Source organism: Rhinolophus ferrumequinum, chromosome 4 (assembly GCF_004115265.2).
Source record: "Rhinolophus ferrumequinum isolate MPI-CBG mRhiFer1 chromosome 4, mRhiFer1_v1.p, whole genome shotgun sequence".
Taxonomy (NCBI): domain Eukaryota; kingdom Metazoa; phylum Chordata; class Mammalia; order Chiroptera; family Rhinolophidae; genus Rhinolophus; species Rhinolophus ferrumequinum.
This window is the reverse complement of record NC_046287.1, coordinates 7745332-7817420: the sequence shown is the minus strand read 5'-3', so window position 1 is coordinate 7817420 and position 72089 is coordinate 7745332.

The window sequence follows — 72089 nt, the reverse complement described above, 5'->3', positions numbered from 1 at the left end:
GGACAGGTAGCATGCTCAGAAAACAGGCCACAGTCTGTAGGCAAGGGAGAAACCACAAAGTTGAGCTATAGCGGCATCTTCTGGAAAACAAACAGAAGATTCCAGTAGCCAGCCTGGTGACTCCTAAGAACCAGACAAGACATAATATTTAAGAATCCTGCCACAAGAGGGAGCAAGAAGAGTGGAGCAGGTGTACACACAACGGACAGAGAAAACCCCAGATGTTAACAATACCATCGAAAAGAATACCCCATTTAAGACAATTAACAAGAATTTAAGGAGGTGTCTGCTACTTCAAATGTAAAAGCAGCAATGTAAAACTACATAAAACATGAAAAATGAAGAAAACATGCCATCACTAAAAGAAAATAACAATTCTCCAATAACTGAGCTCAAAGGCACAGAATTTTGCGATCTAGCTGATAAAGAATTCAATATATCTCTTTTGAAGAAATTTAATAAGCCGCAAGAAGACTGAAAAAGACAATTTAATGAAATCTAAAATAATATGATCAAAATAATTTTGTTTTTTTTCCTCCAAGGAGATAAAAATCATAGAAAAGAATAAATCACAGATTCTGGAGCTGAAAACTCAGTGAATGAAATGGAAAAAAAAAAATGCTATAGAGCGCATTTGCCGTAGAAGAAATGGAAGATAGAATTAGTAAGTCAGAGGATAGCAATTTTGAAATAACCCAATAAGAGAACAAGGAAAAAAGAATGAAAAACAGCAATTAAAGCCTTCATAATCTATAGGATTCCATCGAAAGAACAAATATTTGAATAATCAGTGTTATAGAAGGAGAAGAGAGGGGGACGGGAGAAGACTATCTATGTAAAGAAATAATAACTGAGAACTTCCTAAACTTGAGGACAGAATTGGACATCACAGCATCAAAGTTCACAAAGCTAACAGATTACCCTATTATCTCAATGCAAAATACCTCCTCCAAAACATTATGTTAAAACTGTCAATTTCAAAGATAGAGAAAGAATTCTAAAAGCAGCCCGGGAAAAAGAGATGGTAACCTATAAAGAAATCCCTCATTAAGCCATCAGTAAATTCCTCAGAAGAAACTCTACAGGCCAGGAGAAAGTGGAGTGACATATTAAAAGTATTGAAAGAAAATCATCACCAGCCAAGAATACTCTATCCACAAAGTTATCCTTCAGATGTGAAGGAGAAATAGACTTCTAGACAAACAGAAACTTAGGAATTTCATTATGTTAGACTTGGGTTGCAAAAAATGCTTAAAGGAGTTCAAGCTGAAATGAAAAGACGCTAATCAGTGACATTAAAATATACAAAAGTGTACTGCACATTGGCAAAGGTAATTATACAGTCAGACCTAGGAAACTCTAAATCTGTAATAGGATATTGTGCTAACGAGTAAACTGTGGTATAAAGATCAAAGCAAAGATTATTAATGAGTTAATGAAATCACAATATAAAAAGAAGTAAATAATGACATCAAAAATATAAAAGGTGGGGAGTAAAAGGGTGAAGCTTTTGTAGGTGATTGAAGTGAAGCTGCTGTCAACTTAAAACGGTCTGTTTTATCTATGACATGTCTTATGTAAGTCTCATGGTAACCACAAAGCAAAAACCTAGAGCAGATGCACAGAAGATAAAGAAAAAGGAAGCAGAGCATACTACCGTAGAAAATCACCAATTTACAAAGGTAGGCAGAAACAGAGGGAGAAAGAAACAATGGAAATACAAAACAACCAGAAAACAATTAACAAGATTGCATTAGTAAGTCTTCCTATATCAATAATCACTCTAAAAATAAGTGGATTGCATTCTTTACTCAAAAGGCACATAGTAGCTGGATGGTTTAAAAAAAAAAGACCCAACTACATGATGACTACAAGATACTCATTTCAGCTTTAGAGACACAGGTCAGCTCAAAGTAAAGGGATGAAAGAAGATATTTAATACAAATGGAAACCTAAAGTGAGCAGGGGTAGCTATACTTACATGAGAAAAAATAGCTTTAAGATAAAAATGGTAACAACAAAGTCATTATTTTATAATAAAGGGATCAATTCATCAAGAAGGTATAACAATTATAAATACATACACACTCAACATCAGAGCACCAAAATATAAACAAATACTAACAGATCTGAAGGGAGAAACAGACAACAAACAATACAATAACAGTAGGGGACTTTAATGCCCCAATCTTCAGCAATGGATAGATCAACCAGGCAGAAAATCAAGTGGGAAACAATGGACTTGAACCATACCTTAGACCAAATGGGCCGAACAGTCAATCATAGAGCATCTCATTCAACAGAAGTAGAATATACATTCTGCTCAAGTACACAAGGAACAATCTTTTGGATAGACCATATAATAAGTCACAAAACAAGTCTCAGAAATTTAAGAAGATGAAATAATACAAAGTATCTTTTCTGGCCATAATGGTATAAAACTAGAAATCAACAAGAAGAGAGCGTGAAAATCTACAAATATGTAGACACTAAACATCACACTCCTGAACAAGCAATGTATCAAAGAAGAAATTCAAAGCAAAGGAAAAAGTATCTCAAAACAAATAAAAATATAAACACAACGTACAAAACCTAGGGGATGATGCAAAAGTAGCTCTGAGAGAGAAGTTTATAGTGGTAAATGAATGTATTAAGAAATTAGAAATATGTCAAATAAACACCCTAACTTCACATCTCAAGGAACTACAAAAGAAGAACAAACTAAGCCCACAGTTAAGAGAAAAAAGGAAATAAAAAAGATCAAAGTTTAAATAAATGAAATAGAGACCAGAAAAACAATATTAAAAAAAAAAAAACACTAATGAGCTAGTTTTTTGAAAAGACAAACAAAATTTACAAAGCTTTAGCTAGAGAAACTAAGGGGGGAAAAGAAGAGAATATTCAAATAAATAAAATCAGAAATGAAAGAGGAGACTTTACAACTGATACTACAGAAATACATAGGATCATAAGAGAATGCTATGAACAGTTATATGCCAGTGAATTAGATAACCTAGAAAAAATTGATAAGTTCCTAGAAACATGCAACCTACCAAGACTAAATCAGAAAGAAATAGAAAATCTGGATAGACCAATAATGAGTAATGAAATTGAATCAGTAATCAGAAACCTCCCAACACAGACAGGCCCAGGAACAGAAGGCTTCACTGGTGAATTTTGCCAAACATTTAAAGAAAAATTAATACCAATTGTTTTGAAACGCTCCCAAAAAATTGAAGAGGAGGAAATGCTTCCAAACTAATTTTACAAGGCCAGCATTACCCTGACATCAAAGCCAGATAAAGACACTGCAAGAAAAGAAAACTGTAGACCAAATATAACTGATGAACATAGATGCAAAAATTCTCCACAAAATATTAGCAAATGATATACAACAACTCATTAAAAAGATTATACACCATGGCCAGGTGGGATTTATCCCTGGAATGCAAGGATGGTTCAACATATGCAAATGAATAATCATGATGCACCACATTCATAGGATGAAAGACAAAAATTATATGATTATCTCAATAGATGCATAAAAAGCACTTGACAAAATAGAACATCCTTTTATGATTAAAGCCCTCAACAAATTGGGTATAGAAGGAACACATTTCAATGTAATAAAGGCCATCCATAACAAACCCACAGCTAACATACTCACTAGTGAAAGATTAAAAGCTTTTCCTCTAAGATGAGGAACAAGACAAGGGTGCCCATTCTCACCACTGTTATTTAACATACTGCTGGAAGTCCTAGCTAGAACATTAGGCAAGACAAAGAAATAAAAGGCATCCAAAGGAAAAAGTATAACTATCAGTATTTGCAGAAGACAGAAAAGTCTAGAGACTCAATAAAAAAAACTGGGAGCTAATCATCAATTCAATAAAGTGACAGGATGTAAAATCAACATATAGAAATCAGTTTCATTTCTATACAGTAACAACAAAATATCTCAAAAAGAAATAAAGAAGATGATCACATTCACAATAGCATCAGAAACAGTAAAATACTTAGGAATAAATTTCACCAAGGAAATGGAAGAGCTGTACAATGAAAACTACAAGACTCTGATGAAAGAAATTGAAGAAGACATAAACAAATGGAAAGGTATCTTGTGTTCATGGATTGGAAGAATTAATATCATTAAATTGTCCATACTACCTAAAGCCATCTAGAGATTCTGTGCAATCTCTTTCAAAATTCCAATGACATGTTTTCACAGAAATAGAAAAAACAAGTCTAACATTTGTGTAGAGCCATGAAAGACCCTGAGTAGCCCAAGCAATCATGAAAAAGAAGAAAAAATGGGAGGCATAACACTTTCTGATTTCAAACTACACTACAAAGCTATAATAATTAAAACATTAGATATTCACGGAGACCAACAGAACAGAATTGAGAGCCCAGAAATTAACCCCCACACTAATATTTGACAAGGGAACCAAGGACACTCAGTGCATAAAGGAGAGCATCTTCAGTAAATTATGTTGGGAAAAACGGATAGCTACAGGCAGAAAAATAAAATTGGACCCAATGTTACATCACTCACAAAAATTAACTGGATCTGGATTAAAGACTTAAACATAAGACGTGATGCCGTAAAACTCCTAGAAGAAAACATAGGGAAGAAACTCCTTGCATTGAACTAGGCAATGATTTCTTAGATATGATACCAAAAGCACAAGCAACCAATGCAAAAATCAACAAGTGGGACTACTAAAAAAAGCTTCTATGCAGCAAAAGAAACAATAAAAAAAGCAACTCATAGAATGGGAGAAAATATTTGCAAACCATATATCAGATAAGGGGTTAATATTAAAAAATATATAAAGAATTCATACAACTCAGTAACCAACCAACCAAACAATCCAATTAAAAAATGAGCAAAGAAACAAAATAGACATTTTTCCAAAGAAGATATGGGGAAAGGTCACTTAAGGGTACAAACTGAGTAGATAAATAAGTCCTGGAACGCTAATGCCCATCACAGTGATTACGGTCAACAATATTGTATTACAAACTTCCAAGTTGCTAAAAGACTAGATCGTAATTGCTCCCACTGCAGAAAAATGATTATTATGTGACGTGATAGAGGTGTTAGCTAATCCTATGGTGGTAACCATATGGCAATATATCAATGTATCAAATCAACATATTGTAAACCTTAAACTTATACAGTGTTATAGGTCCATTATCGTTTCATAAAAATAATATAGCATTATGGCAATGAGTGTAGCACGATTAAAGACGAAACTGCAATTACCTTGAGCGAGTATGTTTTGCAGTGTCCTGCAGAAGCTGAGGATTGCTGGGTTCCCTTACAAATTTTTAAACAGTGGCACCCCCGTGACTTCACTGCAGCATCCAAGGGCATGTTTTGGAAACCATGGCTTTCTTGTTTTTCTCCACTTGCTGGCTGAATGGAGAGGACTTTGAGGATTTAGAGGATGGGGAAGACAAGAGGAAGGCTGGATCCCTGAGGCTCCATTGAAGGAGAGGCATCCAGGGGAAACTCTTAACAAGGAACTCCCGTTTCAGCCTGTAGCAAGAATAAGATGTAATTTTTTTCTTTTGACATGTCACTGCTTTTTGAGGGTTGTTTATAATAGTTGGTAAATGCTGACCGATAAAATCTCCAACTTTATGAAATATCACCAGGGCTACTTTTGCAAATCCAAGCACTTTTTCACGTGGGATGACTCTTTCCCATGGGAAATGAATGTTGGACTACTCAGTTTCTTGCCTGGGTAACTTGGTTTATCTATAATACCCTGGGGAAGCACAGACAGTCCTCTGAGGAAGGGGGTTCTCTAGAGAAAGGGGTTCTCTGAGTCAACCCAATATTTGTAAAGTGAACGAGAGTATTCTCCAGTGACCAAATTATCAACCAAAACGCAAATGTTCTTGGGGGCTTGGGGGTATTTGTTTTCCATTAGAATAAAGTATAGTTAAAAAACAAACAGGAGAGGAGGGTTGGTCTGGCCTTCATCTATCAGCATGGATACAAATTCCAAGTGGTGAGGTGGAAAACGCACCTTCACAGAAGTTGCAGTGAAGTAGATTACAGTTCACAAACCTTTTCCTAAAAGAGCAGCGCGGCTCACTTGTAGAGTGTCAGCATTCAAAACTGGTGTTCGGGGCTCAGTGCTGGGACCTCAGGGGCCATTTCCTCTGAAGTAGGTCACATCTTCAATTTAGGTCTTGTTTCCTGACCTCCCTAGAGAAGATGGTGGTTCAAAAAAAAACCAGGTAAACAGTTCCAAGAAAGTTTCCATTTGATTCTAACCATATTCATAACATCTCTGAGAATCCCCCCACCCCGTTATCCCAAAGAAGCATAGAGCTGAAAAGGCGGCATTCTTCTCCTCCTCGTGAATCATTACGTGTCACCATGGTTCTGGAAACCTCCTAGCACACATATGTCTATATCATCTTGTTGGTTTAGGCAATGTACTAAGACTCCATGCTTTCATATGTTTAGCCAAGATCTTTGCTTTGTCACCTGTTTATCAACTTTTCCTCATACCCAGACTTCTTACTGGCTGAATAGAGGTAACACGCTTCTGGTTGTGGATGGAAGAATCGGAAATGGTGCTTCCTTGGCCCCAGGATGTTCAGAAAAGATTGAGAGAACGTGTTGTTCTCTGATAGCATTTCCATGAAGAGTGGTTTGAGAAGACCCAGTCACATCACCGAAATCTGTCTCCATTGTGAGTCTCTCTGAAGAGAAAATTTGTATTTTATTTTTTGATTTTTTTCAGCTTTATTCAGGTATAATTCACAAATAAAATAGTAAGATTCTTAAAGTACGCATCGTGGTGGTTTGATATCTGATTTTTTTTTATGTTGAAAAATCAAACTTAATAAAATAACTAAATTTTTTTTAAAAGGATTAGTATTTTATTGTTAATCTATTTGGGGTTAATTCCATTTTAGTAATTATCTATTGCTACAAGACAAAACACCCCCAAATTTAGCAGATTAAAAATCACACCACTGCCTTCTGGCAGCTACTTGAGGGGCACTCAGGGAAGGGAGAGAAGGGGATGGGGAGGAAGAGGAGTGGGGCAGGGGTGGCGGGACTGCAGTGTGGTGCCCCAGGGTGGAGTGGGGCACGATGGGACCACAGGCTGCTTTGGCTGTAGGGCCTGGGACTGACCACTCTGGGCCAGCAGCACAGGCTGCAGCATCATGGCTTGTATCTGTTCGAGGCTGCAGCAGCTCCAGCAAGCCTGAGGGAGCAGCTGTGATGCTGGAAGCTTCCAGGGAGACAAGGTGGAGAAGTTGACCCCTCACTCGCCTGTCTTCTCTGCATGAAACTCCCCGTCACTTACCCAGAGTATGTGGTGGTCTCCAGAGCAGGCCCTGAATTTTTTTATTTTTCTGAGTTTTATTTTTCCTGCCATTGAATCATATTAAAAGATGGCAGGTGGCTCATGCTGGGGCTAGAAATACGATTGAGGAGGGGGTGGGACCTAGAGTGCTTGGGATGGAGATCACAAATCTAGTAGAAATATTTAAAGGGAAATTGGGTTCTTTTGTTCCTGGACAGTTGGGTGACCATAGTTACTGCACCTCATTTTCCAATCACCCATTTGTAACAAAGTAGATGGATCTATATTCTTATTCCACGTGACACATTATGAGCTCGGCAGAATTTTGGCACCCATGACCTTCACCGTCTAGTACAACGGTGTTCCACCCTTGAATGCACTGTACTACATGGCAAAAGGGACTTTGCACATATAATTAAGTTACCAATCAGCTGACCTTAAGATGGAAAATTACCCTGAATTATCTAGTGAAGCCCAGTGTAGTCACATGGATCCTTGAAAGCAGAGCTTCTTCCAGCTCAGGGCAGAAGTCAGAAAGATGTGAAGCAGAAGAAGGAGTTGATGTGCTATTGCTGGCTTGGAAGATGGAGGGGGTCCATGTGGAAAGTGTGAGAAAGAACTGAATTCTGCCAACAAGCAGTGAGCTTGGAAAAGGACACCGAGCCCCACATGTAAACTGCAGCCCCAGCCAACACCTTGATTTCAGCCTTATGAGACCCTGAGCAGAGAATCCAGTCACACGGGACAGAACTTCTGACCTACAGACACCGAAGTAAGCAATTTGTGTAGTTTTAACCCACTAAGTTTGCGATAATTTGTTACGGCAGCAAGAGAAAACTAGTACATATCACAAAGTTCTCTTGGATCAGAGATTACAACCCAATGTCAAAGAGGAGTATTGCCTCCTAGATTGATGAGGTCATTGATGAATGTGGGGGTCAGTGGAGGGGGAAACAAACAGATACTTCTCTGCTTTCCTGTCTCTCCACTGAGATTCAATAGACATTTATCGATCACTTACAGGGTACCCACATGAAATGCTTCCCATACTTTCTTTCATTTGATGCACATAATCACACTCTAAATAATAACTTATCTTTTACTTAATAAATGGAGATTCTGAGAGGCCAGATGAATTGTCCTAGTTTTTGCCACTAGAATTTGTGAGATTTGAGCTCAGACCATCTGACTCCAGGCTCAGGGCTCTTTCCTTTATTATACTGAGCCAACTCCTGGATCCACGAGGGTGACCTAATTATTGGCTGACAGTCATGAAGATTAGTAGAAAGTGACAAGAAAGGAACTATGGGATTTTTATTTTAATGGAGTATGGTAAATGCACCAGATCAAAATTCTGAGATTCTCCAGCTTGTTTGAAAATCTGGCTCTCTGTCAACAGTTAGAAGCTGAGCAAAAACCAGAATTCTTACTTCTCAGTTGCTGGCTTCCAACTGTTATTTCCATGGAAACACATCAGATCTGAAAAAATAGGTTAAGTGCCTTAATATCATTACCACTCCATGGCTGGAACTTCCCACGTGTCAATCTAGCCAATGTCTATTTCCAGGGGAAAAGAGAGGAGAACTGGTATCACAGACTTGAAGGAAAATGAACATTTCATATCAATGGTCTATTGCTGGCCAAGAATGGGAATCATTACTTTCTAATTGCCATTAACTTTAGGCAAAGACACAAAAGGAAAGGTGTCTGTGAACTCTGCTTCAGAGGATAATTAACAGGAATGTCCTACTTCCTTGTTCGTTATCATCAGTCATTCTTATTGGCCAGCATTATTTACTCATTGCTATGAATACCAAAGGCCAATTTACGTGTTCCACACAATAGACACTACAAGAGTTTTTAAAAAATGGAATGATTACCATTGACCAAGAGATCAAAGAAGACTTCAAGACGTTTCTCTACCAATGGCCTTATGAATGTTTCCAAGGACGCATAGACTGTGAAGCAGTTCTCTGTACCCTCTGTGATTGTTCTTTTCTGTAGAGGGTTAGATCACTCCTGAGCCACAATAAGAGGACTAATTAGACAATATGTCTAGAAGGCTTTAGATGCTACAAACTGATTTTCTCTTAAGAAGGCTTGTAAACAAATACTGTGTCATTATAAGACCATTACAACATCTTGGGTGGGCTTTGGCTTTCTGCCCAGAACTTGGAGGGTGAGACAATCAGCAGTGTGATTACCCCACTCTGTGGTCCATTGGTTCACGAGGCTGTTGAAGCCGTCATTACATCCATCAGTCAGTGGCAACTCTGGGGCACCCACTGTGTGCCGCGCACTGAACGCTCTGGGGAGCATCAGAGCAAAGAGAAATCACATCTCCCGCTCTTGAAGAATATTACACTTCCTGGGGCAGTCAGGAGCACACGCATGAAATCACGCAAGAACATAAATGAGAGACAGCCATTCCACCACACCAGTAACAAAACAAAACTCCGAACCCCCATTGTCCTGACATAGTTAGCTATGACCGGTTGGTTTGGGTGGCCAGAGTTAGATAGAGTTTGAGAGAAATGGGAAGATTTTGAAAAAAGGAAGAAAAAGGAGGAGGAGGAGGAAGGGGAGGAGAAGCAGCAACATTCAGGAGCAAGAGGGCAGTAGAGGGGGTGCTCAGGGGAGAGAACAAGAGGTGAGAGTGAAGGGGGCCAAATGAGTGCTGCTCACAGTAGAGCCATGAGCTCAGCACTAGGGGTGAGGACAAGTTGGTCTCACGGGGATGGTAAGTTAGGGAGCCCGGCATCCTGTGATTCAAGATTGAAAGTTTTCATTTGCATTGAGAAAATTTGGCGTTTCTAAAGGTTTCTGAGAAAAGGCCAGACTTTATAGAACAGAGCCCAGAAGAGAAACAGAATGCAGAAGAGACACCATCTTCTGGATTATTCAGTGGAGAGAACTGAGTCCCAGCTCTTCTATAAATACTGCACCTCATTCTTTCTCTGAACATTTACAGGACTTAGAAGTTATATCACATGTTCTGTCACTTGATCATTTACTCACTTGGCCTGTTCATATTATGTGGAATCAATGTTGGGGTCACGGCAGACACAAAGGCTGTTCAACTCAATGATCGTTACCATCAAGAAAGTGTTTTCCATAGGAAATAAGGGACCATGCCATTATTTCTTGGAGGTTAAAGAAGAAATCTGTGGATGAGCACCATGACCAACTTGTTGCTTTCGATTAAAATGTAAACTTCACCAGACTGAGGCTACCCATTAAGCGGCATACTGGGGCAAAACGATAATTTTGGTATTGTGTTACTTATTTAGCTTAACATTGACATTTTAAAACTGAGATATGGTTTCCACTGTCTTCTCTTGTTCTCAATGGCCATGCTACCTGAGAAGACCCAGGGTCCAGAACCAGAATTCCTTTGTTTTCTTGGCTTGAGTCTCACCTATGATGTTGATTGAAGAAAAAGATCCTGATTAAAATAAGTTATCCTAGGGAAGGAGGTTATACTGCCTGAGCCTGGATCAGGCCCTGAGGAGATAGGGTAGGAGGGAGGAAAGCAGAGGGTTGGAGCCCAGGGAGAAGGGAGACACTGACACTCCAGACAGTCTGTGAAAGAGCCTGGGACCCTCTCATCTCCCTCCTGCTGGTAGATTTGGGCCGCACGCTGTTCTGGTTGAAATACGAATAACCAATACAAATATAGAAAAATGTTCAACATCACCAGGGACTGACCCAAAATGGAAATTAAAAAATGATTGAGATATTTTTGAAAGGTTTTAAATGAGAGGGATATAATGAGAATGTCTTCTAAATGATGGCACCCTGTTTGATTTGAAATTTTAACTCAGCGTTGAACTCTCTAGGTACAGCTTATGATTCAGATTTCAGATTTTTAATGTTACAAACATTACTAATATATATTCCTGCGTTGAAAAACAGCTCAGTAGACCAGAACACCAAAATCTGACTGCAATGGCTGCTTCAGCAGACTCAGCTGAAGTCAGGCATGCCTAAAATGAGGACTCTTAATTAATGTGCCTACTGTCCACGATAAAAACAGCCGCTACTCATCCTGTGCCAAGTACTATACTAAGTCTCACAGGTGTCTCGTTTGACTTTCGTAGTAATTCCATAACATAGGTTCTTTTACTTTACCTCTTTTCCCAGAGGAGGAAAGTAAAATTTACAGAAACTAAGGCTGAACCATACAAAATTGCTACCATTTGATTGGTGTTGACCCACAGAAACAGCAATTTCATACAGTTTAATCTGATGATGAGCCCAAGGTCACACAGTGGGCATATGATGGAGACAAAATTATCCAAAGCATCTTACTCCAGAGCCCCAGGGCCATAACCACTAGGCAACATGCCTGCATTTAGTTAAAAGAAGAGGGTGGATGAGACTGAGGTCAAGATTATAATGAAATTGATAAGCCATTGAAAGCAAATCTCAGGACAATTCAGAAAAATAAAAGATTGAAAGTTTTCATTTGCATTGAGAAAATTTGTATATATATATATATACACACATATATATAGGCAAGCAACATATATATACACATATATATATACACACACACACACATATATAGGCAAGCAACGTGACTCACCATGGGCTAGCAACAGGGTTGGAGTAAGCGGAGATCTGACCGCTCAGTTTTGTTTTTTCCACCAAATTGCTGAAGCTGACTTCCTCTCTGAATTTCATATGCTTCTGTTAACTTGACATGATCCTAATGGTCATCGTGCAGGATGCTTTGGAAGGGATACATAAGCTGAATGGACCAGGAGGCAAGAGACGCTCAACACTTCCAGCAAGGACACCCCAAGCCTTGGGCCTGCTCCCCCGGGGCCAGACTCACTGCGTAGGAGAGAGGACCAGGCTCCGATCAGGGTTCTGCACGATGGATGAGCAGACATTTTGTGTTTCTAGGTTGTTTGCTCCTTCCGAGCCAGACACCTACAAGGATTCAAGTGTCCTCACTCATTTTGATGAGCCCCGGTGTCGTTCACATAAATCAGGTGAACCTGAAAGCCCGCATCACCATCACGAGGTCAAACACTGGCTGTGGTCACCGGAAAAACTCCCGAGGCACTGGCTTTCATAACTGTTGTTACCAAGAAGAGGTTCAAAGAAATATTTAGGCAACAGGATCTTTGTGCTTCCCACAGTGTCTGCATCGAGGCTGCAGATGAAAATGATAACAATTTATTTTGAAATTTGCTCTTTAATGCTGATGGATTTCCTAAGCAAATGAATCTGAATCCAGCAGCTGCTGGGTAAGCAGTATGTATCTGGATAAATCAATCCTTCTGTTGCTTCCAGAGTGGTGAATCATATGTCTTAGTTAAGGCAGTAAAGATTCCCGCATTCAAGGTACAGAGCACTGGGTACAACTTGCATGTGACGGCCACTATTCAAATGAAATGTAGGGATCCTGCAAAGACTGCGTAATAAATCATGCAGCCGTCAAGATCTTTCCTATTTGCATGGATTTCTGTTGAGTTGAAAGGAAAAAGGAGCAAACCAGAGGACGGCATAATACAAAACCAACTCGGGATGTCCGTTACTGTTTGCGACCTGGTCTGGTCTCACAAAAATTTAAATACAGGTTAATGTGGTCATGGCCTAGAGAACAGATTGATGAGAAGCAGGTCATAGAGTGTGCACCTCGTCCCCAGCCCACTCCTCCCTTAGCCCCCACAGAGTTAATCCTTCTGGCTCTGGAGAGGACAGCATGCACTTAACACATCCCAGAATGGAAAGGGACTTGGAGAAGTCCTGCCTTCCTCCTTCAGAGTAGTACTGTGGAGTGGAGGGAGTGATGGATAGAGAAAAGAAATGTGCTTATTACATGGAGGAGAAAACAAACAGTGGTCGATGGAAGAGAAGACAAATCAGGGAACCAGGAAAAGGAGGTGGATTCTCAGTAGTGAGGCATCAAGTTTACAAAACGGAAATGTTTGTAAAACCAAAGGGAAGGTCTGCATGACATAGTGAAGCATTTGCTTGTTTATTTACCATTGAAATCCCTCCAGATTTAATATAGTTAGGATTTTAAAGAACTACAGCTCGCTATTCCTAGAAGGCCTCCTGCTTATGATTGAAAGAATGTTCTTTTTCTGGAAAATCAGATTTCTTTATCTTTTTCAGTCAGCTCCCCTGCTGTACATCAAAGACCAGAAGGATGATCAGGGGATCAGTGTTTCAAATCCAACTATCTTGATGCAAGAGGAAAAAGTGTAGGAATATGAAAACTAGATGATGAAAAAAATCAATGTATGGATTTTGACTCTTTGGCTCTCTCTGCAAGATCGATCCAGACGGTTGTAAATTTGCAAAACGCAGTATATAACTGTGAGTAGAAGTTAAAAAAATGATTTGTCTTTCTTTTGGGAACCTATTATTCTAAGACCTGGGTGCTTACAGTGGTCAGTTCGGCTTCGGTGGGTTTGCCTTTCCGGCTCCTTCTACACACCGCCTGTGCAATCGGGAAATGCACCCTGCTGTGGGATGTAATGCGGTTCTGTTGTGGCAGCAAAGGAAGGACCTGAAAAAACTCCTACATATCACAAGAAGTCATGATTCCCCATCTTACATTTTATGCCACTTCAATCATATTTTTTCCAGGCATCCAGGTCCAAAAGTTAGACCCAGCCTCTGCTGTTCCTTCCCATCCACTGTAAACATAGAATCAAGACAAACCTATCACGTCTATTAACAAAACAAGATAAAACACATCCTGAGGCAGTGGTAACTTAGAGCCACCTTTGTACATTCAACTCTGTTAGATGGTGCCCAGGACCTGTCTTTTGCTAAAGGCTACTCAAACTACTCGTGTCAATGAAGAGGTGGTGCTGAAAAGTTGTAGACACCACGTGTTGGTCTAGAGTTGGGCTACATCTGCAGGCTGCTAGTTCAAGCGAGATTTAGCTGCAATTCTGTTTAGTTTCTAGGCCTTACTACTTGTGACCTTGGGGAAATCACGCAATGGATTTTCATTCCCACAGGTATAGAAGAAAGAACTTGGATTTCCAAAATGTAGACATGATGCTAAGGAGTTTATAGCAAACCTCTATATAGATTAAAATTTCTTTGACCAACTGTGATTTCTGTTGGGAAATAGTAACCCCGCAATGACTCTGTCTGCTGCGTGGCCCACTTCTTTTCCACAGGAAACACTCATAAGTCCTTTGCCCCTAAAACCTCTGGTAGTATAGGCACACTGCAGTACAGCCACCACTGTCACAGGCAACTTGGACTTTCTCAGAAGTGGGTCAGATGCTGGGCCTCTTGGTTAACACTTTCTAAGTAGTTTCCAGAAAGTTCTCCTCACTAGGCTTGAAATGAGGTAACTAGCACCCTTCCCTGTCCTCGGGGACTTAAACAGGAGGAGGAGTGTTGGGGAATTAGCATAGTAATCATTCTCATCAATGAAATTGCTTCAAAAAGGTTTTTTTTTTTTTTTTTTTTGGTTTGTTTTTGCTGTATCCTTTCTATTCCAAAGTTGAAGGGGGTTCCAAGTATGTTGAAATTTCGCAGATGGACCGAGTCTGTCTCCTACTTTGGTATCTGAACCAGGAAGAGACCTATTTCAATATTTGGCCAAATTGGTAAGTCACTTGAGCCTGTACTGAAATCACTCCTCCAACCACTGAAGAGATACACATCTGTACTCAAAGTATCTCCTTAGCAAGAAGCCTTCTACCACAAAGATTCAAGATTTATATTATAATCATTTTTTTCCCCAAAGAGTTTTGAAAGACACAACCTATTCAACTAAGAACAATGCTTTGATTCCATTTGAAAATAATACCCAGCAATTCAGAAGCCATTAGAGCACCCACAGGCAAGCTTTTCAGACAGGACTTTTATGTACTTAACTCTATATTTGTGCAAGGATGTATATTTTGTATATTTGCTTAATATTTATTAATTGGTCTCAGTGTTATTTCTCATGTTCTCTGAGAGTGTGACATTCAGCCATCCAGAGGGGTACAAAATAAGTGTGAATAATGCCGATGAGGATTATAGAGGTGTGAACTAAAGATAAAATCTCTGTATTCTATATTCAAATTAAATAACCTGCATGAGAGTAAGAGAGTGGAATGCCTTCTAGAAGAGGGGTGCAATGTAATAAACTAGTGCCACAGACTGCCTCACTGTAATTTGCCCGAATTCACATCAGTAGCATACCAGCTTGTATCTTGTTCAGGCACCGAACAGGAGGTGTACACAGAAACCGTCTCCATCAACCACACCGTGAAACAATACAGCTCTTCACCTTGGTGGGGGACCTTGTTAGGAAAAGCGTCCTGAAGATCAGTGCTGAATCTTGTTCCACACTCAGAAAGGGGCTGAGACTTGGGTTGAGCCCACGTGGAGGGAGGTGACAATTTCTAAGGAGAAACTTAAGCTGTGTGGGGCACTGAGGAATGTGAAATTTAGGAGTTCACATGAAGACCCCCCAGAAATGGGAGAAGATTTAGAAGGGGAGTACTGGGAAGGAATGGTTTCTCCTTTGTCCTTGAAGAAAAGCCATCCCCTGACATTGAAGGGAGAATTCTGTTTTTGTGTATCATTTCAGTGAGTCTACGTTGTTTTTGCCGTTCGTGTGAAAAGCCTTTTACTTCAACTGAAAAGAAGCCAGTAGACAGAGAGAAAAAAGAAATGAAATGAGTGTACCACCTGCTCTCCTGGGAAGATAGAAAGCGTCAAAAGGAAATCCATGTAAGGTACTTTGGGCATAATACATATCTGCTGTTTTTTTAGCACTGCCTTTCAGGGTGCTGTTGAAAAAACACTTTCCTCTCCTAGAGCTGCCTGATCATCAATTTCAGGTAAATTGCTTCCGCCAGCTGATGACGCCCAAATCCATATCTCTAATTTCAGATCCCTCCTTGGAGCTTGGCACCCATCTATCATGGGGTTTATAGGACACTCATTCATGTTGGCATCCAACAGCATTTCTTAGCATGTGCCATGTGACAGGCACTGTGCAGTGAGGAATCCACACAGTCCATCATTTAGTCTGGAAGACAAACGAGTAAAGAGAAACATGAATACAGCTGAGGGAGCGAGAACAGGGTGCGGGAGATTCAGCAAGAACCCCATCCTGGCGGGGGTCATGGAGGCCATGGAGGAAATGGCACTGAAGCGGAGACCTGAAGTATGAGGAGAGATTACCCAGGGGACGCTCTGGGAGTGGAGACCACAGAGGTGTGGGAAAGCAGGCAGGAGCCTCAGTTTTTGCGAACGCCTGGAGGGGACAGAGATTACGGTGGCATATTTGAAGAAACAGGGGTGATTGTCCTGGTAGGGCCATCAGTCATGCTCCAGGCACTTTCAAATCCAAACCTGCCCTTCCTTTTGTGTCCCTCTTCTTGTGAAAGACACCACCTTAGCTGTCACCCAGGGCAGCAACCTGCATGCTTTCCTGTTTTCCATCCTTCCAGTTCCTCCTTCAAATCCAATAAACCACCACCTTTCTTCTAAGAGTCTTGCGAGGACTTTCACCTCTCCAAGCCATCATCTTGTTGCTAGATTGCTGTGACAGTGTCTGTGCTATCTTCCTGCCTTTGCCCTGTCCCCTCCGGCCTGTGACCTCCATCACTGCTCCGGGGCTCTCTCCAGAACAGGGAGTGTATCACATCTGTCCCCATACACAGATCCTCTGTGTCTAACGATGGCCCTGCTCCCTCCCAGGCCAGATGAGGTCAGGTGGGATTCACCCTCTGCTCAACCTTCCAGAACTACCTATTTCTGGCTGCTCACTGACACATATCCTAAGATCCCACTACATGAACCTGCTTTCGTGTGATGGTTAATTTATGTGTCAACCTGACTGGATCACAGGGTACCTAGATATTTGGCTAAACGTTAGTCCTGGGTGTGGCGAGAACAGTGTGTCTGGATGAGATTGAAGTCAGCGGACTGACTAAAATGATTTGCCCTCTCCAATGTGGGTGGGCCTCGTATAATCCACTGAGGGCCAAATAGAACAAAATGGCAGAGGGGGGAAGGATTCAGCCCTTCCTGCCTGATTGCTTGAGCGGAGACCTGGACCTTCTCCTGCCCTTGGACTCCTGGTTCTCAGGGCTTCAGACTAGGGCTGATTTACACCACTGGCTTTCCTGGGTCTCCAGCTGGCAGATAGCATTTGTGGGGCTTCTCAGCCTCCATAACTACATAAGCCAGTTCCTTCTAATAAATCTTTTCAGATATATATTCTGTTTCTCTCTGTTATTCAAAGACACCTCAGTTACTAGATCTTGCCCAACTCTCAAGTTTTGTGTTTTGTGCTTATTCTTACCCAAGGTGTCCCCCATCTCCTGTCTAACTATTTCTACTCATTGTATAATTCTCAGTGGAAGTATTACCATCTCTGGAAAGCCTTCTCTGAAACCTCCATGCCAGTCTAGGCGGGGGCTGTGTGTCCGCTCAGGCAATCTGTGTTTACCTCTCCCACTGCACAAGTCACGATATACCGCTTTGCTGTGTGTGTCTTCATTCCTCTTCGGACTCAATGTGCTTCGGGGGGCAGGTATCAATAAGATCATCTTGTTTTCATCTGAGCCCCCCAGCCTTCTCTAACTCAGCCCTGTTTCCCTAATCATCACAAGGCATTATAGCATGTTTCCGTGTATTATTTGCTGCACTATGATGCTGGCAGGTTTTAAGATGCTGGGGCATTTGCTTGTTTTGTTCCATCCTCAGCTCTGACAAGGGTACCTGGCATAGAATAAGTGCTCAAATAATTGTGTCTTTGTTGAGTTAATGAATGAATGAATTTTATAGCCCTTATCCTGGCTTTGGATCATTGTTTCTTCATTATGGCAGCCACTAATTTTCTAGTTTTCTTTGACATGAGATTTTATAGTAAGCTGTCACTGACTACGAGTATGTGACTTTGGACAAGTTACTAATCCTCTCCCTCTTGCAGCTTTCCCATCTGTAGAATGATGATTATGATAGAACCTACTTCATTACATTTTCATGAGGGTTAATGAATATATATAGGCACAACATTTAAACAGCACCTGGCACATGGCAAATGGTCAATAAACGTTAGGTCTCATCATCATCACTTCATCATCATCATCAAAATCACCTCCACTTCCATTTTATATTCTCTAATCCTTTAGCATCACACCATGGGAATATTTTTCCCTACTTCAAAGCCTTCAAGGAATGAACGTCTCAATAATTTTAGGGACCTGTTTCATGCATCGTTCCTTAGCACAATGCTAAGTGCTTATTAAATGTTTGACTAGATTGATAATTTAGAATTTCTCTTCTAAAATACTTGCATTTGTGTACAGGTCATCTTTCCAAGTTGCCCACTACAGAACTCATCTGTGCTATTCAACAGAAAATGAGTTTTGGTGAAACAGGCTTTTCTTGTCTGTTCCTCCCACCTTGGTTATGAATAACAGTTATGAGCAGAATAACAATAGCGTTTCTATTTTTATGCATGACATCCACCCACCTACTTTTCAAAATCTGACACCTGAGTCAGATACATTTCCTCCTAGATTTAGAAAGGAACTTAAATTAGAAAAAAAAAATGCCCTCAGGTGCTGTAAGAAGCAAATAAACACAGGGCTGCGGTAACATTTCCATGGAGATGTTAAAAAGCCAATCTGAGCGTGCTATTCTAGGTAAGGCGGACAGGTGCGAGTCACATTATTTTTAGGCATGGTGGCTTGCTTTCCTACAGTGCCAGTGAAAGCTTTCATGCCCTGGAAATTTACTAATGATAAAAATAAAGTCTTCCTGGCATCCATGACAGATGCGGTGGGCAAAAAGTACATGGCTTGACACAGGTATGTATGACTGTAGAAATGCATAAAGTTTAAGCCTTGTCCAAAAGATGGCACTGTTTATTTGTGTTTTTATCATGCTTAATTGCAAACTTTGTATTATGCAGGCATATTAATGAACTAAATTAAGACGGAGCAGAGATATCATCCTCCACACAAATCAAACTGTCACTTTATTATAGGCCTTTCAAACGCCTCATCTTCTCCTCAGCAATGAATATATGCCCAAGCTGTTAAAACTAATAACTGCAATGTCAGCAAACTTTTATTTATTACTTACTCTTTTCTATCTTAAAGCGGATTCTGGAATCCATTTTGAAAATCATTACAGATGTACTACAGAAGATGGGTAATTGAGACCTATTCAACTTCTCAAGTTTGAGAAGCTAGATTTTCGAACATAAGTACTTCTTGATGATCTTTTAAAGTGTGACTACACAGGGAATAGACAACTGGAAGTTGTATGATGCTGGCTATTGCAAAGTTGCATGTCACTGTGGACTGATATCTTTGAAATTCCTTGTGATGCAAAAGGTGAAAGCTTCAAAATAACTTTACTAGAGCAAACAGGAGATTAGGACAAATGGCATTGGTTCAATCCTAAGATGCACTAAGGGACACTTCTGCACAGGAGTGGGACATAGCAACAAATGGCTTTTTAGGAGGGCTTCTGACATGGTAGTGCACGTATACTATATTTTTGCTGGCCCAGCACATCTTTAGGAAATCACCTTCTCCATTCTTAAGTCTTTTCTATTCCCAGTTTATTGTCTAAAGCAAGTCAAATGACAACCTTAAATTCAATGGGGCAGGGAAGTCCAGGACTTCCATGTTCCCGAAGGGAAGGAAAACCAAAGATTCAAATAAGAAGCACTATTACCTGAATTGGGGTTATAGTCTGCTTAAGGTATGGAAACAGAAGCCAGTTGGTGGTCTCACCAAGTTGGTGGTGGTGGTGGGGAGAACTGTTAGCTATAGAGATGAATAAACTTCTTGACAGAAACCTTCCCCTAATGAACCAAGAGTCATTATGTGGAAACGACAATGAATGCGAATTAATGCACATATTAAGGTGGGTGGGAAGGTTTTTACTTCCACTCCTACAAAGTCACTTATAGCCAATGGTAGATCAGAGCTTTACAGAGCAGAAACCGTTTCCCCTTTATGCAAAACACATTCAGGGAATGAATTTCTTTCTGACACTAACAGAAAGCAGTGCTAAGGTATTTTTAGTATGGTAGGAAGTATTTGAAATACATCGATTATTTCCTAGCTGTGTAAGGGAGCAGGTAGGGGGTTGGCTGCTAAATTTCGTAGCAATTAAGAATATCCAAAGAACGAATAAAGAGTTCTCTCATGCATATTTAACAACAGCTGAAATTTTATGGGAGCAAATGTCAGAAAATTTAATTGTGTCTCCCTGCTTTCTTTATATCTTACTTCCTGTTGCGTCCTTCCATATCTATAATGCTTTGAAACTCAGTGACGTTGGTATAATAACTTGTATTGACGTTATCTGTTCACATTTTATGTTTCCTGAAGAACTGGATGTAAGGGGAGTAAGGTAGGACTCATTGATATAGGGAAATTGTTTAGATGCAGAATAAGGCACTGAGAAAACAGAACAAAACAAAAAACAAACCAAGAGACTAACGGGGATAGATTTGTCCTCTGTTATCTGGGCATATATGCATTGACGAGCATTTGGTTTTTCCTGATGCTATAAATCAAATGAGAACTATTAGGTGCCTTTTATAATGCACTTTAGGTGATCATTAACAAGTGATTTGGTCATATGGTTCACTTGCCTCCAGCTACATAATAACCACGAATGCATAATAAATCTTAATACATTTGAATACAGTAGTGAAATTATAGACTTTACAGTCAGACATACATAGCTCAGTTTGAATTTTAGCTGATGTTTACTGGCTGTAGGAACTTGTCCAAGTTACTTCACCTCTCTGAGCTTTAGTTTCCTCAGCTATAAAGTGCTGTCAACCTCACGGGATTGTTTTGAGAATTCAATAATATAATTTATGTAAAGAACCTGGCATAATGCCTGAATATAATAAGAGTGCAATCATATTATCTATTAAAATACCATATTAAAAAATTTACATACCTTATCTCCTTAAATCTCCTGAGAGGTAAGTAGGAAAGGCATTGTTCTGTCCCACCTGGGGAAACAGACTCAGAGAATGTAAAGGATACATTTCCAGGCTACCTAGGAAGGTGGTACAAAGCCCGGGTCTGTTATGTCTGGCTCAGTGAAATATCCCTGCCGTCATTGAGTAGATGACTAAGGAGACTCCTGTTTAAAAGCCACCTGCATGTGTGTGATAGTCAGTTTTATGTGTACAGATAGCTAGTCTATAGTATCCAGTTCTTTAATCGAACACTAATCTAGATGTTGTGAAGGTATTTTGTAGATGTGGTTAGCACTTACAGTCACTTGACTTTAAGAAAGGAAAATTACCCTCAATGATTTGGGCCGACCTCATGTAATCAGGTAAAGGTCTTGAGAGCAAAAATTGAGGTTTTCTGAAGAGGAAATTTTGTCTGAAGATTGCAGCATCAACACCTGCCTGAATTTCCAGCCTGCCCTTCGAATCTTGAATTTGTCAGTCTCCACAATCACATGAGCTCATTCCTTAAAATAAATCTCTCTCTCTCTCTCAGCCATGAATTTTCATTCTAAGTAATTTCTAACGAGTGTAGTCAAGGTTCTCCAGAGAAACAGAACTAACAGGTTATAAATGTATATATATATACATTTTCTGTCTATGTGTATAAATATATAAATATAGATATGAACATGAACATGAACATAAACATATACATATAAATAGAAATACAAGTATACACATATCTTATATATTTATATACATACATGTGTGCATATACATGCGGGGTATGTATTTATATATGTAAATAAGTATTTATATATAAATGAATGTAGAATCTATTGATTCTGTTTCTCTGAAGAATTCTAACTCAATGCACAGAGTAAAATCCCCTAGAATATTCTTCCGGGGGCAGGACTAACTGTGGTTACAGGTGTTATTCCAAGCACCTCTGTATGTGGTTGCTACAGAATATGGAGTCAATCAGCTGCACTGCCTCAAACTGCTTTTGAGTTGGGATTCTGTGTTGCCTCTTCAGAAGCACATGATGTTACATGACATTGCAGACCCAAAAACGTGTACGTCCATCAGTGTCACAATGTGGAAGCAGATTCTTGAGGTTGGGCACAAATGTTCCAGGTCAAGATGATCCCCCCACCACTGCCTCTTCTGGGTCCCAGCCCCTGCAGCAATGTGATAGTCTCTGGAAATGAATCCTATGCTTGACAACACCTTAGTGAAACATTAGAAAAACCAGACAAAAAAATCATCTCATAATTGTTTTCCAAGCCAAGAGGCAGTGGGCTTGTCTCTTCCTTCCCTCTTGGGTACCTTTCCTATGTTTGCCTCCATCAAATCCGAGAGGAAGAGGTGTCTTTCTTGATGTCCCAGGACAGCCCCGCCACTTGCATTTTGGGTTTCACTCCTTCCTGGACATTCAGGGGAATCATTCTAATGGTTATCCCCTTCATCCTTGACAAACTTCACTAATAATGATGATGGTGATGGTGGTGATGGTGCTGGTGGTGATGATATTGGTGATGATGTTGGTGATGGTGATGATGATGATGATGATGGTGATGGTGATGATGGTGATGGTGGTGATGGTGATGGTGGTGATGATATTGGTGATGATGTTGGTGATGGTGATGATGATGTTGGTGATGGTGATGATGATGATGATGGTGGTGATGGTGATGGTGATGATGATGATGATGGTGGTGATGGTGATGATGGTGATGGTGGTGATGGTGATGATGGTGGTGGTGATGATGATGATGATGATGATGATGATGGTGGTGATGGTGATGGTGATGATGGTGATGGTGATGATGATGATGATGATGATGATGGTGATGGTGATGATGGTGGTGATGGTGATGATGATGATGGTGGTGATGGTGATGGTGATGATGGTGATGGTGGTGATGGTGATGGTGGTGATGGTGATGATGATGATGATGATGATGATGATGATGGTGATGGTGATGGTGGTGATGGTGGTGATGGTGATGATGATGATGGTGGTGGTGATGGTGATGGTGATGGTGATGATGATGATGATGATGATGATGGTGATGGTGGTGATGGTGATGATGATGATGATGATGATGATGATGATGGTGGTGATGGTGATGGTGGTGATGGTGATGGTGGTGATGGTGGTGATGGTGATGGTGATGGTGGTGATGGTGATGATGATGATGATGATGATGATGGTGGTGATGGTGATGGTGGTGATGGTGATGAGCTCCACATACAAACAATTGCACTGAATGAAGAGGCAAGTGTGTGAAGCCATTGTTAGTCTTTTCATATCGTAGATGAGGAAACTAGCTAGAAAAGACCCAGAATTCAAATCAAGTCTGATTGAATTTAAGGCCTTCTCCTTTAGCTCTGTCATGTTGTGATCCACTTGCTCAAATTTACTCCAATGGTAACTGTAGGATAAGCCATGGAGTCTCGGTTTCTTCAGTCTATTTCAGTTATAAAGCTCAGCCTCACAAGAATCTGATGCCAATATGTTCCAAGGGAGTCAGGCCCAGCCTCATGAGTCCCTGAGACCTGACATATCAGGTCCTCCACCCAGGGTTCTCTCTCTGCCTGTGCTGCTAGAGCCAGTGTGAAATTAGGGGAGGAAGTGTCCTCCCTTTTGAAAGTCAATGGCTGCTGCTGTGCTATTTTCTGTAAAGCAGAAGATTCATGCTTGAGGGTGAGGCTGCTTGGAACCTGGCCTTCCAATGCTTTGTGATTATGTTATTGTGGAAAGCCGGCTACAGGGATGGCGTCAGTCTCTACTTTTCTCCACAGTCACTCCCCGTCATGACTCCTCCCAGCCCTGCCCTGATTGCTGTCCTGTCTTATGCTTGGGAAGTTTATCAAAGGTGAACTTAAAAAGCCTCACATTTAGAGTGAAGAGCATGGGCATTACACGCCTTGAGATGGAATCCACCTCAACCATTTGCTCTGTGTGTGACATGGGACAAATTGCTCAACCTACCTGTGCTTTGCATTCCCACTGGAAATGGAACTCATCTTGGCCTCAGTGGGTCGTGTAAGGGATAGAGTGGGTTAGGTATGTAAAGACGTTTGTGTCACTCAGTGAGTGGCACATGGTAAACCCTCATTATGTACATAGGTTTTCATTCCTGTTGGATCAGATGTTTGCACTGATATTATGTAAATTACCACCTGGCTGCATACAGTCCTGTAGTTTCCTTTTATTGCTATGTGGGCCAAACTGCATGCTCCTTAAAATTAGGAGAATGGTGCTCACACTTCCGTGTTGAACATATAAAAATTACTCTATAAATACTTATCAAGTTGACTTATGGAGCTCTTATTGCATATGCTGTATACAATTAAGTATTGGATGTACCTATCTTTGAAGAGTTTACAGTTTAATAAAGAAAGAGCTTGTAATTCTGTTTTTTAATTTCTTATTAACCGTTTCCAAGTTTACCCATTTTTGCTAGAAGTGAATTGTGGCTGGAAATGTGGAAATAAGCAAATGCTGGAAATAAGCACATGGTGTGTTTTCACATTTCCTCTGATAAATGCACAGGCCTACAAAATTATAGACCCAGGATCTGAAATGAAGTCAGGAGAACCTATTTGCAGTGCTGTGAGTGACGGTGTGATGCCTCCTCATCCCCGGCTGCCTGTCTGACTCTCTTAACACCAATGAGGTGATGAAGATGTCATCTGTTAGGTACTGCACTGTCAGGGCTCTCTGAGCCTCACAGTTGTCTCATCTGTAAAATGGGATAATAATACTGCCTGTGTAAGGATGAAGTTAGGCTATGTTCAAAACGTCCAGCACTGACCTCTCATAGGCACTCAATGAGCAGCCAGTTAACGACCTCAGCCTTTGCTCTCAGCTCAGTCCTGGGGTCCTGTAGCCTGGCTGTCCTCTTCTGCTTGTTGACTTAGCCCCCTCTAGTTCCTTGGCAGGGATGGCTCCTGTCTTGTTCACCGCTATGTCTCCAGCCCCTAGCAATGCGTAGCACATGATTGGAGCTTTATAAATGTCTGACAGATGAGGATTATATTACAGACGCAGGATTATCGTGTCAGCAGCAGCATGGCATTTTATAGTAATTTTCTCCCCCAAAATATGGATGTTGCTAAACCTGTCGCAAAAGGGCTTCTCTAAAACCCGTACAAGGTTTCTCAAACTTTAAAGGTTTCTTATTTGTAAGGTAGTTCCTAAAAAATTTAAGCACAGAATTATCACACAATCCCACAATTCCACTTCTGGGTATAGTCTCAAAAGAATTGAAAGAAGGGCATTGAATAAATATTTGCATACTCATGTTCCTAGAAGCATTACTCACAATAGACAAAAGGTGGAAACACCCCAAATGTCGAGTTTGAATACACAAAATATGGTATATACATATAATGAAATATTATTCATCCTTTAAAAGGAATAAAATTCTGAATCATGCTAAAATATGGATGAACGTTGAGCCCCCTCCTCCCCCCCCCCCCCGAGAAATGCCAACCCGGTCAGCACTCCCCAGTGCTGCCCGGCACCTTTAATTACCACTAGTGCCTGGCAGTCTCACTTGGGGGCTGTGTCAGTCGGCCCCTGTCAGATCCTGATACCCCCTGCAGAAGCTGCCTTGCTGGGCTGTAACTGTCTTTTCAGATCACCATGGTGCAAGGACAGTAGTCATTTGCTTGAACCTGATGGTGTCCTTTGCATGACACTGGCTGCTGGGTATACTACAGCGTGAATGGAATCCAGCTGATTTGAAATTTGGTTTTCCCAATTGGCTGTCTCTCCACTCTACTACCCAACTCTCCTGTCTCCACTTCCTGGGCTTCTACTCCTTAGTGGTCAGGGTCGATGTGACATCTTGTGCTCATCTGAATTCCCCACTAATGACATCCATATCGGAAGAAGTCTATCTATCCTTAGATTGAAATGATTTTTCCCCTCCTTAGCTGCCAGAACCATTCTCACCACCGAGAATCAAATCTGTTCCATGAGCTCATACATCATCATTACCTACGACACAAACTCTGAAATCAAAGCAGACCAGGCAATTTTATTGATGTGCAGAGCGGCATGGAGCCCAGGTCACCCTGAATCAGTTGCGCTGGCTTTGCCTTGCTGACAACAAACATGTCACTGGCAAAATTACCGGAGAAAAGATGACTCGGGAAGTTCAGTGCAGAAGGTAACTCGTCAGTGACAGGGATGGGATATTTTTATCCTTGTAACTCAATGCTAATAAAATTGGTGGGGATGACACCTGACGGAAAACGTGTCCCTCAGGGAGCAGGGAGAAACAGAAAGCACAGGCATCAGCTAGTTTTCAAAGTCATTTTTCTCAATATAGCTACGATTAAATCAGGTGATCTTAACAAGAGCCAAGGAGATGGAGACCCAAAGCAATGACCAATAAGGCCATTTCTGTCACTTGTAAGCATGGCCCTTGGATCAGCTCTGTAAGGCCTGGACCATCACTCACACCTTGGTCTCAGTTATCTCATTTGTGTGTTATATGGCCTTTTGCAATTTTGAGGATTCTATGTTGTTTGTTAAGTAATTGGAGATCTAAGAATAGAAAGACTTAGAAATAGCGCATGTCTCACTCTCTCATTTTAGCAAGGGTTGAGGTGGGGAAAGAAAAATGCCCAAACACAAGAGACCTCTTTCAGGTAATACAGTTAGGGTTGGGGGGCAGAGGAAAGGAAATTAGAAAGGAGAAGGAAGTCAGTTGATGTCGATTAAAGGAAGACGGAGGGAAGTAGAAAGGGTAAAGACAGGGTGTGAAGGGTCCTCAAGACTATCCTCAGGTTTGATGATTTACAGGAAGGACTCACAGGACCCAGAAAAGCTGCTTATACTTATGATTTATTATAGCAAAAGGATACAGGTTAAAGTCAGCAAAGGAAAAAGGCACATAAGTTAGATTCTGGAAGAGACCAGGCAAAGAGCTTCCAATTGTCTTCTCCCAGTGGAATCACATAGACAGCACTCAATTCTTTTAGCTATATGTGAAACACAAATGAAGTATTACTAACCAGGGACGCTCACCCAGCCTTACTGTCCAGAGTTTCTATTGGGGTCAGTCAGTCACATAGGCGTGGATATCGCACACGACTGACCTTGGCTACTCAATCTCCAGCCCCCTTCAGAAGTCAAAGTGACACAGGGCTTCAGGAATACATCCAGAGATATTCACCATAAATCACATGCTTAGCATGAACTATCTGTTGGCGTGTAAGTCCTCAGGGATATGAAGGCACTGCTAGCAGGCAGGATATTCTAAGGGCTCAGAGGTGCCCTCCCAGGAGCCAGTCAAGGACCAGCCTTTTCTTTGGAAAGTTCAACGTTTGGATACACCAGTCTGCTGAGTTCAGCCTTTACTGTCCAGACACAGAAAGAAGTGGAGTTCAAATTCCTTCTACCTACTCATCTCGAGGGCCAGTAACTACTAAATGTGCTGAATGCTGTATGCTATGTAGTACTAATAAGTTAGTTATAGCAAACACATAATTTATCCATTACTGCTCTTCTCTTTTAAGAGCTTTTCAATAGTCTTTATTTTCAGATTTGATTCACCAAATTTCTTTCAGAAATTAAGCCTAGGAAAATATTTACCTTCTCATGTTACATTCTCATGTGCTTTAAGAAAAAAAAGCCAATGAGAGAAAGAAATAAAACGCATTCATATTGGGAATGAAGAAGTTAAATTGTCATTTTTTGCAGATGATATGATTTTTTTTATATAGAAAACCCTACAAACTTCACCAAAAAACTATTAGAAACAATAAATAAATACAGTAAAGCTACTGGATACAAAATCAATGTACAAAAATCCATTGCATTCCTATATACAAACAATGAAATTTCAGAAAAAGAAATGAAAAAAAAATTCCTTTTGCAATTGCAACAAAAAGAATAAAATACCTAGCAATAAACTTAACAAAGGATGTGAAGGACCTATACACTGAAAAATATGATATTCTTAAAAGAAATTGAAGAACACACAAAGAAATGGAAAGCTATTCCGTTCATGGATTAGAAGAATCAACATAGTTAAAATGGCCACGTTACCCAAAGCAACATACAGATTTAATGCAATTCCCATCAAAATCCCAATGGCATTTTTTAAAGAAATAGAATACAAAAATCATCAGATTTGTATGGAATCACAAAAGACCCTGAATAGCTAACGCAATCCTGAGAAAAAAGAACAAGGCCAGAGGTATCATACTCTCTGACTTCAATTTGTACTCCAAGGCAACAATAATCAAAACAGCATGGTATTGGCAGAAAAACACACACAGAGACTAACGGAATAGAATTGAAAACCCAGAAATAAACCTACATATCTATGGGCAAATAATTTTGGCAAAGGAGCCAAAAACATATAATGGAGAAAAGAAAGTCTCTTCAGTAAATGGTTTTGGGAAAATTGGAAAGCCATGTGCGAAAGATTGAAACTAGATTGCTATATGCCACTATACACCAAAAATAACTCAAAATGAATCAAAGACTTAAATATAAGACCTGAAACAATAAATTGCATAGAAGAAAGCATAGGTACTAAACTTATGGTCTTTGGGTTCAAAGAGGATTTTATGAATTTGACCTCAAAATCAAGGGAAGTAAAAGCAAAAATAAATGAATGGGACTTTATCAAACTAAAAAGCTTCTGCACAGCAAAAGAAACCACCAACAAAACAAAGAGGTAACCAATCGAATGGGAAAAGATATTTGCAAACAGTGCCTCCAATAAGGGACTAATATCCAAAATAGGTAAAGAACTCATACAACTCAACAAAAAACAAACAAACAATCCAATTAAAAAATGGGCAGAGGACCCGAACAGACACTTCTCCCAAGAAGACATACAAATGGCCAACAGATATATAAAAAGATGCTCAATTTCACTAGCTATTAGGGAAATGCAAATCAAAACCACAATGACCTATCACCTCACAAATGCTGGAATAGTTATCGTCAACAAGACAAATAATCACCACTGGTGGAGAGGCTGTGGAGAAAAAGGAACCCTCATACACTGTTGGTGGGAATGTAAATTGGTGCAGCCACTGTGGAAAACAGTATGGAGGTTCCTCAAAAAATTAAGACTAGAATTACCATATGCACCAGAAATCTCTCTTCTGGGTAGCTACCCAAAAAAATCTGAAAATATTTATCCCTGAAGATATGTGTATCCCATTGTTCACTGCAGCATTATTTACCAAAATGTCCTTTGATAGATGATTCGATAAAGAAGATATGGTATATATACGCCATGGAATACTACTTGGCCCTAAGAAAAGCTGAAATACTGCTATTTGCAACAACATGGATGGATCTTGAGATTATTATGCTAAGCGAAATAAGTCAGACAGAAAAAGCAAAAAACTATATGACTTCACTCATATGTGGGATATAAAACTGAAAGCAGCAAATGAACAAGACAAAGAAACAAAAACTCATAGACACAGACAACAGTTTAGCAGTTACCAAAAGGTAATGGGGGTGCCGGGTGGTAGAAGAGGGAAAGGGGATCAAATATATGGTGATGGAAGAACTGACTCTGGGTGGTGAGCACACAATGGGATATAGAGATGACGTATTGTAGAACTGTACACTGGAAACCTATATAATTTTACTAACAAATATCACTCCAATAAATTTAATTTTAAAAAGTTAAAAAAAAAAAAGCCATTGAGAATTATTATAAAATGCAGCATCTTTACCTTTTCCTCAGCTGCCAGGATTGTCCAGCATGAAGTTTCGTGCTCGTTGTAGCAACTTTTGCAGCCTGTTTCTTGACGCAATTGTCTTCTATTTTCCTCTGACAGAGTGGAAAGAGCACGGCTTTGGAACCCACAGGTATGGATTTAAATCTTGGTTATTTAACATGCTGGCCGTGTGGCCTGAGGCAAGTCACTTAACCCCTTTCAACCCGTGCTCTCATTTGTAAAATGTTGTAAGGATTGGAGGTAAGGATATCAAGTGCCTGGTGCTCGGTAGGTGCTATTTAAAGGGCAGCTACTCTTATTACTGTATCTTCCCCCGCCTCTGTATCCATGATTTTTTTTTTTTTTTTTGCCTGAGGTTTGCTGTTGTTTGTTGATGTAAACCTGCTTACCCTCCTTGTGAGAGTCTGGGTTAGTCACTTTGTATGATGGAAGTGAGAATGAGCCTGCCAGGTCTCTGATTGGAGAGCATAATCAACCGATGGCCCCAGGTGCTGTGTTCTGAAGTCTTTGCTGCATTCGCGCTGAGGCCACTTTCCCCTGGGCTGCTCCCCAGCGAGTGCCGCAGGAATACGAAGGCAGGCTCATTCCTTGTAGCCCTCTGACAAACAATTTTGGTCCAATGGCCTTTCTGAACTTTCCTTTGAGCTGCATTGTGGTCTAAGATGCTTCCACCAGACTCCCCTTCCTTTCACCGTCTCTTCCACTTGAGTCAGACGTGCACTGTGGTCTGATGGTTCTCCCAGCCTCTGCTGGATCCCACCTCATTTTCTCTTGCAGATACTTCGCATTACAAGTTTCTTAGGCATTTAACCTCATCTTGGCATCTGCTGTTGGAGGCTCCAGACTTGTCCATAGACTGTTGGCCTAAAGTGTGGAGGTTGCCAGAGTGAGCTTCTCTTACCTCCTTAGGAAGTGGGTTTCCCCACTCTGGACCCAACGTGGGGCCTGGGCCTTCCTTGTACTGTGGTCCTAGCATTTGCTCTTCACACATCTCCATGTGCAGTGACGCAAGATGCTTTTCTCACTCTTCCTTGGTTGCTTGACTGCATACTGGAAGGAAGGGGTGGTCCACACAGCTTCCATCTTGATCATGAGCTTGTCCTTGACACACAAAACATCCTGAAGAGGTTGCCTGGTCCTCAGCGCGTGGGTTGGGCGGTTTAAAAGTTTTAATCTATGTGTTTATTGGCAGCATTTTCCTCTCTTAAACTAAACACCTCCGCTCAGAGAGCACTCCTCCTTGACTGACTAAACTACATTTTCACACAGATCCTCAGCCGTTTACCTTCCCTACTTTAATCAATAAGGCACCAAGAGCAAATCGCTTGACACCTATTAGCTGGATCGGTGTGAAAACATTGTGGAGCTTACTATTGTGCCTCCAAGCCTGTTCAGGGAACTGAGACTAATTGAAATGATTTTAAGAGCCCATGAATTTGGGACAGTTTTGAAAAAGGACTAGTTCTTTTTCTAGAAAAAGGACACTAGTTCTTTTGAATATGTCTGCGTTACGAGAATGTGACTTGATGTGTTTACAGTCAGTTGGCACCATTCCCCTGTTTCTAAGCCACAGTCACAACCACAGCTCAGCAAGGAAAGGCTCCCAGCAGGCTGAAGCCCAGAGGTCCCTGCTGTGGGGAGAGGGGACTAGAATGATCCTCAGGACCAGAGAGAATGTGCATCTGACTGCAGAGCCTGGGTGTGGGGGTGGGGATTGCATTTCCTGCAGGCCTATCAGGTGGGGCCCTGGAAAGAGGAGTGGGTCCAGGAAGAAAGGTGTTCAAGTTAAGAAAGCTCAAGAGGTTGGAACCCAAGCAAAGCAATACAGCAAAAAGCAAAGAAGATTCAAATCTGGGAAAAAGGAACCCCATAGCCTCTGTGGTCCCCGTAACACTGCACAGTCAAAACCATCTTGGAGGATACAGGTTTCCTTCCTCTCAGCTGTCCAGCCCTCAGAGCCTGTGCAGGCACGGCGACAAGAAGGATGCCATGTCTCCTGTCGGGCCCAGCACCCTCCGTGGCTGTCAGCCCAGGAGCCTTGGTAATTCCACCTTCCTCTTAATAGGCCTGCCCTAAACGCCGTGCCCCAGGCCCTGGTCAGGCCCCTGCAGCCTCCCCAGCTGACAACGCAGACTGGAGTCTCCTCTGTTAAGAGGAGCACTGATCTGAAGGTTGTTTGTGAACGGAGGCATCACTGTCCTTGTGCCCTGATGCAAAACTTTGGCAGCTTTTCCTTTCAGAGTGTAGCTAGGATTATCTGTGCATCCTCCTTTTCCTTCCTAAGGGAACCAGGGGCATGTTCTCTTTACCATCAGCAGCTCCTGGAACTATGAGCCACTAGGCAGCCGTGGAGGCTCCTGGTTCCCCGGCTGCAGCCCATCGCCATGCACTCTGCCACAGTCACAGAGGGGCTTCCAGGTGTTCAGCCTCTGCTCCTACAAAGACACCCCATTGCCATATCTTTGCTAACTTTTCTTCCTTTCTGGGAACTTCGATTTTAGCTGCTCATTTGCTTAATTACCTCTCTTTCTGATACTCACAAAAAGACTAAAGATGTAACAGATGGCACCTTCAGAAGCATGGGTGTTGTGGGTGCAGAATTGTCAACGCGCCTATCTCGATCCCCTTGTAACGTTCACATTACATCGCCCTGTGGACTGTTGGCGCCGAGATAAGCTCATGTGTGCAGCAGCAGCGCGGATTCACATTGAGCTCAGTAATTCTTTTCCTCGCCTGGGCCTCCCCCCCCCACGCCCCTGCCTCTATAGTTGGCTCCCCAGTGCTTTTGTAAGATCTCTGTAGCATCTTTAAAAACTATTCCACCTCATTTAAAATGTGGCATAAACAATGGGGTTTTGACAAATTGAGTAATGATAAGAAAACATCTTCAATATTCTGTGTTTTTCCATTAAGCTCCTCAAATTAGTGATTACAGGAGTACTATTCTCTCTCCACAGTTAATGATGTGTTAGCCCTGGTTTCATTAAAAACCTCATTATTCAAAGATTTATAACTGAGCCCAGGAAATCTCCCCTGAAGTTGGAAACAGAGCCAACCTCAGTTTAGAAAGTCACTTTTGAAGCATTTGAAGGAGGACTGTATATCCAGTGAAGATCCTGGCTGACAAGTAAAATGTCTCAGGATGTTGAAATGATGGGACAAAATCAACGGAATGAAACTTAACACATGTTATTGTTGAGAGCTGTATGAAGGCTGAAAGGATATAAAAAAGAATGGATATTTGGGAGTTAGAAGATGGGACTTTGTTCCTGGCTCTGTTTCCAATAGCTGTTTGAGCAATTCACTGAAACACTCCCTGAGCTAAAGGTACCTAGTCCATCTGAAGGGGTAGCTGGCATATGATCTTTATGATGCATCCAGGCTCTTAAAATATCAACTGACCGTAAGGTATAGATCTCATTAAAGAGACTAGGGCTCTCTGGAGAAGTGGCTGATTTCAGAGCTGGCATAGTATGGGTGAGCCTGGAACAGCTTTCTCTACCAGAAAGTAAGGAAGTGCTCAAAAATGATGGAAATATGACGAAAGGATGCAAGAGCCACCTCAAAGTGCTCTCACTGGCTAACTCTAGAACAATTTGGACACCAACATATTTTTAAATGGTAATAAATTATGAAAGAGAGACAGACAGACAGGGAAACAGATGGATCGTGAGAAAGAGCAAATGATAAAGCAGATGGGCTAAAATGTTAACAATAGTGAATTTGGGTAACAATAGTGAATTTTGGTATGTAGGCATTCTTTGTATGTATTATTATTCTTATAGATGTGAGATTATTTCCAAAGGAAAAGCTTTTTTTTCTTTTCCTCTCCTCCCTCCCTCCCTTTCCGTTTTCTTTTTATTTTTAATGTGCAGACTTAGAGCTACCTAGCTTTAGAGTTCACGAAGGAAAAAGCAAAAACTCAGGTTATAAAATGTGCAATGTAAGCCAAAAGTGCAATATGAGTGAAAATATCCTATTCAAGCATCGGAACACATGTGGAACATTGTGGTTAGTGCCTGCTGAGTTTTTTTCATTAAATGGGACTCTGAAAACCTTAGGTATATTTGCAGAAGGGTGACTAGAATCGTGAAGGGTTTGGGAATAAGCTGTACAAGGAAATTGAAGGAACTGGCAAGAGAAAACAGAAGTGGTAAGGTATCAGCTATTTGATATTTGATATCAATGTCAGATATCTGAAGAACAGAAATGCTCCAGACAATTAGGTTTATTTACTTTAGCTCTAGGGGACAGGGCCATAGGTATATCTGGCTCCACATAAAGAAGTGATTTTTTTTCTCCATTAGATTAATTCCATGAATGAAATAACTACCCCACCAAGTAGAGGATTCTCCATGCTGTAAATTTAGTCTCTACAGTCCTTGATCAGGAATATTGGCTAAATTGCCACTGGGAGGGGATGACTGATCTCAACAGGTGCTTCCCAACCCATTGGCTAGATAACTTTGAGAATCCTTGGGATTATTTCAAGGGGTGCACAAATTCGTATGTACCCCAAGTATCTTTAGCTCTCCAAACAATGTGTCTCTCACTTGTACTCATTACTGTTTTCCAAATGTATATAGATGCTATTTGATTAATAAATAATTTCATTTGAAACCTTTTAGAATTCATCCTACCTTTATGATGTTACATTTTGTTTCAGTAACCATTTTAAAGTACAGCTGCTATCATTTGTGAAATTTGTGTGTTTTTTTTTCTTTTGTTCTCCTATAGAAGAAGGTTTAAAGAAACAGAGAGACAAACCATGTTTTTCAGTAGGAAGACCTAATATTATATAGATGTTATTTGATCCCCATAATAATTTATAAGTGTAATGCAATTTTAATTAGTATTTCAACTTTATTTTTGTGGTGGACAGATGCAGGGAGATTTTACAAATTGTTTCTAAAATGTATTTGCAATAACTAATGTTCAAAATTGCCTTTCTCCTTCCCCTAGGGATCCCAGGCCTATGGAGGGCTAGTCCTGGAATCCCCTGGAATCACACACTCCTAGCTCCCAGCTCTGGTTCACATATCCTGGAACTGGGGCTGTACCTTCAGACAGCAGCTGGCAGTCCTAGGACACCCCCACCCAATTCCCCACCTCCCACCCCACCCTCATAGCCAGAGCTCACACCTGGCTCCTCCCCCCTTCGCCCCGCCCTTCCCATTGATAACTATAACAACTAAAAACGACATCGCCGTCCAAACAGAAAAAGCAAGAATTAATGTTCAAGATTGCTCTGCTTCTTTCCCTAAAAGTATAACCCAAAAGTAAGAGGGTTCATGTCCTACTAAATAGAAAACTCAAATAAAACGACTTTAATGGAGCTGAAGACGACTTTGGATGAATGGAAAAGAGAGAGGATCTTAAACCGGACTCACACATGTGATCAAGACAGAACAGCTACGCTTGTAAAGAAAAGAGAAGGCACTTAAGGTATTTTAAACACAAGAGGATTTAATTCAGATATGTACTCACAAAGTCCTTGACAGGTCTAAGGAATGATTTCCAGACAGGCTTCTGTAGTGACCCAGAATGGAGCCTGCCTGCCAGAAGGCCTGCTATCTCAGCCCCTCTCAGGAAGGGAGGGGCTTATAAAGCCACCGCTGGTCCCATAGAGTTGAATGTGCCACTGAAACCATGATCCAGGGAAGTGCCTCAATTTCTAGCCCAAGAATGAACATTGGACTGTGCTGTAGAAATGTCCCTTGTCTCCAAGCCCTTCAAAAACCTGCATCAGTGAACCTACCTGGCAGCACCTGATTTGTACTGAGAACTCTAGTTACAAAATCAGTGCTTGGTTAGAAAAGAAGGCTGATGGCAGATAACAGAGTATCTACAACGAGTATTACCCGAAAAATTTATCACCAGAAAAAACAATAGTTATTTAGTATTTCCATTGTGAAAAAAGGTCCAGGTGCCACTCACAATTATAAAAGAAATAACAGTAATAATGATAACAATAATAATAATAATAATATAAAACCACTGGTCTAGATCAGAGGTTAGTAAATTGTTTCTGTAAAAGGCCAGGTAGTACATTTTTTAAACTTTGTGAACCATGTGGTGTCTGTCACAACTACTCAATTCTCACCATAGAAGTAAGCAAACATAGTGTCCTGCGGGGCGGCCTGCAGGGTCTCTGGTCCCGCTCCCCACATAAGAACACAGGATATGGCTAGGCCAAAAAGGAACACCCACGGAGCCATAGACAGGGGAGTCATACTACTATAGTCTCAACCACTATAGTCTCACTGGAGGCTGGATCCACATGACCTGCAACCTGCTGTCCGCTTCTCTGCCTGCCACCCAACCAACTGACCAACCAGCACAGCCACAGAAGTTCTATCAGTGGCTAATTGGCTAACGGGTTACAGCTGATGGCCAATTAGCCACAGCCTGACGGCCATCTACTACCCGAGTCAGCACCTTTCCACGTGAGGCCGAGAGCCTGGAAACTGCTCTCTGGGACTCTGTCCCCACACATAGACAATATGTAAATAAATGAGTATGACTGTGCTCCAATAAAACTTTGTTTATAAACATAGCTGGTGGGCCAGACTTGGCCCACGGCCTGGCATTTTCCAGCCCTTGGTCTAAAAGATAATCACCGACATGCTTTCTTTTATTAAGATTCCATAACACCAAAAAACGTGCTGATATGATTATTGGTAAGTGCTTACATACTGAAATTGTTTTTCTTGTAAAGTCTTTGCTTGGAAATATTTCTAGAAATTTCATTTGAGAATGGAATCATCTGCTCTGTGTGTTGTCTTTTTCAAAATGAAAAGAAATTCTTAAAATGCCAAGCTATCCAACTTTAAAGTCTCTTTGAGCTTGGACAGCTCATTAATGTAGACATTTTCACGGGGATGTGTGACAGATCAACAGGCACCTAACTTCTGTCTTTGCCCTGCAGGAGGGAAGACCATAATCTACAATTGGTATGTGTGAACCAAATCATGACCTTTTATTAAACTGTCACATTTTATCAACACTGCCAAAGAGCCTGAAAACAGGGTTCTTTGAGGAAAGCTCTACCTTTTCTCATCATGTCTACATCAATATTCTCATCTTCTTCCAAAATCACAAGCACACTCACCCACAGCTGCACACATGTGCTCACACATAGGGTGCCACTGTTTTGATGATCCCAGTTTATCATCAAGTGCCCCCTCTCTGAGATGGTCAGCTTCATGTAACTAATTCATGTGAGCTCATTCCATTATTATTTCTATTCCGTAATGCTCAATATTCCTAGCTTAGAGCTACAGGGTGTGTTTGGCTAAGAAGTAGTTGATGCTTCCACAGATGTTAGCTGACCTTAGCTCTCCATTTACCTGATTGGGAATTTTATAGCACAACAAAAATTCTAAAACTATATATATATATATATATATATATATAATATATATATACACATATGTTGTTGTTGTTTTAGCTGGGATAAACTCTTAAGATTATCAGGGCCAACCCTTCCTTCTTTTCCAAGAACTGAGGTCTGGTGGGGTGAACTTACACAGCTTCTTAGTAGAACTTAAATCTGAACTGAGGGAAAAGCTCACCCCCTTTGTGTGAATCACTTTTTGCTATATATAAGCTATTCACTCTTCTCTTGTAATACCATATCAGCATTTTAACTTCCATAAGTTAAGGTAGATTTCTCATTTAAATTTTTTGTCATATATTCACTATTTGGTGTCCTTAATCGTAGGCAAATGACCAAAGAGAGTCTGTATAATGAATAGAACCTCAAAAAAAAAAAAAAAAATCATACTTCCAGTGTGAACTCAAAGCAGAAGTATTATGTCAAGAATAATTTTCCAGGTTTTATGTGTTCCATTGACAAAATACAATTCCATTTATGTAGAAAAAACATGCTAATCTCTTCCTTAACCCCTGATCATGCACCTCGGATGTATGCCACACCTTGAATTACACACGTCTGTCAGGGTAGGGATTGAAATAACTCACACTGTGAACATTTGGGAGTCCGATCTCCAACCTCGCTATCTTCTTCTCCTAGGTGAGTTTTGCCAACCTGTTTGGTCTGAAACATTTGAAAAAGGATCTTGTCAGCAAGATCTGGAACCTGGTTATCTTGGTGACTAATGGGAGTATCTTCTCACTAGAGGAGATTAATGCTACTCTCTGGAATACACTCTGATACCGGGAGGAAATCTAATACCAGAGACCAAGGTTTCAGTAAGGCACTTGAAATCTGTAGTGCTCAACATGTGATTAAGATAGAAAAATAATCCTTTGTCATAGTATAGAACAAGGTCTACCTTCCGTTATAATAAAAATACTACATTTTTCTAAAACTGAGACAAATTACACTTGTGTGGTTGAATGAGTGTAGCAAGCTTGAGGATAATGTAGAATATTAAAAAAACACTTAAATGAAGATTTCTGAGACATGAAACACTGAATATATGTCCTCAGGAAAAGCAGGGAGTAAAATTCTCAAATTCCTAGTCAGACGTGGGATTTTGGATTATTTATCACCCTGGAGTTAAAGAGAATAACATAACAGGTCTTTTTTTCTTAAAGGATAAGTTTTTTAATTGAGTGTTTGAAAACAAGTGTGTCACATGATTTCTTAAATCTATTTGAAACCCAAGAGTTCATTTAAGAAGTTCAGATTATCAACAAGATCAACTAATTCCTAATTTACATTTATTAACTGATGTTAAATTGTAGAATGGACTATAGTAGAACAGTAGACAAGCTTAGCTTAAATGGATAATTTTCAAAAGTACTTGGGAAATTGACCTCTGGTTGAAGAAGGCATACTAAGCTTAGGATTTTTTTTTTTTTTTTTAATATCTCCATCCTTCACCACTTCCCAAACCATAACAATGCTAACTATAAGAAAATGCTTCAGCAAATCAGAAACATTGTTGAATTTATAGAACATATAATGCAGATAAGAACTTCATGTTACCTGTATGATATGGTGGCTGAAGAGCATAGCCAAAATCTCACTTTTATCTGAGGTCAAAAATAAGGTATTTTAGTTTTTCAAGTAGTCTTCCCCTGTATTTTATGAAAAAGTTACATGAGGATATAGTTCAGCAAACAAAAAATGAACCAAGAAATAAGGGGTAATGTGGGTTCACAGAAACCGTGGTGCTAACCAGAAGTGAATTGAAAAAATTCCAGTAAGAAAATTTTGTGCAGCAGCTACCGAAATGAATTAAGTCCAAATTGAAACAAGAAGACAGAAGGCTGCGTGCTGAATGTCTTCAAGAAGAAAATAAATTTTGTTACCTAAAACATGGTATGTTTTAAATAATCAGGTGAAGGCATATGTCTCTTTTGTTAACAAGGAAAAAGAGACAATTAAAATTTCCAGGGGTGGGGGGAGGCTGCACAAGAAAGTCACAATTCATATATAAAGCCACTAAAATGTATTATAGCATGATTTGATGATCATTAGAGTGTAAGAAAAGAGAGGGCACATTATTTTGGTGGCTTGAATGTTCTCTTTAGGAAGTTTAGACATAGTTACATAGGATTACACTTTCTTTTTTATGAAACCAATCATTCTTAGCAAGTAAGAATTTCGAGCATTCTAGAATGTAAGTCCTTGAAGGTAAAATAGGATGTGTTTTGTGCAGTGCTCTCTTCCTAATGGCTAGGCTGGTGTTTGAGATATCATTATCTATCCTTCAGTCATAATTCTGCTTTCTGAAATCACACTACCGTGAAGAATAAGTCCCAAACTTTTCAGCATAGTAGACTTCCAAATTTATTCATTCCATAGATCAAGGAACCTCTATTGGGTGGACACTCAGTCCCAATGACAGTGCTGGAGGCCAGAAATATAAGCTAATGATATAGAATGTAAACTCCACCCTCCCCACAAAGTATATAGTCTAGTAGTCCAGGCAAGTAGTAAGAGATGAGGGGCCGGGGGACGATTGATGGTCATGTAGAACCTACAGCTCATTCTAAAGAGTGTGGTCCTTCATCTGAGTGAAATATGGAGACCTAACGAGGTTAGAGCAAATAATATTAGTCTGACTTAGGTTTTCACAGTGTAGAGATTGGATTGCCGGGGTAAAAGCAGGGCTAGCAGTTAAAAGCTAAACTCCAGCAAAGAAATGATGGTGGATGTGGGGACCAGGTAGTAGTTGTGAAAGTGATAGAAGTGGTGATTCTGTATGTATCTTGAAGGCAGAGTCTACAGGATTTTCCTGATGCGTTGGATGGATGTGAGACAAAAAGAGAAGTAAAGGATAACTCCAAGATTGTGGGCTCCATACCCACATATGGAAGGGTCAGGAAATATGGAAGCAGATACTGAAGGTCTTAAAAATCAGGAAGGAATGTTTGTATCTTACGATGTAAAGTAAAACAAAAGCTATTTTTGAATTGTGAATAGCAAGATTTGGGGATTGTGAAATGAGGAAAAGAATGTAGTAGCTAGATTAAGGTGATAACATACAGAGAGGGTGGTGATAAACCAGATGGGGGCACTAAAATGAGAAGGGGTCCCAAGTAAATCCACGGAACATTAGCCTCCAGGAATGGCTCAGACTGTGACAAAGGAGAGGGTAAAAGAAAGTCAAGAAGGGGACAGTGAAGAAGAGAAAGATCGCGAAGTGTACATTCTCCTTCGAATTAAAGTTAACTTTGCAGAAATGAAAGCACCATCACAACCCCTCAGAAGGGTCAGAGAGAGGTCTGGTTCACTCTTTCTTTAAGCAGATGGTGCAAAGATCTCTTGGAAGTGAGTGAAAAAAATGACAACACAGACTACTGTAGGGCTTCCCGCCCGCCTCTCTCTGGGTACGTGGCGTAAGTTCAGACAATGTGTCAATGGCAAGCAGAGGAACAGAAGAAGGCAAGTTCACAGTTTCAGGCTAGAGTGGGCTTGACATAAATTGACTGTGTTTAGCAAGAAAGAAAGAAATGTATTAATTTACTGATAAAAATGTATGTTTTGATCTTATCAGAAGAGTGGTAATAATAATAATCCCTTATGTTTATAAGAACTACATGGTAGAAATAAAACTGTTTGCAGATTTCAAGACACTGAGGTATATTTTTATAGTCCAAACCACATTTTTTTCTAGTAATACATTCTAAACAACCTTTTACGAAAAGAATAACACTGATGATAACAAAACAACATTAAAAGGAATATAAAGATAAAGCTAATCCTTCTCTTGAGAGACATAAAAGTGACTAACCCATTCCTGGCCTCTGTCCTGCTGGTTAAAGAGAGAGCACTTTGAATTAGCAAACAACTTGTCTTATCTACATTAGAAGTGTGAGAACTGGTAAGTTCACTCTTCAATAAAATCAAACTTCATAGATGGCCTCAAGGCCCTTACGGACTGGCCTCTGTCACCTCTCCAATGTCATCTCACTCCACTTCCTCTCCACTCATAGGCTGTTGACCATACAGCCCTCCCAAGTCCTCCATTATGCCAAGCTCTTGCCTTGGAACCCTCATTCCAAGCTTTTCACGTGGCCAGCTCCTTTTGTAACAGTCCGGTTCCAGGCTAAAAACAGAATTCACACCAAATGGTCCATGTGAGGTGACTTAGAGGTGAGGGTTGGGTTAGGGACAAACACTAAAGGCACCAAGAGACTAGCAACACCGGGAAGCCATTACTCCCCGAGGGCTGGAGGGGCAAGCAGAGGCAGTGGAATTCGCTGAGCCTAGTGTAAGCTAGCCCCACGAGGAAGGGTCCTCCAGTGCTAGTTGTAACGTAAAGGATACAGCTATCTCCACAGACATGACATCTTCTGGGGTACCTTGACATGTCTATCCTCCGACCCCTCAGTCTTAGCCAGTGTCCCGCTTTGGCAGAACTCAGCAAGAAGCCTGAGGACAAAGAGCAAAGTGATGCTTTCCTTAGGGACCCAGCCTCCTAGGCACAAGCAGGGGAGAGAAGAAGATGGAGAATGATGGAGAGGGTGTGTGCTGGGGCAAATGGAGCTACGCAGTACACTGTTGTTCGGTTCTGTGGTTAATTATCACCTCTCCATACAGGCCATCCTGTCTGTGGTCTTGTCTAGGTCCCTTCTAGTACTTTCAACACCTTTCATTCTCATCTGTAACTACAGCTGTCCCTGCGTGTTTATTTGTTCAAACGCTCTTTTCTCATAACAGATGCTAAAGCATCATCAAGACAAGTACATGCTAATTTGTCCTGGAAAACTGTCTGGTCCAGGTGCTTGATACACAGCACATACTGAGATATCTGTGGAAATAAAGAAGGAAGGAGGAGGGAGAGAGAGAGAAGGAGGGAGGAGGAGGAGGAAGGAAGGAAGGAAGGAAGGAAGGAAGGAAGGAAGGAAGGAAGGAAGGAAAAAGAAAGGAAGGAAGTGAAGGGAAGGAAGAAAGAAGGAAGGAAGGAAGGAAAAAGGAAGGAAAGGAAGGAAGAAGGAAGGAAGGAAGGAAGGAAAAAGGAAGGATATGAGGAAGGAAGGAAGGAAAAAGGAAGGAAGGAAGGAAGGAAGAAGGAAAGAAGGAAGGAAGAAGGAAGGAAGGAAGGAAGAAGGAAGGAAGGAAGGGCGAATGTTCTTTTTAGAAAGATAAAGCTGTGTATATGTTTGTGTGCATGTGTGTAATTTTGAAATCTCCACCTATCACATTGAAAACAAACAGAAGTTTCTTAAAATTAAAACCAGAAAAATAACAGCTGAGTTGGGGAGAAATGATAAAGCAGACTTTATGGATTGTTTACTTAGTATTGGACATTTTTGCATATTATTCCACTTAATCCCTGTGAGGGCCCTAAAGAGAGGGGGTATGATTCCCATTTTTTATGTAAGCAGAATGAGTTTCAGAGATATTAAGTAGCTTATTAATATGCTCAGGTCATGCGGCGTGTTTAAACCTAGTTCCCATGGATCAAAAGCTGGAGTTCCTTTCACTAACTCTTGGGTATTCTGTGGAGAACATTCAGGGCACTGTGCACCTTTTTTCCCCTCAGAAACACTCAGCGTCATGTCTTTCTGGCTTTTATCTAAAAACATCATATCTATGAGTATCTAAAAGTGGTTTTTGTGAAAGGTAATGTAGCAAGATGCTTTTGTTTGTAGGAGAAAACCAGATATGCTCTAAAGATGTTCATCCTTGAGAACAAAGTAGACGAGTAGTAGGATTGGGTGTTAATTGAGGCAGATGCCTGTGAGAATAATTTGAAGTAAATCGGTGAGCAATGAAACAAAGCGAGTACCCCTGCCCTCCCCAAGCATCACCCCCTACAACACTCTCTTGCAGTTTCAAGAGCAGCAAAACTCCATCATAGAACCTCTTTGATCTGTCCAAAAAGAGTCCTTCAGACCATCCAACTGGTCAAAGCTCTTATCTCTCACATGTCATAAAGTAAACGATGTACAAAATAATCACCTCTCTTCACTGTCATTAAATTTTTATAGCATGCATCAACTATCCACAGCACAGTGGGTCAGGATCCAGGAGTGAACACACGTCTAGTGTGAAAGCAAGATAGGAAAATGCACAATATGAATATATCAAATGAACATACATGTACCCATCATTATAGTATCATACAGAGTATCACTGCTAGAAATCCTTTGTGCTCTTCCAGTTCATCCTTCACACAACTCCCACTAATGTGTTTACAATGCTGAGCCTCTTTATCCATAAACATGGAATAGCTCTCCATTTATTAAGTTCTCTGCTTTGATTTTATTCATTGTGTTCTATAATAATAGTTTGCCTATATAGATCTTGTACATATTTTTTTAGATTTACACCTAAGTATTTTAATTTTGGGGGTGCCAATGTAAATTGTATTGGGTTTTAATTTCAAATGCCACTGTTCATTGTTGGTATATAGAAAAATGATTGACTTTGTATACTAACTGTGTAATTTGCAGCCTTACTACAATCATTTATAGTACTCCATGAGTCATTGTGGACAGTTGGAAGGTTCTGGGGTGAACAGATCTGAGTTCAGATGTTTAGTCTATCACATGGACATAAAATATTGTTGGCACTCAATACTGGTAATTATTGTTATTTTCTACACTAAATACATAGATTAGGTCTAGAACGTTCTGTGTCATAATGATAGTTTGAATTAGAAATATCAACTTTTCTGATTCAAACGTTACTCTGGGAGTAGCTATGATGCTAAGTCTTTCTTAACAATTATTTAGCCTATTATTGCTTTTTTAAGTTCCAAGGCTAATAAATCTGGATTTGACCTTGGACTTGCACCACAATAAGTAATAATAGTGATACCATCTGTAGTGAGGGTCCACCAAGTTAGGAATTAAACCCTTTAAAGAAGGTTGCTCACCTATAATGCCTGGATACAGGATCCATTGTGTCCAGATATTTGTCTTACAATAACAGCTGATGGGACTGGAGCTTTATGAAAATCAATGTAAAAGATAATTATTAAAAAGAGAATTTACTCTATTAAATTTATGTTTAATGTATTTTAGCATATAATTAACTTAAGAATAATGTATACAATGAAACAGAACATGATAGTGTTCTGATACTGTGTTTCCCCGAAAATAAGACCGGGTCTTATATTAATTTTTGCTCCAAAAGATGCATTAGGGCTTATGTTCAGGGGATGCCATCCTGAAAAATCATGCTAGGGCTTATTTTCCGGTTAGATCTTATTTTTAGGGAAACATGGTACTAATTTTTCAATTTTTCATCCCTACAAGTTGGAATCCATATGTATTTAATGATTTTTCTCTTCTCTGGTCTTGTTGGCTTTCTCTTCTTCTTGAATCAACCGTGTTCTAACAACCTCCATCTGGTTAATGTACTGCCATTTTTTTCAAAGCTGATATAGTCACATAAAAATGTTTTCAATACCATTTTTGAATAAGAATTTCCCCCAAATATTACATGTAAGGGGGTTGCATCTTCCAACAGGCTCTACAAATGGGCCCCACTGGTCACTTATCAGTCAGCCCAGGAATGTCACAGTCCTGCTGTCTACCTGAGTGTCTCTGTGATCAAGTGTTCTCTACCCTTTGTGTCCTGTCTAAGTTGTGATGAAAAATATTTGTATGGTTAAGTTTTCAAACTGAAAGTAGATACCCCTTTGAGCAGAAACATGAATGCCATTATGCCTTCTGGTTAATTCTATTAAAGGTCCACCTAGTCTGTTCAGCTTATTTATACCCACTGTAACATGACTTGTATTTTAAGGTTTAGTGTGTCCTGGAGAATAATCCCTTGATGATGACTGAAACATAATTCCCAGGTGAGGTAGGTAGGGCAGCTCTGCATAGTATACTTCTCCCTTGGAGATTCTTACTGCATGTTAGGGATTTATGGCTCTGGAAAGTCCTGCAGTAAAGACGCTTGGCTTGCCCTAAAATCTGAGCTGAAATTTGATTCATTTATTTTCTTTTTGCAAAATATCTATTAACCTTTTCAGGGACTTCTCTCCCAAGGGAAACATCGGGAATGTTGGTATAAGGTTTTAAGGTACAAAGCACTCCCATAAAGACTCTCATCTAAACAGTACAACATTTCTGAAATGTATTCAGAGAGAAAAATCTAATTTTACAGAAGAGGAAGCTAATTCTTCAAGTGGTTAAGTAAAAACAACAACAACACAACAACAACAACAACCAGATAGCTTTTATGTTGCTGGTAACTATTCTAGATAACTACCCTGCAGGATGAAATAAGTGGTGATGTGACCTTGTGTTTGTAAGAAACATGAATTTGGTTTGTTCAAAAAGGAAAATGCAATCTCTCTCTCTCTCTCTCTCTCTCTCTCTCCTCTCTCTCTCTCTCTCTCTCTTGCTCTCTCTCTCTCTCTCTCTCTCTCTCTCTCTCTCTCTCTCTCTCTCTCTGTCTGTCTCTCTCTCTCTCTGTCTCTTCTCTCTCTGCTTATTTCTGGGTGCATAGGCTTGAACTGGTTTCAGCTTAGATTTTGAAAAGATGGGGATAGTTGAAGTCAGTGCATGGTCTGTTGGCATGGTCCAGTTCACAAGTCTAACCCCCCAAGAACTGTTCTCCCAGAGCTTCTAATATTACTGAAATCATCATGTTTTGTGACCTGAGAAACAGGAAGTCTAATGGTTTGAGCACAAGCCCAGAAACACAGACCCTCTTGGTACTTATCCAGTACTCACAGCACTTAAGAAACTTTACAGATTAAAACCCCTCTCAGTCATTTGGATGCCAATCAGAGAAATAAGCCATTGGCTTCTTTCTATTTCATTTTCCTTTGATGCCTGAGAACTATGGTGCCACACTGAATCCTGCATCCCTTACTCAGGCAGTCCCAGTTATTGGATGCTGTCTTACCAGACATCCACAACAGAATTTCTCTTTGTGAAAAGTAACCACAAAAGAGACATGTGGTTTTAAAGGCTTTTCCTTGTCAGTCAGCAACCAAAGGGCTTGACTTCCTGCTGCAAGCTTATTAATAGACCAAAATCTTGTTAAATTGGAAATTTCCTATAGTCTTTCTAGAGCTTCTGCTGATAAAACTTTGCAATCCAATGGTTTTCATGACTTTTAGAGATCTTTTATCATAGCTTTATCATTTTCATAGCAAAAAGCTGTTCAGAATGAAGCTATTTTACCCGAACACAAGTCTGACAAATATGCTTACATACCTATTACATAGAAATTTTAGCAGGGAGAAGTGTGTTTTCATTATTTCTAAACTGATTTGAACGATTCATAGAAATTGAAGCCTGAAGATTTCTATGGCACTTGTTTTTCTTCACTAGGTGATATAAACATTTATAGATATGAGGATTGTTGTAGGAGCCAACTGAACCTCATAAAACATCAGGTTAAATCCTGATTTCGTTTGACACTTGGGTCCAGTTATCTAATGTGGAGAAATGGAGTGTATTGTCAGGTAGCCTAGGGTGTCCTTACATCAAAGTGATTGGGAAAATAAGGAGATCTGGCAGATATGTTTCAAAGAAAAGAGATTGTGTTTTAATCAGGATGCTACCAAGTCCTGCATGTTAATCCTAAACCGGATCTGAGGCTCCTACACAGACAATTAGCTCCTGAGCGAGGTTGCCTGTCACAAGCTTCCACTTCCACTCACTGTTGTTCTTGTTCAACAAATCTCTCCTTTCTGTTCTATTCAAAACTGACCTCTGGGTTCACATTACAGTTAACTCTTGAACAGCACGGGCTTTGAACTGTGTGAGTTCACTTATACACAGATCTTGTTCAATAAAGACTTGCCCTGTGTTTGATCTGCGGTCGGTCATCTGCAGATGCAGAGGGATGGTCTGTAGGCAGCGATTTACACCATTTTATATTGGGGACTTGAGCATCCACAGACTTTTGGTATCCACTGGGGTCAGGGATCCCTAACCCCTGTTGTTCAAGGGTTGACTGTAATTAGGCTTAAAATGTGCTGCAAGTGTTTGGTGGTGTGTGGAGTCTTACTGAGGAAATTGACTTGTTTAAAGTCACACAGTTATTAGGTAGCAGAGCTAAAATAAAATCTAGTAATTCTCAGCTTAGCAGTTTTCCAATTCTACCATCCTTCCTCCTGCCTGTGCTGATGAAAGCCAGGGAAGGGAGGGATGAAGGTGGGAAGTGAGATGTGTAGGTTTACTGTGTAGCTTGGAAAACGTGTTGAGGAGGAAGAATGGCAGGAACTATGAATGATCTCTAGACGGCAAACGAACACATTAGGATGACTGTAGAATGTTGATCTGCAATCATTAAGAGCACATCCAATTTAAGCATAATGGTCCGTACTTCCTTACCCCACAAATTTGTAATTGAAAAGTTCTGAAATGGAAAAAAACTGTCGGTTTGCCGAAAATCATTTAATAACTCCTGATGTGAACTCACATTGTAGTCATAATTTTCCCTTGTGTGAATATTCATATTTTTGATGTTTTAATATTATATATGTTTGGTTTTGGGGTGCTAGCTCAGATCCCCTGAAGGTGTTTCATAACCACGTATTACTTTTTTAAAATTTGAAAAATACTAATTTTGAAATCTGGTCCCAAGTGTTTTGAATAAAGAATTGTGGGCCTATCTTATATAAATTAATTGTCTTTACAAAAAATTTATCCGTGCTTGTTATAAACAGAAAAGCAATATAGAAAAATAAAAGGAAGAAGTTACAAATTATTCCAATGCTACCACCCAGAAATAATCACTGTCTAATGTGTGAACATTATCTGTATTATTTCTCTATTCATGACACAGATAGTTAGGCATAATTTTCTAAAATAAGATCATGCTACGAAGTACAAAAAATATTTCTTCATCATACGAGCTATTAGTTTCTAAACCATTTCTCCAAGTTTAAGAAAAGAAAATGAATACAACATGATATTAGAGTTATAATAAGAGTATGTATTTAATTACGTTTCAATTTTAGGCCTTATCAATTAACTTTCTACTATAAGTATGAGAAAGGTAATCCTATCATACTTATCCTCCCTCCCTGTCTCTCAAACTTCCCAAATTTTACATATACATTCTGTTCTTTCCTCATAATTCTCTCAGTCCTATAAAATTTAATAATGAATTCTATGTTAACTGACAGGGGCTTTTACAATAGCTTCTTCATTTCTGATTTCTTTTTAAATTTTGATTTATTCTTGACTGAATGGATAAATGTCAAGTATTGTTTTCAAGTGAGGTTCATGGTGTATGTTTTCTCTCATGCATGAGAAAGTCTGTAGATACTTTCATATTTGACTCAAAGGATGACTTGGCTGGGTATAACATTCTTGGCTTTAACTTCAAAGATTTATAACAAAGCTTTGTAGATATTTTGGTGTTCAATATAATTATAGAGAACATAATTATAAAGGCAATGTGATTAAAAAATTTGTTTTAATAATTTGAGTTTTTCACAGGGAATCCCATGGATCCTTTCTTTATCCTTGAAGTTTACTAGGTTCTCTTTTTTAATTAAAATTTATTGGGGTCAGCAAAACTACATAGGTTTCAAGTGTATTATTCTATAATATGTGATCTATATATTGCATTATATGATCAACACCCAGAGTCAGTTCTTCTTCTATCACCATATGTTTGACCCCCTTACCCTCTTCTACCATCTCTCCTCCCCCCTTACCCTCTGGTAACCGCTAGAATTTTCCATATGACCTAGCAATCCCTCTCCTAGGTATCTACCCCCAAATTGAAAACATTTATCCATAAAGATATATGTGCTTCAATGTTCATTGCAGCATTATCTACGGTGGCCAAGACATGGTACAACCAAAGTGTCCTTCGATAGATGATTGGATAAAGAAGACGTGGTATACATACACAATGGAATACTACTCTACCATAAGAAAAGATGAAATACTGCCATTTGCGACAACATAGATCTTGAGATTGTTATGCTAAGTGAAATAAGTCAGACAGAAAAAGTTGAAAACCATATGACTTCACTCATATGTGGGATATAAAACTGAAAAGCAACAGAGGAACAGACAAAGAAATTTACTAAGTTTTCAAAGATTCAAGACTAAGAATGTTTTGCAATAATATATGGAATCTATGTTCATTGTTTTGTTATTGTTTCTAGAGACATCAATTAGATGGTGCATGAACTCTTTTGTCTTCAACATCTACAATCTTATTTCTAATCACTTTTCTTAGTTTTTATATTATTTTCTGTGATTTTCTTTTGTTTTTCAACCATATTGCTGACTGTTTTCAGCCTTGTTTACTCTACTAGTTATTTCTTATATGGTCATCAGGCCTACAACAGTTTTTGTTTTTCTCTTCTACATTTTTCCTGCATTCTGCCATCTTACTTTTCACGTTCTGTTGTTTCACCATTCCTTCCTTGAGTTCTTAACCTTTCCTGGAACTGTCTTTTGAGAAAAAAGTATGGTGTCTTAAATTCCTTTTAACAAATAATTCATCCCAAATTCATGCATTCTTTACTTTGACGAACTCTGGACTATTTCCCAGGGCAGCCATCTGTCCTTGCTGCACAATCTGTCACCTTTAAACTTTATCAGACTAGAGTAGCAGTTGTACTCTACCAACTCCTGGGGGTGCAAGACTAGTCTCAATGGTTGCTTTGAAGTAAACCTGTTTTTGCTTGAGACGAGAGAAGTGATTCCCTCTTCCCCACTATGGCAGAGTGAAGGTAAGAATGTAAATTAGAAGATTGAAGAGAGAAAAATACCATAGATGTCCACCACTTTTCTCAGAGGTGTTTTTCCTCTCACTTTAATTTCAATGCCTGTGCTCTCTGAAGTGAATGGAGGCAAATCCAATTTTCAGCCACATCCTTTGCAAATTCTGTGTTGGTCAGCTGGCACCTTACTGGGAATACTGGGGGGCTTGGCTGTTTGTCGCCGCTAAAACCGAGTCATACAGTTTCCCATTTTGATATCATGTTACATTTACTTTAGAGAAATCTCTTTCATGCCTGGGGTCTGAAGAGTTTGTGTCAGCTCTCGGCATCTTTCCTATTTTGGCACAAATTTCATTTTATTTGGCAAATATCCATTATGGTTTGTGGTTTGGTGTTGCAAACCATTTTTTTTTCTTTCCCTCTCAAAGAAATGGCAGTTTGACTAATTTTTTTCATTATTTTTGGTTGTTTTTCATGGATTTCAAGGCAAGGGAGAATATAAAATGCCTGGTCCTTTTTAACCAGAATCCTATATTTCACAGTGGTTTTATTGTGTATATCCCAAGTTGTCTCAATGGAAGAAAATCCTAGTGTTGTATTGAGAGATGATCAATGATGCTGTTTTGTAATGCAGTTCTTCTTGTTTCAGGACTATAGCACCACGGATGGCTTACTTACTACTAATCCCCAGTACCCCACGTGTCCCATTCTCCATATGGCTTCTGTGGGCAGCAGAGAGGGAGAGAAAGATTTATACACTAAATCAAAGCAGAACGATTTAGTGTATAACTTTGTACTCAAGGTATTTCTTAATAATTACCTAAATACTTGTTTAAATAATCTATTAAAGGGTACTCTTTGTTAAATCCATAATCTCTATTTCTGTTTGGAGCCTATGCCACAGTATAATTTACCTCCCACTTATTCTCCTTTAGGATTCAGTAAATATTAATAGTTTAAATAGTGTATGGCTGGATTAGGTGTACGGATATTTATAATAAAATCTGTCCCAAATTGAATTCCAAATATTGTCTCTAAACCTGATTCTTTCAGTTGCACCCACCTAAAATTTTGGTGTATTCTTTATTTCTTTTTCTCCAACTACACTCATTGATCTGTCAGCAATTTCTTTTTGGCTCTACCTTCATGAGTATATTAATATCCTAGAGCCACCAATTAGATTCTATAAAACAACAGAAATTTGTTTTGTCACGATTCTGGAGGCGGAAGTCTGAGATCACGGTGTGGGCAGGGCCATGCTCTTTCCAAGGCTCTAAGGAAGCCTCTCCCCCTGCCTCTTCCGAGCTTCTGGTGATTGCCACCATCCTGGTGATTTTGGATGTAACCCTTCTTACCATCCCGCAGCTGCTTCCCTTGAAGGGTCTCCTAACCAAGCTCTATGCTTCTCTCCGTGCCCCCCTTTAACCTTCTTCTCAATGCAGCAGTCAGTGCAATACATTTCAAGGATTCTTCAGATCAGTTTACTTCTGTGCTCAGACCCTGCAGGGGTTTTCCAACTCCTCAGAGAAAAAGCCATGGGGTTTAATATGCCTCAGATGCACACGACTGTACATGATATGGCTTCTGGCTAGCCATTTGCCTTCATTCCTTACAAGGTCCCCTCACTCAGTCTATTCCTGCCACACTGAGCTCCTCACTGCTCCTTGAGCATGCCAAGTGTGCTCTTGTTTGATGGCCCTTGCATGTTCTGTTGCTGTGCCTCATATTTCTTCCCCAGACACCCCCAAGTCACATTCCCTCGCTACCCCTCCAGATCTGTAACTGAAGTGGAACCTTGTCACTGGCACTATCCCAGCCACTCTGCAGAGTTATGACTCTATCCTGGCACTTGCCATCATCCTTCCCTACTTTATTTTTCTTTGTAATACTAGTTACCATCTAACATATACTCTGTGCCTAATATTTGTTATAATATATTTTATATTATACACAGAACTTCTGTATAGCTGTATATATTTGGCTATATATGGCACTTACTTATCTTATTTATTACCTGTCTATACCACTGAAATGTATACTCCTTTAAGGGGGAATTTTAATCTATTATTCATTGTTGTATTTGGGAAGAGTGCCTGATACATAGTAGGTACTAAATGAGTATGTCCGGAATGAATGAATGCCCATGTCACATAATAAATGTCATCAAGTATATTTGTGCCAACAGAAGAGTGGTTGCAAACCACTCCTATGTTACATTTCATGAAGGGAGAAATAGGTATTGGTCCATTTTCAAGGTTCCTTTGAAACTGCCAGTCAGCTGCCATGCTTGCTCACGGCACCTCCTGACCCCCTTCTCGACATGAAGCTTCCCCTTTGGTCTCAGTGGGGGTCATGAAGTGGATGAAGGGGCAAGTCACCTTTTGCTCACAATAGTAAAGGGCGTTTTATTTGAAAAGAAGGGAAGTGAATCAGATACAGGACGTCTTTCTTTCCTCTATGATAGCCAGTTGCATTTTAAGAAAGGATTCCAATTCCTCCCAAAATAAGCACAGTGACCCCCAGAATATGGCTCATTTTCAGGTATTGAGAGAACTAGGATAGCAGGAGACACAGTTTGACATTCCTTGATGAGTAAGGGAAAAGGAGTAGCTAGTGGTTACATGTCATTTACTTCTGAGTATCTCAAGGGCAGGGCGAAGGAGGAGAAAACAAGATCAATTAGAGAAGCAGAGGGTGAATTAGTCATTCAATCAAGTACCTAAGCCATGAAGCCCATAGTTCTTCTAGAAAAACCATTATCCTTAATGGAGTTCTTTAGAGCATCTTCAATTCTTCTAATGAAGACAGAAAGCCCCATTTTTGGTAAAGTGCTTCTCTTTGCTTGTTTGACCACAGATTACGTATTCCATCCAGTCCCTTAGAGAGCTCATGCTCTTTCCCTTTTGTTCCTCACAGAATTATATCGAGAGGGAATCTGTCCAAATTATTTAATCAAATTATTCTTGCTCTGGCAAATATAAGTGCTTCAATATCCACATTTAATACTTCTCCCTCTAATGATATTCACTTATCTAAAATTACCCCTTAATTGATAGGCGATATGAGCAAAAGTACTATTGGGCAAAATGTGAAACGAACTCAAACCATTTAGAATGTTTTCATGCCGACCCCTGAGTTTACTTAATCTCCAGTGAGCAGGCTAAAAAGAAGGGATTTACTCTTTACTACAAACAGTCTGAAAAAGAAAAGGGAAAAAGGTTGGAGAAGGGGTGGCAGAAAAGGAAAGAAAAATGTTTGTGGTGTTTAATGTCCTCACTGTACAAAATCCTATGATTTTTATTTGCTTCCTGCATTTCTCAGTTTTGATGAAGAAAAACATCCCAATACATTTAGAACTAGTTGTGCTATGCATGTTCTACAAACTGGCAAAATTGGCGTTGAAGCCTCTAACTAATTAGAATCACAACTTATTTAAAGACAGGGTTATGAAGTATAATTTACATACAGTAAATATTACTCTTTACTGTGTACGCTTTACGAATTTTGAAATATGTTAATGTCGTGTAACCAACCACCACCGCAGTAATGACATAGAAGCTTTCCATCACTTTCCAAATTTCCCTGTCTGGAGTCCATTCCCTTCTACTACCCCAGCCCTGGCAACCACTGAGCTGTTTCTTCTCCCTATAATGACACTTCTTCCAGAATGTCATAAAATTGGAATCATGCATTAGGTAGCCTTTTAAGTCTGTTTTTTTTCACTTAGCATAATACATTTAAAATTCACCCAGGTTGTTGTATGTTCTCACTAGCCCATCCCTTTTAGTCTTGAGGATTATTTATTCTATGTGTATGCCAAAGTTTGGTTGTGCATTAACCAGTATGGACATTTGGTTTGTTTGCAATTTTTGGAGATTATGAATTAAGCCAATACAAACAAATGTGTACAGGTTTTTCTGCATATGTTTTCATCTTTCTTATCTAGGAGTGGGACTGCTGGATTGTATGATAAGTTCATGTTTAACTTTACCAGAAACTGCAAAACTGTTTCCTAAAGGGGCTGTACCTTTTGCATTCCTACCAGCATGTGCAAGCCTTCTGGTTACTCAGGTCCAAACACTGGGGTATTGTCATTTGAAAAATCTTTCAGCCATTTAATTGGTGTGTAGCGATGTCTTATCATGGTTTTATTTGTATTTTCCTGTTGGCTAATGATGTTGAGCATATTTTCATGTGATTATGCACAATCCATGTATCTTATTTTATGAAATGATTTTTTGTTTAAACCTTTTGTCCCTTTTCATTGGGTTGTTTGTTTTCTTATTATTAGATGGTGAGAGTTCTTTATATATTCCAGATACCTTTTTTTTTTGCAGAGGCAGATGGACTTTTCCATCCAAATTTTGAGGGAAATGTCCATTCTAAATGCACCAGATTCAAGTCTTATAAAAAGGGGTTATAAATACAGGCAACAAAACACAGATAACTATGAGAATTGTGAAATCTCTTTTCCTTATTGTGAGAACAGAACTCCATCTGACTTAACTGACCACTCACTGGAGTCAAACCACCACCAGTCTTTTGTTAAATGCCCTGGATGGGTGACTTTGTCTCAGGGCCTGCATTTTATTAGATTTGTGGTCTGATTGGTTGAATGACTGGCTATGAAGCAGTGGGTCACTTGGGAAGAATTCCTGAAGGATGATTACAGTTTAATTGCCAAAGTATGATGCAAATTTTCTTCACTTGTCAAAAGTGATTTGAACACCTACTGTGTGCCACGCACTTGTTAGGATCTGCAGATTAAAAGTTAGGTAAAATACAGTTATGGCTATCAAGCAATTCAATTTATTGAAAATGAAATACTTGAATCAAATCATTGTTGAAATGGCTTGAGATTGATTCTGAAAGGAATATAAATAAAAGGGTAGACTGGCCAATCATTGTTACAACTTCAACCCAAACTGAACAATTTTTATTGGGAAAGGCAATGGAATATTTTTGATTTTCATTCTCAGAAATACACAAGCTGACATGGCATTTGGGAATCTTATTTTCAATAGACTTCACTAGCCAATATAATGAAGCATGGTTCATATACTGATGACATTCTATCTTTGAAACAGATAAAATATGTTTTTATATCTCACTACATTGTTATATTATAAAAGTAACATTACTACCAAATGTTTTTTCATGTTTGAGCCTAAATCCCTTTCCTGTTTCCTGGGTGATGTGAAAGTAGCCATTTTATGATCAACACCACAGGGAAAATAGAGGAGAGAGGAAGAAGAGAGAGAAGTCGTGCCTTTATTACTTATTAGTTTGTAGTCATACTGGATCAAAGCTTGCAGGCGCCCTGAGCAAATTAATCATTAGGAACACCAAGCACGCTAATAACACGGCATCCTTCAAACCATCTGTCTTTAATATCTTTTTCAGTATTAATTTTAGGAGGGAGAAGGAGCAGAAGAGTAAGACTACCAGCGTCTGTGACTAGCATCTTCTCTCTGTTTTTGGTCAGTGGTTTTCAGCGTCCTCCCCAGATCGGCAGCATTGGCCTCATCTGAGAACTTGTAAGAAATTCAGATTCTTGGGGCTCACTCCAGACATGCTGGGTCAGAAACTCTGTGAGGCCCAGCAATACATTTTAATAAGACTTCTAGAAGATTCTGACATATGCTGAAATTTGGGAACGGTCTAAACAGATTCACTTCTGGCCACAAACTCACATTCTCCATTCAGAAAAACCAAAGTCTTATCATTTATCTGTCTACAGATTTTAGATGATGTAGCAACCATCTATTGTTGCTCAAGCATGTGCTTTGGTGGGGGCCATCCTTTAACGCCTACCCTTGTTTCTGTTATTGCCACCACCATTCTATCTAAATGCATACTGGTAGTCCTCCGTGAGAGGAGTTTTGCTAAATACAAAAATTTTCTATTTTGTTACATTTTCAGCAGTATTTTAATGCCCCCAATGTATTGGTATCTTGACCCTTCTAATTCTTTGTAGTTCTATGTGATAAAATGGCAACTCTACTGGGCTATAAAGAAATCTCCTGGAGTGGTGGTGGGGAGGATAGGGAGAATAATTTTCTGCTAATACAACTGTTTCTCTGTTTGTTTATCATTTCTCTCCTAAAGTAGTTATAATTGTGAATTCTGCAGTAGAGTTATTGCTCTTATCTCTAAAGAGAAAGCCAGGGACTTGGATCACAGAGCTGATATTTTTAAAGGGTAAAGTTTCTTATAGATAATATATTTTTCATTTTAATTTATTCCAAAACAAACTGATTTGTTGACTGATTACATAATCTATACATCAGGAAAGAGAAGGACAGGAGAAGGAGAGAGAAAAGTAAGAGGAAAGAAGGGAAAGAAATATATTTATATCTATGTATATCCTATATAGTATATTAATTTCAAACACAGCAGACTTCAACTCAAGGAAAGTCATCAGGGCATTACGTAGTGATAAATGGGTCAATATTTCAAGAACTCATAATAATCCTTTACCTGTATACACCTAACAATAGAGTGTCAAAGTTTGTGAGGCAAAAACTAATAGAATTACAAAGAGCAATAGATAAATCAACTATTATAGTTCCAGACTTCAACATCTCTTTATCAGAAATGGAAAGGTCCAGGAGGCAGAAAATTAGTAAGGACATAGTTGAACTCAATAACAACATCAATCAACTTGATATAATTGACAGCTATAGCCTTCTACATCCAACAGTGGCAGACTATACATTCTTCTCAAGCTTACATGAAACATTCACCAAGATAGACCATATTCTGGGACACAAAACACACCTTAACAAATTTAAAGAATAGAAATCATATACTTCTTCTCTCAAACAACAATGGAATTAAACTAGAAACCAATAACAGAAATAGAACTGAAAAAAAAGAGGGGAAGATTAAACAACATACTCTAATTAATACATACGCGTTAAGTCAAAGAATTTTCAAGAGAAATTTTAAAATATTTTGAACTAAATGAAAATGAAAACACAACATGTAAAATTTTGTGGGATGAAGCAAAGTCCTTTAGGAAAATTTATACCATTGGTATACAGCCACTTTGGAAGACAGTCTGGTACTTTCTTACAAAACGAAACACACTCTTACCACATGATTCACACTCATGCTCCTTGGGATTTACCCAAAGGAGTTGAAAATTCACGTCCACACAAAAATGCACATGGATATTCATAGTACCTTTTTTCATAATTGCCCAAACTTGGAAGCAACCAAGATGTCCTTTAGTAGGTAAATTAATAAACTGTGATATATCCAGACAATGGAATATTATTCAGCACAAGAAAGAAATGAGCTATAAAGCTATAAAAAGACATGGAGGAATCTTAATGCTTATTTCTAAGTGAAAGAAGCCAATCTGGAAAGGCTGCATACTGTGTGGTTCCAACTCTATGACATTCTGGAAAAGGCAAAACTATGGAGACAGTAAAAGGATCAGTGGTTACCAGAAGTTGAGAGTACAGGGAAGAGATGAATAGTTGGAACACAGAGGAACTTTTAGGGCAGTGGAACTATTCTGTATTATACCATAATGATGGCCATATATCATTATCCATTTATCCAAACCTATAGAATGCACAACATCCAGAGTGAATCCTAATGTAGATTATGGACTTTGAGTGATGATCACGTGTCACTGTGGGTTCATCAGTTACGGCAATTGTACCACTCCAATAGGAGATATGGATAACGACCAAGTCTATGTATGTGTAGGAGTGAGGGATAGATGGGAAATATCTTCCCTTCAATTTTGTTGCCAACTTAAAACAAATACAGTCTTAATTTTTAAAACTGTGAGAAAAAAACTGTATGAGGTATGTAGGTTTTTTCCCACTTTACCAATAAGGACACTGAAACATAGAATAAATCAATCAGTGTAATGTCACATATTTAATAAGTAGTGTGGTAGGACCAACCCAGCTCTGGCTCCATAGCCCATGTCCTTAACCTTGACATGATTTTTACAAGTTGTAAGTCCAAAGGGCATTCCAGACAGAGGTAGAACATGAGAAAAGAGTAAAGCTTCTTGGAAGGACATGTACATTTAAGTAATGGTGAGTTCTCTATTGTGCCCATCACATAGTGTGGGGGGTAGAGTGACGGGTCAGGGAGGAGGCTGGAAGGATTTGTCGGGATCAGCTTGTAGGGAGATTTGAATACATTGTCAGGGGGTTGTAGTCCAAATTATGACAATGGCAGAGAGAATGATAAGTAGAGAGAAATCTGGGAGATATATTGGAGATGACATTGGCCTGACTTAGTGATCAATTGATATGATATGAGAGGAGTACAGGTAACCCCCATATAACACAGTTGTTACGTTCCTAAAAATGCCGTGTTATGCGAATCCGTGTTATACGAAAAAAAGCACTGGTACAAAAAAGGGGGTTAGGTTCCAAAAATTAAAAAAGCATACCATGTTTTTATCATTAAGAGAAATATATTTATTAAAGCAACTTTCACCAAAAGTATAACGTATTAATATGTATTAAATAATGTTCATCATCACTACTAAGCACCAGTAACCGAGGGCGTTTTCCTTTTGGCAAGATATCTTCATCCTCTGAACTTAATACTCCATGAACAAAATGGATTTAAAATTCTAATAAATTTAAAAATTCTGTAGTCAAATCTGATACAACATCCATGCTCGAATGAAAAATTTCAAACGAGATATCTTTTGCTCTTAAAAGCTCTTATTACATTCCATGTTGTTCAGGGATTTCCCTAATTTCAAACGAGATAATTTTTTTTGCTCTTAAAAGCTCTTATTACGCTCTGTGTTGTTCGGGGATTTCTCTAATTCACAAACCATGTTAGAGTGAAACCGTGTTCTAGGATGCCGTGTTGTATGAGGGGTTCTCCCAATTCTCTAACCGTGCTAGATTGAAACCATGTTATAGAAGTTCCATGTTACCTGTACGCGAGTTACCTACATCTCATTTTAAGCACCTTATCTGATGGTGTCACCCAAATTAAAGGACAAAGTAGGAATAAGTCTGGAAACAGAAAGAGCTGATGTGTTCAGTTTAAATATATCAGGTTTTAGGTGTCTGTGGAACATATCCCAGAAGAGATGTCTGGTTGGAAATACAGTCTGAGTTTCAGAAAGCAGGTTAAATCAGGAAGTATAATTTGAGAGTCACCAGCACCTGCTCAGTTTCCACATGGCTCCTTTCTCTGGAGGAAGAAGAGGGAAAAAAAAAAAATTGGCCCTCTGCAACACTAGAAATGATGCTATCCCCGAGGGGAAAATGTAGAAAAGGCAGAGAAAGGAGCCATGTGGAAACTGACCAAATAGAATAGAGAAAGAGAAACCAGTGGGAAAGACTATGAAATAGTGGTCAGAGACAGGAAGAAGGAGATGCAAAGGTAGTAAAACCAGATGTCAAGTGAGAGAGAAATTTCCAGAAGGAAAAAGCAATGCCCCATCATACCGTGACAGTCCCGGTTCATGGAACCTCACGTGAGCAGGTGCTTCTGCTGATATTGACATCCAGGCAACCATCTGTACTCAATGCACTAGTGCCTGTAAAATATCTTCAAGTCCTTACCCTGCCTATACGGTTACTCTTCATTAACAAGGTCCTGGGCAGAGTAATAACGTAGAGCTTCAACATAGTAATTACGAGCGTATCAGTCTTGATCTCATTAACTGATAACTGTGCTAATTTAAGACAATCTTCTAGTAACGAGAAGCATGAATTCTGCAACATTTAAAGACTCAATTCTGGCAAGTAGAGCAGTGATAAAAATCCATGGCTTATGAAGGACAGTTAGAGTGAGACTCGCTAAAGCTGCTTTGGTGGACAAGAGAGCAGATGATCGCTGTGCTTTTGTAAACAGACACTGCTAAAAGATGTAAACAATTTTTACAGACAGATGAGCAAGCCTCTTTGTACGCGTGTTTATAGTTTTTCTATACTTAGGAAATCCCTTTCCAAGGATTTGGAAACATTTCAGTCTCATTTGAATAAACTATAATTTTTACTATTTAGCCAAATTTGATGAGGTTTTATTACTTGTGAAAGTTTCTACTTCGTTTTCTACTTTATTATATGATTTTTTTCCCCTCCTCCTTCTTACCCTCATCCCCCATCTCCTCCCAAATTCCTTCCTACCCTCTCAGATTTTGACAGACCATCTCTTCAATTCTGATGGCAGCATTTCTCATTCATTACGCACGCCTGTGTTGCCCCTTACACATCTGGGGGATTGGCAGACACTTGTTTAGAGGACTGGAAACAGTTGAAAGTGACATTCAAGGATTCAAAAATAACTTGGTTGGGAAATAAATCTTTGGCTGGAGAAAAATGACTCTCTCTTTGCCAGGCAATAGCCTTATAATTTATCATTTATTGGAAAAGAAGACGGCCTTTTGAGAATCGCATCAGACTACCACTGATTACAGATATTAAGCAATGTGTCTGCGAGCCAGCGCTCATCGTGTGTGCGCACGCTGAGTGCCTCCGGGAGGCGGGAGTCCTGAGTGTGTTATATTGCATTGCTGTAATTGTTAGTATCATCGACAGTGGTATACGATGGGGTTAGAGCAGATTAAGAAGAATGAAGTGTTTTGTGCAGTCTCCTCTAGAAACAAGACATTATTTCACTGTGACGTTAACTATTGATTTGGGTTTTTGTTTGTTTATAGTTCCTAATGGTTATGATAGTTCCAGAGAAGTACTCATGGCTGACTCATTTCAAAAGGCACCATAAATGATAGTTTAAGCTGTTCCAACTTTGTGCTATTGCTTCTGAAATAAAAAGAAGGCTTTTTTTCAGTGTTAAAAAAAAGAGAAGACATTCAAGAGAGCTGAATTAAGTGCTATGTACCCAGAACCCCAATGACCTTGAACACTGGATAAAAATTATAACAAGAACCAAGAGAAACAGGGCAACTCTCAGCAGTGAATTCACAGAGCACTTATCCATATCCCTTTGTATATTTGTCACTTTTTTTAATGCTACATTTACTTCAGATAATGTTTTAGTTATTACACTATACTAGAAATTTCTCAAAACAGAGATTGTATATTCCACATTTTTCCTATCTCCTTAGAACCTAGTTCAGAAACTTATTATATGCTGAATAAACACATTAATTTCTTGATAAATGAATGACATGAGTCACTATAGTTATTCCAACTTGTCTCCATTTCCTCCATTCTCTAAAAACACAAAACCTGGATTAGGCATTGCTGCATTATAGTGAACTAGAGTGGTTTTTAGAATGGGTACATGGAATTGTTTGTATTTCTTTTCACCAGTCTTTATTTTTTATTGAAAGCAATACTGGTCTTAATAATATGTATACATCATTTGGAAAGAGTTTTACTTTTGATGAAAAATATACCTTCTGGAGAAAACATTTCAATGTCATGCCCTTCGAGGGTCCACCATTTGTGTTCAGAATACAAGGTGGTGTTAATTATGATCGCACAATTCCCTCTGGGCAGCTTATTAAATGTGAGTATTTACTAAGGGAAAAAAAATGTCCGCTAGTATAAACCTTGCAAATGCAAACAGATAATGGAGCACAAAAGTCACATGAGTGCATTCTGCTAGAAGGACCTTTCTGCAAACAGCAGGGCTAGCTCTCGAAGGACACTGAGGAACAGATAGAACATTCTGAATATCCTCCTCCCTGTTCTTTCTGGATATCCTCCCACAGACAATGCTTATTTCAGAAGAGTACTAAAGAACCAAACAGAAAAGAAATGAGGTAAGTGCTCATATCCAGAAGTTATATTAAAAAAGAATAAAACCATAGAAAATAGAATCAATGTTATCTTAAAAATTAAAGTATAAATTGATAAAAAGACAACAAATAGAGAAGATCAACAAAGCAACAACATTTCTCTGGAAAGATCAACATAATAGAACTTTCTGGTAAGATTGATCAAGAAAAAAAATCAGAGATATCACAAATACAAACTATAACTGTTAGGAATGGAAAGGGGGACATATTATACTGACATAGATCAAAGCAATGACTCCTCAGTGCTGGAATTTTAAAACTCAGTGAGACGCTACTTGGGTCTCCTGGAGACGATTTCCTCCTGGTTGGAAGTTCTTGCTCCATGTCTCACATCGTAGTCAATGAATGATTGCTATTCAGAAGCCAAATGTCATTATATTAAAATGACTAAAGCTGAGGAATATGTAGGATTAACTCTCCAAAAGAAGTTTATAAAAAAAAAAAACAAGGTGGATCTTAATAAAGAATTAGCAAACATGAAACAACTAAACATGAGACATGGGGTTATCAAAAGACTTTACTCTTAAGGTTTTTCAAAATCCTCGCCGTTGTTCAAGGTCCTTTTCAAAGGCCACCTACTTCATCTTGCTTTCTTTGATTGTCTTCTGTTAGATATGACCTCTTCCTCCTATGACCCCTCATAGCATTTTGTGTCTGTTATGAGTCATAAGCAACCTTTCAACTTATACTTATGGTGTTATAAGCTCCTCGAAAGGACGGACTGGGTCTTACTCATCTAAATCATTCCAGTACCAGCAAACTCACTGTCAATAGTGCATAGTGGCTAAAACCTCACTTGACAGGTGGTCAATAAACTCAATGAAACTGGATCACGAAAAATAAACAGCACTAGTTCTTTTGCAGGAGTCTGGTAAGTGGCAAAATCTTAGAGCAGGAACAGTGCCTAGAGCATCCTTTGCTCTGCTACCTAAACAATGCAGTGAATCACGTCAATATTACCTCTGACGTCAGAGCCTTTTTAGGGCATTTCCCCTGATGAGGACATACTACCCAACAGAGAACATTTCAAAGCTCGTCAGCATATACCATGTGTAGGATGTTCCTCCTGGTGCTGGAATGTTATTATCTATCCTTCAGTCATCATTCTGCTTTCTGAAAGCAAGCTACCATGAAGAATAAGTCCAAAACTTGTCAGCATAGACTTCCAAATTCATTCATTCCATGGATCAAGGAACTTCTATTGAATCGTCACTCTGTCCCAGAGACAGTCTGTGCTGGAGGCTGGAAATGCAAAGCTATTGATATAGAATGTCAACTCCGCCCCTGCCCCCAGTATGTAGTCTAGTGGTCTAGGCAAGTAAATCCCAAGGCAACTACAATAGGATGTGGGGAGTAGTTAGAATTTGGTATAGAAACACATGGCAAGACATCTAACCCAGGTTTTGTGGAAGGTTGTTCAGAGGAAGTGACATTTGAGTAGAGCTGGTTTTCTTAAAATAAAAATTGCAGTTTATTTTTTTAATTTCAAATCTTAAAATCTCTGGAGTAGTTTTGGGAAGAGGTATGGGAATTTATGAAAGAAAAACATGAGCTCTAAGAATCTGACATTTGAGTAGAGTTTTGTTTCCTTTTTTACATATATATATATATATATACACACACACATAATTTATATATATATATATATATATATATATATATATATATATATATATATATATACACACATATATAGACACACACACACACACACACATAATTTCTTTTTTCATTTGGAAAGGTGGAGAAAAGGTGGGAGGTAGCCAAATGAAGAAGTTGGGGAGGGATAGTCTGAGGAGAGGGTACAACATGTGCAGAGATCTTGGAGAGTTTATTTTTGAAGCAGCTGTCATGTTTCTTGTAAGCCTTATGTTTCGAAGCTCTGAATGTTCTGCTCTTTCAATTGGGTGGCTTAAAAAACAGAAATGTATTCTTGTACAGCTCTGGAAGCTGAAAGTCTGAAACCAGGGAGACAGCAGGGCCACATTCTCTCCAGAGGTTCTACAGGAGAATCTTTCCTTGCCTCTTCCAGCTTCTGGGACTGTAGACATTCCTTGGCTTGTGGCTGCATCGCTACAATCTCTGCCTCCATCTTCATGCGGCCATCGCCTTGTCTCTCTGTGTCTCTCCTATGTGTGCCCCTTCCAAGGACACTTGTCATTGGATTTAGGGCCCGATAGGCTAATCTAGGATGATCTGCTCATCTCTAGATCCTTACCTTAATTACATCTGCAAAGCCTCTTTTTCCAAAGATGGTCACGTTTACAGGTTCAGGGGATTAAAATGTGGACATATCTTTTTGGGGGCCACAATTCACCTCACTTAACTTGGTAACTGTAAGTCTGATTTCCAAGTAGCATTCATTGTCCACCAGACTAGCCATGTGGAAATACTCAATAATGTGAACATCTTTTTATAAGCTCACAATTTAAACAGCATTTGTCTGTCATCTTTCTAGCATCTTCCTGTGTTTTTAAAAATGTATTATTCGTTACAAATTTAACAATATGATTTGGTTCTAAATTCCTGGGAAAAGTAATGTTTTTTGGGACATAAGTAATATTTATATTTAAAAAAAATTTTTTTGAGTTCTAGTATTCAATATAAATACTTCCAATAGCATTGACACAAGAGCCTACAAATACATTTCTACGTACTTTCACTGTAGCATCTCTGCCATAGGTATTATTGCCACAAACATTTTCACAACATAATTGTCCATAAGGCAATTTTGCCATAAAAAAGGTAAAATACCTGATTGACAGTTGGGTTTTTGTTTGTTTGTTTGTTTGTTTGTTTGTTTGTTTGTTTGTTTTTAGCAAAGAAACTACTACTACAAATTTTTAGAAACCAGCTTAATGTTTTCTATCAACTTCAATGTTAAAGTCCTGTGTAGGAAAAAATTTTAGTGTCATGGGTAATCTATGGATCTGTGAATACAATAGGCTGAGTGTGTGTTCTATAAGATGGGACCTTCGATTTAAAAAAAAAGATATATATATATATATGTATGTGTATATATATATATATATATATATATATATACACACATACATCTTTCTTGTTTGGAAGCAAAGATGAGTTTTGGAGAAATTTTGAAATGGTAAAAAGCTGTACAACTTAGTGTAATACATAAGGAGAGACTGGATTATAGCGATTAGTAAATGTCCCATATCACATATGTACATTTTTGGTCAACCAATTTTTATTAATAGATCCATTTTGATTGACACTGTCTAGTTTCCTTGGTCTACGGGAGTGTAGGTACAAATGAATGCTCAGAAGAATGTTTCTGAGATGAGGTCACACCTTGGTCCTTAGTGGTTCATTTTCTAGAGCTACGGCCCTACTGAGTGGCTATTATCATCACCCCTTCTTAAAGGGGTCTGCAGATTGGTGGCTGTCTGATTAATTGCCAGCTGAATCGAATATTTGAGCACTGATTTCATACTGCAGCACATGAGAAAAGTAATAAAGACTCTATTTGCCTTTTTTCCTGAAGTGTCCACTTTATAGCAAGAAGGCAACAGTCCTCAGTATCTTTCTTCCTTCAGTGTCTGGTTCGTATTTTGGTGAAGAGTCAGATCCAGAAGTATCATGCCAAACTGGCTTTGCCTCATCTCTGCCTTCTTCCAAGTTTTGAAGGAATAGATTTTGGGATTGAAGAATTTTCAAGAGGCCATCCTGTACCTACACATCTCACTGACCTCTTCTGAGATGTCCGAGTGCTGGATCCACTCCATCCTGTCTTCTGAATGTTTCCTTTCTTACAGGTCACCAAGTTTGTATGGTATGTCCCTGTCACTCTGCACAGTAGACTGGACCAGAGGGCTAGGTCTCGTCCATCTGCGAGCTGGCTGGAGCCCTCACAGTGCCGAGCACAAGATCTCTGAGCAATAAGGACCTGCTGTCTAAACAAGGACTAGCAGCCTTGGGCAGCTTCTCTCTGGGGGACTTGGAGTGAGAAATCTAAGAAGTCAGGAGAGTGCAGAGTGATCCAGGCCTGGAGAGACAGAGCATGAAGGCTGTGAGCAGAAGGCAAGAAGCACCAAAGCCAGCAGTGAGGAGAAGGTATAAGTAGGTAGACAGTGTGGTGAGCAGAAAAGGAAGAGGGAAAAAGTAAGGGGATGTCAAAGTAGCAAAAAGAAGCAGATGGAAAGACAAGCAAGAACTGAGACATAAATGTGTCCCAGAAATAAAATTTCTGTTCTTGCCCTCAAGCTACTGTCAAGCTATCAGAGCTGGTGTCACAAACTGGATGCAATGAATGCTGTCCCAGTTCTCGCTGACCCCTGGCCCTGTGCATGGGATACAGCACCCAGTTTTTCATACCTTCCCATGTGTCCCATTAACTGTTTCTGTTCTTGACATCTCAAAGAACTGAAAAAAAATCATGATATCCTTAAGAGGAGGCAAAGAACAGAGTACAGATAAGCAAAACTGAAAATATGAAATCATAACTATGGCAGTGAAATATAATAATTTAACAATATTTTTTACTTAATTACTGTATGCCAGGCAATGGGTTTGATGCTTCATATATGGGCAAAGGACTTGTTTTGGAAGAGGCATTTCGGGAAGCCAGCAAGCCTGGCAATTCTGAGTTTGAGACATGGTGACTCCTCTCGGGGCTGGACTAGAAGATAATTCGATCATTTGTCCAGGGACCTTTCAGAGAGATAGGATTTTCACCTTTAGAAGTGAAAGCAACCGAACTGGGTTGCCCCAGCAACCTCACTAGGTGTCCTAGTGGGAGAGATCTTTCTACCTGCCTTGTGAAAATGCCAACACGTGGCCCCTGCTGAGTAGACAAGAGCAGTTTGTGTATGATTGTCCGTCTGGTGATGTCTTACGACCATTGTTCCTCTGATGTGAGGGAGAAAAGGAAATAGTTGTGTCCGTTTCCTAATATGCTAAGCTTTCCTCTCTTCTGAATTCAACACATATTTCTATTATTTGAACAATGTAAGCATACATTTTGCATTCTTCTTTATATCTGTGCTGTCTTTGAATCAGGCTCATGTCTTCACAGACAGAAAAACATGGCTTTATTGTCTCGCTTAGATGAATTCCCCTTAGCAGCTGAAGGGCATGTATTTACACCTAGCAACTAAATTTGGAAAAAATGCGTTCTTTTGTGTCAATAAATGGCTTACATATGCCTAGTGGGGCAAATGACCATTTTTTGGTCTGCCTCATGAAGTTTTGGGGTACAGAAACTGTACTGCTGAGCACAGAGCTAGGAAGTACTGATACTGGCAAGTTATCACAAAGACCAAAGCTAAGGAATGCTGGTAATCACAAATACTGGGGGTGCCAAAAAAATGTACACAAGTGGTCAACATTGTTCAAGCAGCAGTCTGCCATAATCAGAAGTGTCTGGATGCTGATGGGAACCGCTTTGAGCACCTCTTGTAATTGGAGAAGTCAAACGTGACTTGTATTCATCTTTTGCTATTGGTATATATTGAGTATTACAATTTTAATAGTACTTTTTCCTTTCTTAAAATGTGCATACATTTTTTGGCACCCTCTGTATTTATTCTTAATTTAACAATTTTCAATGATGATTTCTAGTAATAGAGGCTGAATTTAAAAAAAAACAAAAAACAAAAAAACATAGGGCTATGAAATGAGAAGACAGGCTCTGAACTTCTAGCTCTACTATTTCCCAGATATGTGGCCTCTGCAGTCCCTGAGAAGCCATTTCCTCCTCTGTAGGGAGTTCGCCATACCTGCCCTATCTCACAGGCCGGGTAGTTGTGAGGTTCAAAGGACAGAACCTTGGGGGAAGTGCTATGCAAATGAAAATCTCTCTTCAAAGTCAAGGTAATAGGATGGTGAATGCTGTGACAAGAAGACAGGCTTCAGTTCTTTGTTCCTTGTAATGATTATTATGGGGGTGGGGGGGTGGGGGAGTTGGTGCAGACAAAATGGGAAGTGTTCAGAATAAAACATTTAAAATGCCCAAGAAACAAAATGGCAGGTGTCAGCCCCTTCAGAACTCTACATTTACATAAATATTTCTCTTTATGAAATTTCCTGATTGAATTTGGGGGCGACAATGCAGCTTTGTTCATTCCATCCACATCTCTAATGGACTGACAGAAAGGAGCCGAATTTAACAAAATGAAGTAACAGCAATTTAGCCTAAGACTTGAAGACAAAGATGACAAATAAGATTCATGTGTCCCTGCTTCCCTTCTGTTTTTCTCTCATTAATGTGAATAATTCATATACTTTACATTTGGAAAGAAATAATTACAGTAATCAGATTCTGACTTTTTACAAGCTATAAATTTTGAGGAGCTGTTTATTCCTACTGGTATCAATTTCATTTTAACTAATTAGTATCTCTAATCTACCAATTAGACAGCATACATCTAATGACCCTGAACAACACCATCCTGTGTTCAATCAATGTCAAATGTGCAGGAGTTGATAATACAGGCTGTTCCCCGGGTCTGAATGAATTAGACATAAAAAGTCCTAGGAAAGGATGAATTTTAAAAGTATACTCTTTGAATTAAAACAACAACAACAACAACAAAAACAGATGTTTTGCTTTTCAGAGATGCTTTGTTCTTTCTAAGCATGAAACAGTTGGGGGAATTAGTAGCTCTGTTTAGGATACAGAGGGATGCTAGACGGACAACCCAGCAAAGATATTCCAAAGAGTGAGGACCTTGATGCGGGAAGGTGGGCCACATGATCCTCTAGTTCTGTGAAGGGCAGAGATTGTCAACCCTGGTCAAAGAATAGCTTGACACTGGGGTCCTATTCCTACCTATGAAGCTATTTTCCCATACCATTCTATATCATTTTATTTAAAATAACATTTACTTTAAATCCCAATTTAAATGCCCCATCCTTCCATTAGGAAAAAAAAATTAGAACATGTATTAATGATTAGAAAGAAATATTACCCTGATAAATAATTTTTCTGTGGTCTTTTAATTATAATTATTCCTCAACAAAAAGGGAAGCGTCTCAGGGACAGTGCAGAGTGGGAAGGAGGGAGAAGAAAGGAGATTGTTTACACCGAGGAAGGAAGGTGTTTACTGAGGCAGACCTCAGAGCCCAAGGCAGTTGAACAAGGGGGCTTGGCTGCCAAGAAGGTGTTACTTTCTTTAACATGAAGTTTTCCATGACCCCTAAAGTCCCTGCTAGTGCCAAATTTCTGGGATTCCATATGTTTCTGAGTTTGGGCTTTATTTAGCCATTGTCTGTATGGGTTTGAAGGATCCACCTGATATCTCTCCAGCTACCTTCTCTCTTCATATGAAACAACAGACTAGTTGACTAGTTGGCTGTCAGGAAAATGGCCAAATACTTAGAAATGAGCAAAAGACATAGCTGGTTCCCTTCCCCTGGGTGTGCTAGGCCTTGTCTAGCTGAGCTTCAAGGGATTATTAGACTTTACAGAGGGTTTATCTCTGGTTGGTTTCTATCGACGGGCTAGTTTGGAATTCCTTATGGGTAGAGTGAAGTTATAAATTGCAAATAATGCACATGATTCATATCAATATGGGGTAAATAAATTTAATCTGGTAAGTATACAGATGATTTCTGATCTATGGAAAAGGTTACCCCAAACATTATATTTTATTGTTTTATGGGGTAGTAACCCTGTTTGCTTCTGTTAGCAAATTCATTTCCACATTCCTTATTGCCTAGTCTTCAAATTCTTCAATGAGATTTGATTGAGTTTCCCTTTAAATAAATAAATATAATCTTTGACTTATGTTCAATTTATGTAAGAGTTATGACTTTATCATTTTGAAAGTTTTACTTGAGCAGCAATTTAGCTAATGAAAGGTGTGTGTGTGTGTGTGTGTGTGTGTGTGAGAGAGAGAGAGAGAGAGAGAGAGAGAGAGAGAGAGAGAGAGAGAGAGAGAAGAAATTACTAACACCTTCCTCGCTCATTTGTTAACATTTACAACCATAAGCAATCAGCGGCCTCCACTGGGCTTTAACTGCATCCTCATTAAATCAGTATATTGTGTCTAATTTAGAAAGTTCATCATGGCATCAGTGAATTGCTTTGCCGTTTTACAGAGTTCAAGAGAGATCACAGAAGCTGGCATTTAACGTAATTATAGAATAATGATCACCATTTGTAAAAAAATTTTTGAGCATAAAAAAGCTAGAACAAAACGTGCCTTCCAACTAAAGGGAGGCTGTGAAATGGCTAATTGGTTCAATTGTTATTTCCTCCCCTAAAGGTGTCCAGTCCTTGAATCTTTTCCTGGCCTAGACGAGGCATTGGTTTCACAGGAGAACTTACAGTATGGGAAGAACTGCTGACAGATAATGACATGGAATAGTCTGTATTATCTGAACTTGAGAAATCTGAAAGAATTATTGTCCCCATGGAAATTTTGCTGCTCATAAGAAAGTATTGTAGTAAACAAGGTAATTCCAATTCAATACTAGTCTTTCACGAACTGTAAAAGGCTTTAACCTCTGTTTTTGTTGCAAGCTTTCCAATAAATGGGTATGACATAATTACTGCTGCTAGTTTGGAATCAGAGACATTGCTGCTTCAGGTGATCTAACAGCAAGGTCTATGTTCAGTCCTAATTGGACACAGTCATAGCTGAATCCTTCTTAATTCAGTCCAATCTACATCACTCCTTAAAAATGTATCAATACTGTATGTATCTTGCATAATCTTTATTCATACCTTCCTGAATTATCTGGAGATAGGAAAGAATGACAAATGATTCTCCCAAACCACTATTCACTTTCTACTAATAGGTTTTTGATTTACATATTAGACATTGAAAAGTCAACTCTTACTAAAATAAAAACCTCTCTAAAACAATTTTCCAATGTGGAAAGGCTGATAAAGTGTGAAGGTAGACAAGAAAGAGAGTCTATTTTTCTTTGCTGTGACAAGAGGTTATGTACATTGTATATAGCAAAATCCTAAATAAGTAGAATTTTTGGAATCAAAAATTTTTTCCTGGTGGACATCATCAAAATGGCAGTGTGAGATGAGCCTCTGGAAATCTCCCCTGGAATTTACAACAAATTGAACAACTATAACTCCACAAAGGACTCCCTGGACAGCAGACAAGCAAGACGAAGAGGCCCACCACTGAATTCACCTAAAGGTGGGCGAATCGCGCGAGTGGGGGAGGAGGGAAGGGAGAAGTGCGGAGACGGCGCCGCGCAGGTGCAGGAGGCAGACCTAGCTCAATGCTCCGAGCTCGCTGCATCCCGGAACTACCGCAGCTGCAAGACAGGGAGGAACTCGGACTGCTAGGGCTCTGCTTATGGCCCACAGGGCTGAGGGGGCAACATATAACACGGCTGAACCCAACGCTCACGGCAGAGACCACGGTGCAAAGACTGAGGGAAGAAGGCTGAAAACGGTGGTTTAAGCCCTCACTGCTGCAGAGAACGGAAGCCTTAGTCACTGAGACTAGCCGCCCCCTCCCGACCATCCCAGAGCTCGCCCCACCCCCACCTGCCCACTGCTAGAAGCAGAACAGTAGCAGTGTCAGGTCAAAAGAACACAGTATTTGCAGTTCTGAGAACTGTGGACCACAGACACAGATTCACAGCCCAACTAGTTCCGGCAGAGGGGAGGGAGCTGTGGAAGCAGGACCAGCTGTGGTGGTGGTGGCCGCCATTGCTCTGGGCCACCTCTCACAACTCACCCCGCCCCTGGCCCCACCTATCTGGGCGGATCCCTGCAGGAGTAAAAAGAACTGCTGAAACATACAGGCTCTGAATCTGGTGCAGGAAAAGCTTTGGAACTTCAAAAGCTCTCTGCATCCCTACATGGATGCAGCACCCTATGACCCACACAAACTGCTAACAGAGGAAAAACCTGCCTTCCAGGGAATCCCCCCATTATGTGAGAAGCTGGAATAGTGCAGAGAAAATATAACACTACAGTGTAAGAAAGAAAAAAAGGCTGTAGTCGCAGAGAAAATAAAACATTCTACCAACACGTACTGGAAAACAAAAGAAAGACGTTTTACTATCAACCTGTTGCAGAACCCACTCCTGTAGATGTCTAGGAAGAGAAACAATAAATCATTAATTGCCATGAATAACCAAGGCAACAAGACAGCTCAGAAAGAAAGTGAAAAGTCTCCAGAAAATGAACTTAAAGATGGAAATATGTGACTTCAATGACAGAGAATTCAAGATTGCAGTTCTGAAAAATTCAACGAGATGCAAGAAAACACAGAAGGCAGTTTAATGAATTC